The sequence below is a fragment of the Oncorhynchus keta genome, chromosome 1 (assembly GCF_023373465.1).
Source record: "Oncorhynchus keta strain PuntledgeMale-10-30-2019 chromosome 1, Oket_V2, whole genome shotgun sequence".
Classification (NCBI taxonomy): domain Eukaryota; kingdom Metazoa; phylum Chordata; class Actinopteri; order Salmoniformes; family Salmonidae; genus Oncorhynchus; species Oncorhynchus keta.
In genome coordinates this window covers 57,897,504-57,969,045 of record NC_068421.1, presented here as the reverse complement: position 1 = coordinate 57,969,045, position 71,542 = coordinate 57,897,504, and the positions used below count along the sequence as shown (strand labels likewise).

At 44.0% G+C, this 71,542-nt stretch overlaps 3 protein-coding genes and 1 long non-coding RNA gene across 6 annotated transcripts; 3 read left to right on the top strand and 1 right to left on the bottom strand.

Annotated features, from left to right (window-relative positions):
• The first annotated feature begins 1,193 nt into the window (after positions 1–1,193).
• LOC118389099 (tight junction protein ZO-3) lies at positions 1,194–16,640 on the top strand. The gene is given in 29 exon segments (XM_035778873.2): positions 1,194–1,250; positions 1,686–1,810; positions 1,997–2,099; positions 2,353–2,641; positions 2,795–2,898; positions 3,103–3,292; positions 3,543–3,624; positions 5,336–5,436; positions 5,548–5,629; positions 5,714–5,823; positions 5,938–6,135; positions 6,262–6,346; positions 7,440–7,525; positions 9,320–9,422; positions 9,847–9,935; positions 10,034–10,106; positions 10,318–10,385; positions 10,488–10,548; positions 10,756–10,851; positions 10,853–10,910; positions 11,169–11,277; positions 11,444–11,663; positions 11,973–12,178; positions 12,291–12,466; positions 12,868–13,078; positions 14,419–14,519; positions 14,622–15,161; positions 15,306–15,355; positions 15,559–16,640. Coding segments are annotated over 29 exon segments (3,879 nt in total). The 5' UTR covers positions 1,194–1,202; the 3' UTR covers positions 15,674–16,640.
• Positions 16,641–29,909: 13,269 nt separating this feature from the next.
• arhgap45b (Rho GTPase activating protein 45b) lies at positions 29,910–45,087 on the top strand. Of its 2 annotated transcripts, none has more exons than XM_035778832.2 (21): positions 29,910–30,652; positions 32,085–32,496; positions 35,141–35,284; positions 35,405–35,489; positions 36,926–36,998; positions 38,464–38,671; positions 38,796–38,857; positions 39,004–39,195; positions 39,426–39,596; positions 40,906–41,043; positions 41,209–41,405; positions 41,559–41,677; positions 41,806–41,895; positions 41,985–42,086; positions 42,175–42,338; positions 42,509–42,697; positions 42,844–42,981; positions 43,087–43,322; positions 43,475–43,706; positions 43,875–43,989; positions 44,126–45,087. In XM_035778832.2, exons 1-21 carry the CDS (start codon positions 30,536–30,538, stop codon positions 44,572–44,574), a joined length of 3,633 nt encoding a protein of 1,210 aa, XP_035634725.1. In that variant the 5' UTR covers positions 29,910–30,535; the 3' UTR covers positions 44,575–45,087. The 2 variants fall into 2 exon arrangements, with proteins under 2 accessions (XP_035634725.1, XP_035634715.1); XM_035778822.2 differs by lacking the exon at positions 29,910–30,652 and adding an exon at positions 30,709–31,331.
• LOC127933030 (uncharacterized) lies at positions 39,659–40,882 on the bottom strand. 2 transcript variants are annotated; one of them, XR_008146830.1, is made up of 3 exons: positions 40,712–40,882; positions 40,020–40,180; positions 39,659–39,686 (listed from the first exon to the last, which is right to left on the bottom strand). It is a non-coding gene; the product is annotated as an uncharacterized LOC127933030 (long non-coding RNA). The 2 variants fall into 2 exon arrangements; XR_008146829.1 differs by lacking the exon at positions 39,659–39,686 and adding an exon at positions 39,768–39,800.
• A 759-nt stretch (positions 45,088–45,846) lies between the features above and the next one.
• On the top strand, positions 45,847–71,166 carry LOC118389079 (phospholipid hydroperoxide glutathione peroxidase-like). Its single transcript, XM_035778812.2, has 7 exons — positions 45,847–46,075; positions 61,716–61,810; positions 62,142–62,286; positions 62,398–62,549; positions 62,807–62,831; positions 67,427–67,486; positions 70,533–71,166. Exons 1-7 carry the CDS (start codon positions 46,055–46,057, stop codon positions 70,563–70,565), a joined length of 531 nt encoding a protein of 176 aa, XP_035634705.1. The 5' UTR covers positions 45,847–46,054; the 3' UTR covers positions 70,566–71,166.
• Positions 71,167–71,542: the final 376 nt, after the last annotated feature.

Here is a 71,542-nt window from a genome sequence, read left to right as displayed (position 1 = left end):
ATGTAGAGTAGTAGGCACAATATATTTCCAGTATGTATGTTATTGAGTCAGACAGATGGTCAAGCATACACAGAATTTCTGATTTGTAAAAGTCGTCTTCTGGTTACATTTAATTCCCGATGCTGTAAATGTGTATTCTGCTGTAGTGTACATTACAACTTTCTTTGTCCCAATACATTCATTTGAATAAAGTGTGTGCGTGTGTGGGGCAAGGTTTCACACATCTCTGCAATACTTCTCTTGTCCTTCAGGGTAGTCCATCTTGCTGTACCAGTTTAGGCAATTAGTACTGTAGTAGTAGGATACTTAAGCAATAAGGCCCGAGGGTGTGCGGTATATGCCCAACATGTCACGGCTAGGGGTTGTTCTTATACGCAACGCGGAGTGCCTGGATAAAGCCCTTAGCCGTGGTATATTGGCCAAATACCACAAACCCCCTGATGTGCCTTATTGCTATTAATATTCGGTTACCAACCTAATTAAAGCAGTAAAAAATACATGTTTTGTCATACCCATGGTATACGGTCTGATATACCATGGCTGTCAGCCAATCAGCATTCAGGGCTCGAACCACCCAGTTTATAATATCAGAGATATGACCTGCAATGTTGTTTAGTTTTGAAATTAGATGTGGAATGTGTTCAGTATGTTAGTGTGGCACTGTCGTCGGTTCGTGAACGTCCTCTGTTTGTATCCGGAGGCGTGTTCAATTGGATGAGGCTCGAAAAACATTGCAGATAGAAATTCATTGTGTAGCACAGACATAATTCTCTATTCCATATGACTAGAGAGCCATGGAGAACAACTCTAGTCAGCTCTATACATTGAGTTTCTACCTGCAGCGTTCCATAACGTTGCACCCCATTGAACAATGCCCTGGTGTCGTATGTCACAGCAAGGGCGGCCAGATGCGTCTCTCCCTTTGTGGCCCCTCCCCCGTACCTGTCAGAGGAATGGAATGGGACAGGTGAGAGCACGCTGCAGTCGGCTCATTTTGACTCCTCTCCTCAGTCTCACAAACAACACAGTGGGGCTTGGCAACTGTCAATGTAAGGACATGGAACAACTGCTGCTTCTGTTGTGATTAAGTTGCTGGAGTTTATTCATGTTATGGTTTGTTGATGGTAAATGGAGAATGTCTGTGCTTTGCGATTGGTTTTACATGTTGTAATAGGTTTGATGTTGTTTTTCAGAAACCAGAGATGGAAGAATTAATGATATGGGAGCAGCATACTATAACACTAAGCAAAGTAAGTGTATCTTTTGTTGTTTTGTCAGTCAGCATTTGATGATATACTTTGATGTGGACCTAAAACACAATAGCATGTAGTTAGACATACTCAAGGTGTACCGATAGAAATACTGAACCACTTCAATTGGAATGGACTTCAATACGATCAACTTCTGTGGCTAGCTGCAGAAAGTTTGAGTAACAAAGGCACGCCCTACTGCTCCCTGTAACTCTTGGTACAGGTCAGGTGACACACTTCAGTGCTGATGGAATGTGCTCTCCCTGCCTCTTTCCTACGTCCCTTGTTCTTTATCACCCTCTCTTTTTCTCTTGCTTTTTCCATCACTCGGACTCCCTGCTTTCTCCATCTCTCTCACCTGCTCTTTCTTTAATTTTTTTTATCTCTCTCCCTCTCTCTCGCTTATCACCCACCCTCCTCCTCTTGCTATGGCAGGATTCCAAGATGGGGTTTGGCTTTGCGATATCAGGGGGCAGAGACAAGCCGAACCCAGACTCAGGGGGCACAGCTGTGATGGTTTCAGATGTGGTGCGGAACGGACCCGCTATGGGACGGCTGTTGTAAGTGGCCTTCACCCTACAGCTATACCCTTCAGGCATACAGGCACATGCCTCTAAGGGTTTTACTTGAGGGTATATACAGTAAACTTACACACACAACCAAACACATCCAAACTTAAAATTGCATGTCTTTGATCCATAGGAGTGCTCGATTACCTTGTTTTACCTCTCGTTCCTCTCCAACAGCGTCAGAGATCAGATCGTCATGGTCAATGGAGTGTCCATGGACAATGTCTACTCTACCTTCACCATCCAGAACCTTAAGTCATGTGGCAAAACAGCCAACATAGTGAGTAGCCTTGTGTACTGTACTGTTAAGCATGGTTGGCTCTTCCATCTTCGTGTGATTTGTGAGCAACACCAACCCCAGCTTATTGCTGTGAGAACATAATTTCAGTTCACTTACCAGACAAAATATAGGTAATACAGGTCTCTCTCTCTCTCTCTCTCTCTCTCTCTCTCTCTCTCTCTCTCTCTCTCTCTCTCTCTCTCTCTCTCTCTCTCTCTCTCTCTCTCTCTCTCTCTCTCTCTCTCTCTCTCAGACAGTGAAGCGTCCTCGTAAGGTCCAGCTCCCAGCCAGCACCAGACCGTCGCGTGCCGCCTCCCACTCCAACCTACTGGATCAGGACCCCCCACGGAGGATCCGACGCTACTCTGATGGCTCCGACCAGGCCCGCAACCCTGACCACTACAGCGCTCGTAGCACTACCTCCGATCGCAACGGGGCCGCTCACGCCCTGCCACTTATGTCAGGGTACAAACGGCTGCCACACCAGGACTTCCTAGACAAGCCAATCAAAACCACCCTGCTGAAGAAGAAACTCACAGATGGTAAGGATGAATAACATCTGGGTTGTGTTCATAAGGCCACGCCGCAGCAAAAGGTTTCAAATTGTAATCACAGATCGGATGTGATTGTATAGACAAGTGAATTCAAGGCCTCCGTTACAACGATTTCATGTTGCCTTTCTCTTCCTGTTCCAGAGTATGGACTGAAGTTGGGAAGTCAAATCTTCATCAAACACATGACTGAGACGGGTCTGGCTGCCAAGGAGGGCACTCTGCAGGAGGGAGACCTCATTCTCAAGGTCTATATGATATTTCATCACAAAACATTGCATCTTTGCTTTGTACATAGATATGATTCTATACTGGGACCATAAACCAGACTGCTTTTGATGACAGATTTTCCTGCTGTTTTAATTATGTCTGTTTTCGTCAATGTCATTGTATGAAGCCAAAGGACGATTTCCGCATTCTGTGAACTTTGAAGTTTTCTACTTCCTGTCCAGATCAATGGGATGACAACAGAGAACCTGTCCCTGCTTGAGACCAAGCACCTGGTGGAGAAGTCCCGGGGGAAGCTGACCATGATGGTCCTGAGAGACGACCGCAAGTTCCTGGTCAGCATCCCTGAGGTGGATGACAGCGCCCCCAACAGCGAGGAGGACCGCCGTAGCCACAGCAGCTCTGAACTGGAGGGTGAGGGAGCAAGGGCAAAGGGGAAAGACAATAGGGACAGTAGTGTATGAGTGAGAGAATGTAGCATCAGCACCTCAGGATTGGAAGGAGGATGGTGGCAAGAGGGGGAAGGAGAAAAGGAGGAAAGTAGTAGATGAGAGATATGAATGTAGAGTCAGAAGCAGCTCCTGAAAAGCAAAGTAAACGTTGGTTCAGCTGCTCCAGTATGTGATTCCTCAGTGTTTTAACGGCTTTCCTCTGATCTCCTCAGACATTTCAGACCTGGATACAGACATCCCCACTCCTAGAAACAGAGTGTCACGCTCCGCCACTAGAGAACGACGCACACGCAGGTAACCTCACCTGAAACATGTTTATTTCAACTATTCTGATCTATCTTCTAGTATCTTCGTATTGAGACGTCTGCACTTGATCCAACATTTCCTAAAGTGACAAGTCTCCTTTTTACAGTTGAAGTCGGAAGTTTACATACACTTAGGTTGTAGTCATTAAAACTCGTTTTTCAACCACTCCACAAATGTCTTGTTAACAAACTATGGTTTTGGCAAGTCGGTTATACATCTACTTTGTGCATGACACAAGTAATTTTTCCATCAATTGTTTACAGACAGATTATTTCACTTATAACTCACTGTATCACAATTCCAGAAGTTTACATACACTAAGTTGACTGTACTTTTAAACAGCTTGGAAAATTCCAGAAAATGATGTCATGGCTTTAGAAGCTTCTGATAGGCTAATTGACTTCATTTGAGTCAATTGGAGGTGCCTCTTTGCTTGACATCATGGGACATCATGGGAAAATCAAAATAAATCAGCCACAAGTTTGGTTAATCCTTGGGAGAAATTTCCAAACGCCTGAAGGTACCACGTTCATCTGTACAAACAATAGTATGCAAGTATAAACACCATGGGACCATGCAGCCGTCATACTGCTCAGGAAGGAGATGCGTTCTGTCTCTTAGAGATGAACGTACTTTGGTGCGAAAAGTGCAAATCAATCCCAGAAAAGGGCAAAGGACCTTGTGAAGATGCTGGAGGAAACGGGGCCAAAAGTATCTATATCCACAGTAAAACGAGTCCTATATTGACATAACATGAAAGGTCGCTCAGCAAGGAAGAAGCCACTGCTCCAAAACCGCCATTAAAAAGCCAGACTACGGTTTACAACTGCATGGGGACAAAGATCGTACTTTTTGGAGAAATGTTCTCTGGTCTGATGAAACAAAAATAGAACTGTTTGGCCATAATGACCATTGTTATGTTTGGAGGAAAAAGGGCAAGGCTTGCAAGCCGAAGAACACCATCCCAACTGTGAAGCACGGGGTGGCAGCATCATGTTGTGAGGGTGCTTTGCTGCAGGAGGGACTGGTGCACTTCACAAAATAGATGTCATCATGAGGCAGGAAAATGATGTGGATATATTGAAGAAACATCTCAAGACATCAGTCAGAAAGTTAAAGCTTGGTCGCAAATGGGTCTTCCAAATGGACAATGACCCCAAACATACTTCCAAATTTGTGGCAAAATGGCTTTAGGACAACAAAGTCAAGGTATTGGAGTGGCCATCACAAAGCCCTGACCTCAATCAAAATGTGTTGGTAGAACTGAAAAAGTGTGTGAGCAAGGAGGCCTACAAACCTGACTCAGTTACACCAGCTCTGTCAGGTGGAATGGGCCAAAATTCACCCAACTTATTGTGGGAAGCTTGTGGAAGGCTACCCAAAACGTTTGACCCAAGTTCAACAATTTAAAGGCAATGCGACCAAATACTAATTGAGTATATGTAAACTTCTGACCCACTGGGAATGTGATGAAAGAAATAAAAGCTGAAATAAATAATTCGCCCTACTATTATTCTGACATTTCACATTCTTAAAATAAAGTGGTGACCCTAACTGACCTTATACAGGGAATCTTTACTATGATTTAAATGTTAGGAATTGTGAAAAACTGAGTTTAAATGTATTTGGTTAAGGTTTATGTAAACTTCTGACTGCAACTGTACGTATGATGAGGCTTTCTCTCTCGGTTCTGTTGCAGAAGAGCTGAGCAACCTCCTCTAGTAGCTAAGTCTCGTGAACAGTCCCCGGTGCGTTCGACACTGTCCCGGCCTGCTGCTAAAGCCTACCCCTCTCGCCGAGGTCAGTCCAGAGACAAGCGTCTCAACTCCTTCATAAACATTGGCCCATCCCACTCGTGTGTAATCTGTACCCTGTTCCGCTTAACCTGAACTGTGTGTTGTTTTTCTCCAGCCCCCTCAGAGTCCGAGTCTGACCGCAGTGCCTCACCCCCTCTTGTCAGGAAGGACAGCCCAGACATAGACGACAAATACAGGTGGGTTCAACCTCAAACCAGACACTGTTGTTTCGATGTTTTTAGATCTGTGTTTCATTGAGGTGTTTTTCTTTCTTGCTGTAGAACTCTTTCAGGGGTGTCCATGCTCCCCAACCCCAAAGCCTTACCTGCCGTCCTCGACTGGGCCACCCCACGTTCTTCCCGTCCCTCCTCCGCCTTGCGAACTCGTAAAGGTAAACACACAACATAGGCAATAGGGAAATCTCATCAAATGGCACATTCTCGATGAGTGGATCATGATGATAATAACATGGTCTCTCTCTCCTCCCGTTTCTCTCTCTGTGCAGTGGTGTCAGAGTCGGACTCGGACCGCAGTGCCTCGCCACCCCCTAGAAGAGGAGAGAGTTCCAGAGTCACAGAGGACCACTCCAGATACAGAGTGCTCCCTGACCTGCCCCACCCTGGGACACTGAGCGCCTCCCCCATCTCCATTCGTCAGGATCCCCCCCGACGGGTCTCCTCTCCTGTCAAAGCCCCACCTCCAGGTCAGTAACACTACACCCCTTGCCTCAACTTCCACATCAGGAATACCTTGACATAACATTATAAGTACATTCAAAGGAAGTAGAATTGGCCACATAATTGGAGCATTACCCTTGCTCTCTCCCCAGACTCTGAGACTGAGTCGGACAGCAGCTCAGGGCCCCCCCAGAGACAGGGCACCACCCACAGGCAGGACACCCGGAGCAGATACAGGTACAGATGAGGCCTAACACCTAACTTGTGCTAACTCAAATCAAATTATATTTGTCACATGCGCCGAATACAACAGGTGTAGTAGACCTTACCGTGAAATGCTTACTTACAAGCCCTTGAACAACAACTCAGTTTTCAGAAAAATAAGTGTTGAGTAAAAAAGAGCAGTTAAAGAGCAGCAGTAAAATAACAGTAGCGAAGCTATATACAGGGGGTACCGGTACAGAGTCAATGTGCGGGGGCACCAGTTAGTCGAGGTAATTGAGGTAATGTGTACACTACCGTTCAAAATTTTGGGGTCACTTAGAAATGTCCTTGTTTTTGAAAGAGAAGCTCATTTTTGGTCCATTAAAATAACATCAAATTGATCAGAAAAACAGTGTAGACATTGTTAATGTTGGAAATGACTATTGTAGTTGGAAATGGCATATTTTTTTTTTGAATTTAATTTAAATCTTTTTTTTTAAATGGAATATCTACATAGGCGTACAGAGGCCCATTATCAGCAACCATCACTCCTGTGTTCCAATGGTATGTTGTGTTAGCTAATCCAAGTTTATAAGGCTAATTGATCATTAGAAAACCCTTTTGCAATTATGTTAGCACAGCTGAAAACTGTTGTGCTGATTTAAAGAAGCAATAAAACGGGACTTTTTTAGACTAGTTAAGTATCTGGAGCGTCAGCATTTGTGGGTTTGATTACAGGCTCAAAATGGCCAGAAACAAATAACTTTCTTCTGAAACTCGTCAGTCTTTTCTTGTTCTGAGAAATTAAGGCTATTCCATGCGAGAAATTGCAAAGAAACTGAAGATCTCGTACAACGCTGTGTACTACTCCCTTGACAGAACAGCGCAAACGGGCTCTAACCTGAATAGAGGAGTGGGAGGCCCCGGTGCACAACTGAGCAAGAGGACAAGTACATTCGAGTGTCTGGTTTGAGAAACAGATGCCTCACAAGTCCTCAACTGGCAGCTTCATTAAATAGTACACACAAAACACCAGTCTCAACGTCAACAGTGAAGAGGCGACTCCGGGATGCTGGCCTTTCTCTGAGTTCTATTGTCTTCCTCCTCCCTCACTCTTCTATTCCAGAGCCACTCCTTTAGTAGCTGTGGAGCCCCAAGTGGAGCCCCCCAAATGGAAGGCTCCCAGTGTCACAATGAGCAAACATGCTAAAGGTGCGTTGTTTGCATATTGACAATTACTTACGTGTAACTTATGCCTATATTATTGCTCATGTTTGGTATGTTTATGATTTGTTTTTGTTTACCTACAGTACAAAACAAAAGTTTGGACACACCTATTTATTCAAGGGTTTTACTTTATTTTTACTATTATCTACATTGTAGAATAATAGTGAAGACATCAAAACTATGAAATAACGCATGGAATCCTGTAGTAACCAAAGAAAATGTTAAACAAATCAAAATATATTTCACATTTAAGATTCTTCAAAGTAGATACCCTTTGCCTTGATGACAGCTTTTCCCACTCTTGGCATTCTCTCAACCAACAGTCTTAAAGGAGTTCCCACATATTCTGAGCCCTTGTTGGCTGATTTTCCTTCACTCTGCGGTCCAACTCATCCCAAACCATCTCAAGTGGCGCAGCAGTCTACAGCACTGCATTTTAGTGCTAGAGGCGTCACTACAGACCCTGGTTCGATTCCAGGCTTTATCACAACCGGCCGTGATTGGGAGTCCCATAGGGCGGCGCACAATCGGCCCAGCATCGGGTTAGGGTTTGGTCAGGGCAGGCCGTCATTGTAAATAAGAATTTGTTCTTAACTGACTTGCCTAGTTAAATAAAAGGTTGGGTGATTGTAGAGGCCAGGTCATCTGATGCAGTACTCAATCACTCTTCCCCTTAGTCAAATAGTCCTTACACAGCCTGGAGGTGTGTTTTGGGTCATTGTCTTGTTGAAAAACAAATGATAGTGCAAACCAGATTGGATTGTGTATCGCTGCAGAATGCTGTGATAACCATGCTGGTTAAGTGTGCCTTGAATTCTAAATACATCACAGACAGTGTCACCAGCAAAGCACCATCACACCACCTCCTCCATGCTTCACGGTGGGAACCATACATGCAGAGATCATCCGTTCACCTACTCTGCGTCTCACAAAGACACAGCGGTTGCAACCAAAAATCTCAAATTTGGATTCATCAGACCAAAGGACAGATTACCAGCGGTCCGATGTCCATGTCTTGTGTTTCTTGGCCCAAGCAAGTCTCTTCTTATTATTGGTGTCCTTTTAATAGTGGGTTCTTTGCAGCTATTTGACCATGAAGGCCTGATTTCATGCAGTGTTCTCGGAATAGTTGATATTGAGATGTTTGTTATTTGAACTCTGAAGCATTTATTTTGGCTGCGATCTGAGGTGCAGTTAACTCTAATGAACTTATCCTCTGCAGCAGAGGTAACTCTGAGTCTTCCTTTCCTGTGGCGGTCCTCATAGCGCTTGATGGTTTTTGTGACTACACTTGAAGAAACTTTCAAAGTTCTTAATTTTTCGTATTGACTGACCTCCATGTCTTAAAGTAATGATGGACTGTTTCTCTTTGTTTATTTGAGCTGTTCTTGTCATAATATGGACTTGATCTTTTACCATATAGGGCTATCTTCTGTATACCACCCCTGTCTCATCACAACACAACTGATTGGCTCAAACGCATTAAGAATGAAAGAAATTCCACAAATGTGCTTTTAACATGGCACACCTGTTAATTGAAATGCATTCCAGGCGACTACCTCATGAAGCTGGTTAAGAGAATACCAAGAGTGTGCAAAGCTGTCATCAAGGCAACGGGTGGCTACTTTGATTCTATTTGTGTTATTTCATAGTTTTGATGTCTTCACTATTATTCTACAATGTAGAAAATAGTATAAAGAAAGAAAAACCCTTGAATGAGTAGGTGTGTCCAAACATTTGATCGGTACTGTATGTGTGTGTGTCTTGCCATGTCCACAGGGCGCTCAGGATCAGAGTCGGAGGCAAGTTATGCAACCGTACCTCGACGGGAATTTGCAGACAGTGGAGGCTCCAGTTCCCAGGGATCCAAGGACAGTTACAGGTAATGCTGACAGACGAACACACCACCCCGTTAACAGGAGAATGTGATGAAGCTGGCCAAGATAATACTGCGATGCGTAAACTTAGTTGAGGCCAAAATGGCAAGTTAAAGACGTTGGTACACATACATGTTGATTAAAAACTGTTTCAATAGCTGACTGCTTCAGAACATCATATGTTCGGAGGATAAATCCAGGATGCTAGACTGGTTGGTCTATTTGGACAAGGAACTGAATCAACATTGACACATTTAACATGCGTAGTTCTGCATGCTAAGAGCACACACTGTTTGAAGTCGGTCAATGTCACACTCTTGATAACCCCTTTCAGTCCAATTAGCTAGTATTTAACTACAGGATTTCTATAGTAGTTGACAAGATAAGGACATTGTATTGAGTATAATTGCGCTCTCCTCTCTCTCCCAGAGCCCTGCCTGAGATGCAGTCTTCTCCAGCTCCAGTAGTGAGACAGAACCCCCCTCAACGAGGCATGACCCCCTCCAGACCAGTCTCAGGTCAGTGTCCCTCCTATGAAAGATGGGCACTTTCTAGTAAGATGAAACTTGTGGTTGGAAGTCTGTATCCTCATCCTCTGTGTTTTTGCTCTCTTCAGATTCCTCTGAGTCAGACCGTGCACCTTCACCCCCTCGGAGGTCTGGGAGTACCGATGTGGAGAGCAACCACAGGTAAAACACCAGAAACCACTGCAGACAACCAGGTAAAGAACAGACAGTTTAATAAACCACCAGAAACAAAAGGAATGCACACCTCCAAGAAACATCCTCTGTGACAAGTCATGCCAATCTGATCACAAGTGTGTGTCTACACTTCCACCTTCTCTGACCTCTAACTCACTTATTGTGGACATGTCAGTGAATGGTATCTCTTCTCTTGTAGTATTCCACGCAGAGCCAATGGAACTGTCCGCCATGGGATATCAGTGAAGAGCAACCCTCCAGCCTACTGTAAGTACCAACTCTCTTGTATCAGCTCTCCAATGTCCTCTTTATAACGTATTAGTAACTCTGTGGATGGAAGGAAGGTCTTAACTGTTATTTCCATTTCAGCCAAGACCGAGGAACCCATCTACTCCTTACCCCCAGACTCCATCCCCACACCTAACTTGGGGTAAGTTGATTTATTTATACCCATACAGTATAGCCTTAGAAGGAATGTGAAATATAAAACATGTACAGCCCATTCACAATGCAGACCACCATAAGTGATGTATTTGTTCGGTTTTCTATAGTCTATTGAATATGACTGGACAATGCTCCTTTTAATAAATACTCCTTTTGATCTGTACTCCTTTTTATCTGTACTATCTTCTCTCAGATACAGCTCCGATCTGAACACAGTGTCGTTTGTGAAGGAGGGCAGCGTAGGCCTGAGGCTGGTGGGGGGTAATGACGTGGGCATCTTTGTTGGGGGTTCAGCCCAACAGTCCTGCCCATGAGCAAGGCATGAAGGAGGGGGACCAGATCATGCAGGTGAGACTCCGTGTTGCGGTCACCACCGGTACATGGTGTGCAGGCTTTTGTTCCTGCCCAGCACTAACACATCTTATTCGATTAAGATCTATATTAGTTCATTCAGTTTTTTTCTATGCCGTGCTGAAGCAAAAGCCTGTGCACACTAGCTCTCTGGGACAAGTGTTAGTGTAAGTCAGCACTTCAGTGGTCACTATCTACAGTACAAGTATATGCAACACATCTCTCACCCACTTATGGGCTATGGTCTTGTTCTAGGTAAATGGGGTGGACTTTGGTCATTTCAACCGTGAGGAAGCTGCTATGTTCCTGATCAACATTAAGAGAGGGGAGCCGGTGGACATCCGTACTCAGAACAAGATGGACAGTGAGTATAACGTCCTTAAAGGCGTAGGTGCAGGGGGGGAAGATTTGTGGTTGATTTCAGAGGACTTGCCCGTGTGATAATTACTATGTAATAACTCCACCCAGTAACAAATAAGGTACATACAAATTATTAAATGATTCCTAAATGATTCTTCCTCTCTTGTCAGTATACAAGAAGATACTGAAGTCCAACTTGGGGGACTCGTTCTATATCCGGACCCACTTTGACAACGAGTCAGAGGGCCACAACAGCCTAGCCTTCACCAGGGGAGAGGTGTTCAGGGTGGTGGACACCATGCACAGGGGCAAGCTGGGGAAGTGGCTGGCTATACGCATGGGCAACGACCTGCACGAGCTGGACAAGGGCACCATCCCCAACCAGGCCGGGTGAGTTGAGACTAGAATGAGTGAGTTATTGATTATATGATTGGTTGGATTTGGATGTTAAAAGATAAACGTTAAAAGATACATTAGGTTACAAAGGATGACATCTGATGGCAACGTATTTCCAATTTGTATACTTATGCTGCATTTACACAGTCAGCCCAATTCTTATATTTTACCCAATTATTGGCAAACGAGTGATCTGATTGGTCAAAAGAAAGAAAAGATCAGAATTGAGCTGCCTATGTAAATGCAGCCTCATACTGTCATTAGGGTAGCAGTAATTCTACAATCATTCTGTCTCTCACCCAGGGCTGAGACACTGGCCAGTATGGAGCAGGCTCAGAGGGCCAGTGGAGGAGGAGGGGATCGCCAGGTCTCAGGGCCCAGGGCAGAGTTCTGGAAACTACGGGGGCTTAGAGGGGCCAAGAAGAACGTCCGCCGGACCCGCGACGACCTGCTCCAACTCACTATCCAGGGCAAATTCCCAGCGTACGAGAGAGTTCTGCTCAGAGAAGGTTATATTACATAATAGTTCACATAATAGTCAAACACTTTTAAACAAGTTTGTGTACTAAACATTTTGTATTGTGAATCAACACATGTACGTGGACCCATGTTTATCTCCAGCAAATTTCAAACGGCCAATCGTCATCTTGGGTCCTCTGAATGATGTGGCCATGGAGAAGCTGGCCAGAGAGATGCCTGATGAATATGAGGTGGCAGAGATGGTTCCACGTAGTAGTGGAGCAGACAGCGCTTCTACGGTCATCAAGCTGGACACAGTCCGAAGGATTGCAGAGAAGGTGATGAAACAAACTGGGATGATGTGACTTGTTGTGGTGTGAGACAGATGTACAACTATATGCTTGTTTGAATCCAGGACCAGAATGGCGTACATGCATAAAGATGGCGACTCCCATGTACTTACCACAAATGCTTTATTTTAAGTTCGCCGTATTATACTGTACTCTCCATTCCTCTTTTTTTGTATCCGCATTAGAAGTTAACTCTAGACAAATCGAGAGAAACGAAACAAGTAGATTGTGCTGGTTTATTGGCACATTGAACCATGTCGCGCACCGTAGATTAAAAACTCTGTGGGTATTGCTAAAACAATTACGTAATATCTGAATTCCTCCATTTATGCACCTCGCAATTGAAGAACAATGCCTAACTGTATGTTTCTTCACGCCTCTGTGTCCAGAACAAGCACCCTCTGCTGGACATTACTCCTACTGCAGTGGAGCGTCTGAACTACATCCAATACCACCCCATGGTGCTGTTCCTGGACCCACACAGCAGGAAGGACGTCAAGGTCATGAGGCAGAGGATGTGCCCCAACTCCAACAAGAGCTCCAGACGCCTCTACGCACAGGCCCTCAAGATGAGGAGGCACTGCGGCCATCTGTTCGCAGGTAAACACACACACCTGTGTTATCAAAACACATACAGTTGAAGTCGGAAGTTTACATACACCTTAGCCAAATACATTTCAACTCAGTTTTTCACAATTCCTGACATTTAATCCTTGTAAACAAATCCTGATCTTAGGATCAACACTTTATTTTAAGAATGTGAAATGTCAGAATAGTAGAGAGAGTGATTGATATATTTCAGCTTTTATTTCTTTCATCACATTCCCAGTGGGTCAGAAGTTTACATACACTCAATTAGTATTTGGTAGCATTGCCTTTAAATTGTTTAACTTGGGTCAAATGTTTCGGGTAGCCTTCCACAAACTTCCCACAATAAGTTGGATGAATTTTGAGATGGTGTTCTTCGGCTTGCAAGCTTCCCCCTTTTTCCTCCAAACATAACGATGGTCATTATGGCCAAACAGTTATATTTTTGTTTCATCAGACCAGAGGACATTTCTCCATGTGCAGTTGCAAACCGTAGTCTGGCTTTTTCCTTGCTTCTTCCTTGCTGAGTGGCCATTCAGGTTATGTCGATATAGGACTTGTTTTACTGTGGATATAGATACTTCTGTACCTGTTTCCTCCAGCATCTTCACAAGGTGCTTTGCTGTTGTTCTGGGATTGATTTGCTTTTTTCACACCAAAGTACGTTCATCTCTAGGAGACAGAACGCGTCTCTTTCCTGAGCGGTATGACGGCTGCGTGGTCCCATGGTGTTTATACTTGCGTACTATTGTTTGTAGAGATGAATGTGGTACCTTCAGGCATTTGGAAATTGCTCCCAAGGATGAACCAGACTTGTGAAGGTCTACAATTTTTTTTCTGAGGTCTTGGCTGATTTATTTGGATTTTTCCCATGATATCAAGCAAAGAGGCACTGAGTTTGAAGGTAGGCCTTAAAATACATCCACAGGTACACCTCCAATTGACTCAGAATACTCTATCAGAAGCTTCTAAAGCCATGACATCATTTTCTGGAATTTTCCAAGCTTTTTACAAGCACAGTCAACTTGGTGTATGTAAACTTCTGACCTTCTTGAATCGTGATACAGTGAATTTTAAGTGAAATCATCTGTCTGTAAACAATTGTTGGAAAAATTACTTGTCATGCACAAAGTAGATGTCCTAACCGACTTGCCAAAACTATAGTTTGTTAACATGAAATGTGTGGAGTGGTTGAAAAACAAGTTTTAATGACTCCAACCTAAGTGTATGTAAACTTCCCACTTCAACTGTACATGTTGTTTTTGCTCTTAAGCAGTTTATCTGTTAAAAAAGGTCAAGTTGGTTTTATAGTTTTATTCATAACTATGTCCCATCATTCCCATATTTCCCAGCTCGTATTGCCCTGCAGCCCAGCTCTAATGTGTGGTATGAGACTCTGAAAGACAAGATCAGACACCAGCAGGCCAAACCTGTCTGGGTCTCAGAAGTCACGGTAAGACAGACAGATCCCAGCTCACAGTCAAACTGGGAATTTGCTCTCAATGAATTACCTGGCAGAATAAAGACTAAAGTAAATACATGTCTGTGTGTTTAGTTGGAGGGAGGCGGAGAGGAGGAGCTGGATGCGTTGGACCGGACTCACTCGGACTACCTGAGTGCTGCCAGTGACCTAGAGGACACGGATGGAGAGGCGTTTACAGACGGAGAGGTCTACACTGACAATGAGGACCTGGAGGAACCATTTGACTCCAGAAACCAGCCCCGGATATCCAGGCCCACCGCTCTGGCCCGCTCCTCAGAGCCTGCAGCCGAGTACCACAGCCCCGACCCATCCCCCGAGCCTCTGGGAGAGGTCCCACCCATGATGCATGTGCCTGAGCCCAGGTCGACCCGTCGTCCATCTGACAGCTCTCCTCACGATGTCGTCACTGATGACACCCCGTCCTATCATAGCTTTTCAGATTCGGACTTCAGCGCCATTGACCCGGCTGTTCCGACCACCCACTCGGATGAACACCCTGACTTCATAGCCCCTAACCCCAGAATCTTTGTCCCTGAGCCCCCGTCAGCCGAGCTGCTGCCAGAGAGCCCCCCATCCGTCACAATGTCAGTCATAGAGAAGAAACTCCAACAGGTACTGATGGGAATGTCTCAGTCCATCATATCACTAAACTCTTACAGATCTCCCATAAGCTCATAGTTTACTTCCAAAGGCTCAAATACTCTGTTAACTTATGTCTCCTGTGATTTTGACCCATGACTACGTTCCCTCTTTCAGACCCATATGGCAGAACCTCAGGAGAGGAAAGCTTCCCCATCATTCATTGTGTAAGTGAAGTAGGCCTTTATCTGATCATATTAATATGTGTGACGGTATTTGTTTAATTGGATAATCATCAAAATCCATGTCTATAAACCAACCTTAGCAACTCGAAAGTGAGAAACTACTTCTAGTCCAAAATGTTCTGTCCAAGTTGAGTAAGACTGACGAGACAGTAAATGATGTGTCTTTCTCTTCTATCTCCTCATAGGTTGGCTCACCACCAGGCTGTCCAGACGAGACGCACTCAGATCCGAGGCAGTGACAGCTCCGATGACAATGACGAGACTGAGGATTTCGAGTGGGGTCCAGCTACAGAACTTTAGATTAGAAAACACAGTTCCAGGACTACAAAACAAGAATGCTGGAGCACACCATTCCAGAACTACAACTCTAATGCACAAAGTTCCAGAACTGCAGAACTACAGTTGTAGCCCATACAGTTCCAGAGCACAGCCTTTGCCTCTTAAATGGGAGATGTGAAATGCTCTCAACTTCAGCCTTTGAGGATAACTTTTGGAGAGGTAGGTTGGAGGGCAACTGTCAGACCTGCCTTCAGACATGGGAATTCAGGCAATGGCTTCTGCAAACCAGGGCTCACACCTTTCTAAATGCCGAATTCCAAGAGTGGAAGTTAATTTTGATGGAAATTCTAATAAAAACCTCAGGGTTTGGTACTTGCAGTAAAGCAAACATTTTATTTGTATTGCATGTAACTTTCTAATGAATGCTATTTTTGATCAAAACTTTGGAGATTTTACCAACACGGGCAACTTTGTTGTCAAGGATGTCAATTGAACTAAAAGCTAGAATCCTTAATTGAAACAATAACAAAGCAGTCACATTGCCTCTGTTTTGGTAAAAAGCTGAGGGATGATGGACCTGGAGAAATGTAACAACTCTCACATTCAAAGCAGGCACTATGGACTGACCATCCATGATATCAGAATTATAGTTTTAACCCTGTTTTGAGGCTACACAGTGTTTGTTTACAAAAATGTGATGACAAGCTTAAATGTTGGGTTCTGATGGAGTACGACAGTTGAACTAAAGCTCATTAGGCGTTTATAAGTTATTCTTCAATAATCAATGCATATAGATAGCTACATCATTCATTTATAAGTCCAATTATGTAGCAACTAAGGATTCAAGCTTTCATGACAACCGCTTCAAAAACAGTTATGGACATTCACAGAACACTAAATATATCAAAGCTCCATTTTCTAAATTACGATTCATTTGTAAAGAGAACACATTTTGTTCATTAAATATTACAGATCTGGTGAAAAAATATCTGCTCTTGTCATTGTTTTTCATCATGTCTAGAACATAGTAGAAAATCCTCACCTCGTTCACCACCCATCACTCTTGTAATTTTAACACCACTGTGTTACCAAACATCTTGGTTGAATGATCCAACATGTTTCTGGATAGTGGAATAATGAAACACAGCTTAGCTGTGATTTATATAATGGCAGCCTGAGCTCATTAAATTCTTAAACCCCAAAAAATGAAATCCTCTTGTTTACTTTTTTTATTAACGCAACCCAATTAAAACGAGGGGTAACCATCTATAATCTTAAGTGCGAGGTGCTGAGGGTCATTGGGTGCGTTCCTCTCCTCAGACTTTACTGATGCCTGACAGATCTTACAGTGCCTGGATAGGTATTTTATTTATCAGCTTACCACATCATATGTTATAGCAATCTGGTATCCAACGGCACAGTCGATGCCGTGGCACGCAACCATTGGCTGATGAATGCAACGTTTAAGCAGGGGAACACAACCAGGTTGCCTTAAAGCCTCACGCACACCAACTGCGGCCACCATATGCGTTGCGGAGGAAACCTATTCATTTCAATGGGAGGCAATATGCGCCGCCGCAACTCATCTGCCGGACTAGGTTGCGTTATGTGCAGTGTGTCGCATTCGTTGGATTTTTCCAAGTTGTGGGTTGCTTTGCCATGCGGTATCAGAAACAGAAGTAGATAAACCACTGAAGAAAGTGTGTATGTGTATTATGATCATTTTAGTTGTGATGCGCCGCATGGATTGCGACGATAAACTGGGAGACATTGAATGACATTTGTTTTTTTGGGTAGAAAATGCCAATATTGGCCTTCTGGGTGGCGGAGTGGTCTAGGGCACTGCATCGCAGCGCTAGCTGTGCCACCAGAGACTCTGGGTTCGCGCCCAGGCTCTGTCGAAGCTGGCCGCGACCGGGAGGACCGTGGAGCAACGCACAATTGGCCTAGCGTCGTCCGGGTTAGGGAGGGTTTGGCCGGAAGGGATATCCTTGTCTCATCGCGCACCAGCGACTCCTGTGGCGGGCCGGGCGCTGTGCGCGCTAGCCAAGGTGGCCGGGTGCACGGTGTTTCCTCTGACACATTGGTGCGGGTGGCTTCCGGGTTGGATGCGCGCTGTGTTAAGAGGCAGTGCGGCTTGGATGGGTTGTGTTTCGGAGGATGCATGGCTTTCGACCTTCGTCTCTCCCGAGCCCATATGGGAGTTGTAGCGATGAGACAAGATAGTAATTACTAACAATTGGATACCACGAAAAGGGGGTACAATTGAAAAGAGAAAATGACAATATTAACAATTGGTGATAGCGGCCAACCATATGATGAACTGCAGTTTCTTCTTGTCCATAAGAAACAAACATGTAAGTAATTCATTTGGGTGAACTAGACTATCCATTTTAAAATAGGACCATAGAGAATCCTGCCTGGAGATAGCTCTCCGAGTTCTTTGGCCACCCCTGATCTATGTTTACAAATACTGGGGGTTTCAATATGTTCATGTGACATTTGATTTCTGCAAATTACTCCACATTCAAGATACATCTAATGAATATCAATCTTCAGATGGTTGAGGCTGATTTGCAAAACCTTTCCATCATATTCATCTACATCAGTGTTTCCCAACGCCAGTCCTCCAGTACCCCCAACAGCACACGTTGTAGCCCCAGACAAACTCACCTGACTCAACTCATTGAGGGCTTGATGATTAGTTGACAAGTTGAATCCAATGTGTTTGTCTGGGGCTGCAACAGAAATGTGTGCTATTGGGGGTACTTGAGGACTGGAGTTGGGAAACTGCTCTACATAGGCAGCATCTTTTGCATTTATGCCTACCATTTCTGCCTAGCAGCTTGTGCACAACTAAAATGACAAAACAGGATATTTGAGGCAAGGGGCATTTCAATGTAGCGTATTCTCATTTTATGACAGCCACTGTCCATAAATGCTTACAAAAACGCAGACACGAGTTGACGTATCAGATTTCAAATAGCCTAATTACACCAGCAACATTGGTAAGAAGTGAAAAAATGTAAGTCTGGCGAATGACTAATGTTCTTGATGAGAAAAACACTAATTAGTCCATTGTAGGGGAATTGTTCTTTTTTAAAATGTATTTCACCTTTGTTTAACCAGGTAAGCTAGTTGAGAACAAGTTCTCATTTACAACTGCGACCTGGCCAAGATAAAGCAAAGCAGTGTGACACAAACAACAACAACAACCGAGTTATACCTGGAATAAACAAACATACAGTCAATAACACAATAGTCTATATACAGTATGTGCAAATTAGGTAAGATAAGGGAGGTAAGGTAATAACTAGGCCATAAGTGGTGAAATAATTACAATTTTGCAATTAAACACTGGAGTGATAGATGTGCAGAAGATTTTTTATTTTTTCATTTCACCTTTATTTAACCAAGTAAGCTAGTTGAGAACAAGTTCTCATTTACAACTGCGACCTGGCCAAGATAAAGCCAAGCAGTGTGACAGAAACAACAACACAGAGTTACACATGGAATAAACAAGCGTAAAGTCAATAACACAATATAAAAAAAGAGTCTATATACAGTTTGTGAAATGGCATGAGGAGGTAAGGCAATAAATAGGCCATAGTAGCAAAGTAATTACAATTTAGCAGATTAACACTGGAGTGAAAGATGAGCAGATGATGGTGTGTAAGTCGTGATACTGGTGTGCAAAAGAGCAGCAAAGTAAATAAAAACGATTTGGGGATGAGGTAGGTAGATTAGGTGGGCTATTTACAGATGGACTATGTACAGCTGCAGCGATCTGTTAGCTGTTCAAATAGCTGATGTTTAAAGTTAGTGAAGGAAATGTAAGTCCAGCTTCAGCGATTTTTGCAATTTGTTCCAGTCACTGGCAGCAGAGGACTGGAAGGAAAGGCGGCCAAAGGGGGTGTTGGCTTTGGGGATGGCCAGTGAGATATACCTGCTGGAGCGAGTGCTACGGGTGGGTGTTGTTATCGTGACCAGTGAGCTGAGAAAAGGCGGAGAATTACCTAGCATAGACTTATAGATGACTTGGAGCCAGTGGGTCTGGCGACGAATATGTAGTCAGGGCCAGCCGACTAGAGCATACAGGTCGCAGTGGTGGGTGGTATAAGGCACTTTGGTAACAAAACGGATGGCACTGTGATAGACTGCATACAATTTGCTGAGTAGAGTATTGGAAACTATTTTGTAGATGACATCGCCAAAGTCAAGGATCGGTAGGATAGTCAGATTTACTAGGGTAAGTTTGGCGACGTGAGTGAAGGAGGCTTTGTTGTGAAATAGAAAGCCGATTCTAGATTTGATTTTGGATTGGAGATGTTTGATATGTCTGGAAGGAGAGTTTAGAGTCTAGCCAGACACCTAGGTATTTGTAGTTGTCCACGTATTCTAGGTCAGAACCGTCCACAGTAGTGATGCTAGTCGGGCGGGCGGGCGGGCAGCGAACGGTTTAAAAGCATGCATTTGGTTTTGCTAGCGTTTAAAGAGCAGTTGGAAGCCACAGAAGGAGTACTGTATGGCATTGAAGCTCTTTTGGTGGTTAGTTAACACAGTGTCCAAAGAAGGGCCAGATGTATACAGAATGGTGTCATCTGCGTAGAGGTAGATCAGGGAATCACCCACAGCAAGAGCGACATCGTTGATGAATACAGAGAAAAGAGTTGGCCCGAGAATTAAATCCTGTGGTACCCCCATAGAGACTGCCGGAGGTCCGGACAACAGGCCCTCCGATTGTACACACTGAATTCTGTCTGCAATGTAGTTGGTGAACCAGGCAGGCAGTCATTTGAGAAACCAAGGCTATTGAGTCTGCCGATAAGAATACGGTGATTGACAGAGTCGAAAGCCTTGGCCAGGTCAATGAAGACAGCTGCACAGTACTGTCTTTTATCGATGGCGGTTATGATATCGTTTAGGACCTTGAGCGTGGCTGAGGTGCACCTGTGACCACCTCGGAAACCAGATTGCACAGCGGAGAAGGTACGGTGGGATTTGAAATGGTCAGTGATCTGTTTATTAACTTGGCTTTTAAAGACTTTAGAAAGGCAGGGCAGGATGAATATAGGTCTGGAACAGTTTGGGTCTAGAGTGTCACCCCTTTGAAGAGGGGGACGACCACGGCAGCTTTCCAATCTTTAGGGACATCGGACGAAACGTAAAAGAGGTTGAACAGACTGGTAATAGGGGTTGCAACAATGGCGGCGGATAATTTTAGAAAGAGCGGGTCCAGATTGTCGAGCCCAGCTGATTTGTATGGGTCCAGGTTTTGCAGCTCTTTCAGAACATCTGCTATCTGGATTTGGGTGAAGGAGAAGCTGGGGAGGCTCGGGTAAGTAGCTGCGAGGGGTGCGAAGCTGTTGGCCGGGGAAATGCTTATTGAATATTTCGATTATCATGGATTTATCTGTGGTTAGCCTCAGTGCAGTGGGCAGCTGGGAGGAGGTGCTCTTGTTGTCCAATGACTTTACAGTGTCCCAAAACTTTTTGGAGTTAGAGCTACAGGATGCAAATTTCTGTTTGAAAAAGCTAGCCTTTGCTTTCTTGACTGACTGTGTGTATTGGTTCCTGACTTCCCTGAACAGTTGCATATCGCGGGGACTATTCGATGCTATTGCAGTCCGCCACAGGATGTTTATGTGCTGGTCAAGGGCAGTCAGGTCTGGAGTGAACCAAGGGCTATATCTGTTCTTCGTTCTACATTTTTTTGAAAGGGGCATGCTTATTTAAGATGGTGAGGAAATTACTTTTAAAGAAGGATCAGGCATCCTCGACTGACGGGATGAGGTCAATATCCTTCCAGGATACCTGGGCCAGATTGATTAGAAAGGCCTGCTCGCTGAAGTGTTTTAGGGAGAGTTTGATAGTGATGAGGGGTGGTCGTTTGACCGCGGACCCTATAGCGGATGCAGGCAATGAGATAGTGATTCCTGAGATCCTGATTGAAAACAGCAGAGGTGTACTTGGAGGGCAAGTTGGTCAGGATAATATCTATGAGGGTGCCCATGTTTACGGATTTAGGGTAGAACCTGGTGGTTTCCTTGATCATTTGTGTGAGATTGAGGGCATCTAGCTTAGATTGTAGGACTGCTGGGGTGTTAAGCATATCCCAGTTTAGGTCACCTAACAGAACGAACTCGGAAGATGGATGGGGGGCAATCAATTCACATATGGTGTCCAGGGCACAGCTGGGAGCTGAGGGGGGTCTATAACAAGCGGCAACAGTGAGACTTATTTCTGGAGAGATTAATTGTTTTTATTAGAAGCTCGAACTGTTTGGGCATAGACCTGGAAAGTATGACAGAACTTTGCAAGCTATCTCTGGAGTAGATTGCAACTCCTCCCCCTTTGACAGTTCTATCTTGACGGATAATGTTGTAGTTGGGTATGGAAATCTCAGAATTTTTGGTGGCCTTCCTAAAGCAGGATTCAGACATGGCAAGGACATTGGGGTTGACGGAGTGTGCTAAAGCAGTGAGTAAAACAAACTTCACATGCATGAAATCAAGGCTTTTTCGATTACATAAGTCAACAAATGAGAGTGCCTGGGGGCACGCAGGGCCTGGGTTAGCCTCCACATCACCCGAGGAGTAGGATGAGGTTACGGCTAAAGGATAGCAAAACTGGTCGTGTAGTGCGTTTGGGGACAGAGAATAAAAGGAGCAGATTTATGGGCGTGGTAAAATAGATTCAGGGCATAATGTGCAGACTGGTATGGTGGGGTGTGGGTACAGTGGAGGTATGCCCAGGCACTGGGTGATGATAAGAGAGGTTGCATCTCTGGACACGCTGGTTATACTGGGTGAGGACACCACATGTGTGCGAGGTGGGACAAAGGAGGTATCTAAGGAATGTACAGTGGGACTAGGGGCTCTGCAGTAAACTAAAACAATGATAATTATCCTAAACAACAGTATACAAGGCATATTGACATTTGAGAGAGATGTAAAGCGAGGCATAAAGCAATCACAGGTGTTGATTGGAAGAGCTAGCTAAGTTAACAACAGGTAAGACCACATCTAATCAGCTATGACAACAACAACAGGTAAAATGGCGATGAATGGGCAGAGAGGGTCGGTTACCTACACACAGGGCCTGAGTTCGGGGCTAGGGCCGACATAAACAAAGGTAAACAAAGTGGAGTACCGTGATAAATGAACAGTCCAGCAGGCATCAGCTATGTAGCCAAGTGATCATAGGGTCCAGTGTACAGCAATAGATGAAACAGGGAAGCCGCTAGGTAGTCGTTACTACGCTAGCACGCGGGAGACACTTCGTTCACTAAGTTAGCAGTCCAGGGTAAGTAGAAGCGTCTGCTCCGTCGTCCGGCAGAGGCCGGTTGAAGGTACAGCTGATGGAATTATGTCTGCAGACCAGTTGTGGTGGTACAGCGGGGCACCGTGTCGATGAAGGGACCGGGCCAAATGGCGAAAGAGGTATTGTAGTTGTGGTAATTTTGTTTGCTTGCCAGGAGATGCGCCTGGCTCAGGGCTAGCTTTGGGCCTGGGTCACTCAGTGGCAGCTAGCTAGCTGTGATGATCAATGGTCCAGGTTTTACGACAGGAATCTTGCGTTGTAGTGGAGTAAAACAGTTCGAGGCTGGTAGGATTTATCCAGGCTAAAAGAAACTGCTGCCGCCTGAGCAGAGGGTAAAGGCCGCTAGCAATGGCTAACCATGACTAAATAGCTAGTAACTAGGCTAATTAGCTGGATACCTTCTGATGAAAGTTTTGGCTATAGGGTTTAAAACAAATAGTGGATCCGTGTCACATTGAGTGAGGTGGGTTACCAGAAGGTATATTTAATTTAAAAATGGGAAAAGAGATTGAAAAATAAAAGACAAAAAATACAAAAAGTAAACGAGAGGACAACAAACCACATCTGCACTGCTACGCCATCTTGGATTCCAATGAATGTGCAAGTAGAGATACTGGGGTGCAAAGGAGCAAATTAAATCAAATTAAATAACAGTATGGGGATGAGGTAGTTGGATGGGCTATTTACAGATGGGCTATGTACCGGTGCAGTGATCTGTGAGCTGCTCTGACAGCTGGTGCTTAAAGTTAGTGAGGGAGATGTGAGTCTCCAGCTTCAGAGATTTTTGCAATTCGTTCCAGTCATTGGCAGCAGAGAACTGGAAGGAAAGGCGGCCAAAGGAGGAATTGGCTTTGGGGGTGACCAGTGAAATATACCTGCTGGAGCATGTGCTACGGGTGGGTGTTGCTATGGTGACCAGTGAGCGGAGATAAGGCGGGGCTTTACCTAGCATAGACTTATAGATGACCTGGAACCAGTGGGTTTAGCGACGTATATGCAGCCAAGGCCAGCCAATGAGAGCATACAGGTCGCAGTGGTGGGTAGTATATGGGACTTTGGTGACAAAACGGATGGCACTGTGATAGACTGCATCCAATTTGCTGATTAGAGTGTTGGAGGCTATTTTGTAAATGACATCGCCGAAGTCTAGGATTGGCAGGATAGTCAGTTTAACGAGGATATGTTCGGCATCATGAGTGAAGGATGCTTTGTTGTGAAATAGGAAGCGGATTCTAGATTTGATTTTGGATTGGAAATGCTTAATTTGAGTCTGGAAGGAGAGTTTACAGTCTAACCAGGCACCTAGGTATTTGTAGTTGTCCACATATTCTATGTCAGAACCGTCCAGAGTAGCTATTGCTGGACGGGCGGGCAGGTGCGGGCAGCAATCAGTTGAAGAGCATGCATTTAGTTTTACTTGCTCTTACTTGTTCTAATGACTTTCATCAGCTATTGTGAAAGACCAAATAAATTAAACAGATATTAAAATCTCCCAAAGACAAAATGCCCTTACACCCAACACAAATTATATTTTAATGTATTGTCCTCCACTAAAATCAGTTACACATTTGGGTTCACAATCTGTTAGGGAAAAATACTGTTCATAATGCAGTGAGCCAAACCAAGTCGCTCTACCAGAATTCCGACTGAATGCTGCCTTTTCGATGTTACAGCCTAATGAACCTAACAAGGTAAACAATGACCAAACAAGGTAAATAATGTAGCCTATGGATCTGGGCTCATGAAAGTGGTGGATTCAATCACTAGTAATAGGCTATAATATTGTCATATGCTGTCAAAAAGAAGTGTTCTGCAACAGCAACAGGAGTGACAGCAAATTAATTTGTTGACAATTGTGCACAAAACAGCGCTACATGTTGCTGTGCTGCTCTTTTGACACTTGAGATCATAAACTTTCCTTATGAAAAAACATTGCAGTCAGAGTGCAGTATAACTGCAGTCCACTAGAATAACTAGGTAGACTGCAACATAATTGCAGTATGCTGCAAATACTGCTTCTAAAATATTTTTTTTTTTTACTGCAGTAATTTTGCATTCTAACTGCAGTTACAGTGCAGTATTACTGCAGTTCTACTGCAGTACACTGCAGTAATTCTGAAATTACCGCGTCCAAAATACCACAGTCGACTGCTTAATAATGTAGCCTATGTAATTACTGCACTTTTACAGCAGCTATCTTTTTTTGTTATTTGTTTTGTAAGGGTTTGTTATTTTTTTTGTAAGGGTTTGTTATTTTTTTTGTAAGGGTTTGTTATTTTTTTGTAAGGGTTTGTTCCGTGGAGAACGAACATCCCTATCCAGTGTGCCGTGGCGGTCTGCTCCACTCTTATCAAGAGGGGTGTTTCTTTACAAACGCGTATCCAATCAGACCCTTACTAAACCAATCACAAGTTTCAAACTGCCGCTGTTAACAGTGCGGTGGCCGGGAAATTGAGGATTTCCCGGATGATGCTGCCGCAGTTACAATGCTGGTGATGGAGAATTGCAGGCGCATATATATATATATATATATATATAGTCTGATATAAAAAATTATTTGGTGGCACAATTGAAAAGTTAAAGCACTGAATATACACTGGATTAATTAGAAAATAGAATGCGTGAGAAATAAAAGGTGTGAGCTTGTGAAGAGGGTCAAATGCGTACACGTGACATCCCGGCAACTTTGAGAAAAAACACTTTATATCGGAGTTGTCTGGAGACTGCTATGCACATTCATGTCATAAGGCTTAGTAGCATAGCATCTCTCTCCATTAATACAGGCGGAAGTTGTCAACATCCCTCATTGAATATAAAACATTTAATAAACAAATTGAATATTCAAAAAATATTACAATAATGAGATGTATTAACCAATCCAAAGAAAGGATAGGCGAGAGCTAGACAGCCCGCTGTGCCGCTTTGTGGACAACGACTCCCATTAGGGCGTTTGTAGGGCGGAGGGACATGTACCTTGTCAGTATATCCATCAATTTTGGAGTTGGCAGCACTGGGTGTGGCGTGTGAGAATGTGAAGAGGGTCAAATGCGGAGCAGTGGGGATGATTGCAAGAGAGAAAGAGGCTAAACGTGTTGGATTAGTTTAACCATTTTTTATTGCTCATTTGTTATGTGAGGCTTATTTTATTGAATATATGTTTTTTTAATGTTTAGGTTGTTATGAATTTCGTGATATGTACATGTACAAATTACCTAAACTAACCTGTACCTCCGCACACTGACTCGGTACCGGCACCCCCTGTATATAGTCTCGTTATTTTTATGCTATTGTGTTACTTTTAATTATTTTTTACTTTAGTTTGTTTGGTAAATATTTTCTTAACTCTTCTTGAAATGCACTGTTGGTTATGGGCTTGTAAGTAAGCATTTCACGGTAAGGTCTACACTTGTTGTATTCGGCACATGTGGCAAATAAAGTTTGATTTGATATACACAATATATACAAAAGTATGTCGACACCCCTTCAAATGAATTGATTTGGCTATTTCAGCCACACCCGTTGCTAACAGATGTATTAAATCGTGCACACAACCATGCAATCTCCATAGACAAACATTGGCATTAGAATGGATTTACTGAAGAGCTCAGTGACTTTCAACGTGGCACTGTCATCGGATGCCACCTTTCCAACAAGTCAGTTCAAATTTCTGCCCTGCCAGAGCTGCCACGGGCATCTGTAAGTGCTGTTATTGTAAAGTGGAAATGTCTAGAACACACAACGGCTCAGCCGCGATGTGGTAGTTTATCGAGAGCTTCATGAAATGGGTTTCCATGGCTGAGCAGCCGCTCACAAGCCTAAAATCACCATGCGCAATGCCAAGTATCCACTGGAGTGGTGTATAAAGCATGCTTCACCGTCTGACAGGAAGAATCTGGGTTTGGCAGACACCAGGAGTACGCAACCTGCCCAACTGCATAGTGCCAGCTGTAAAGTTTGGTGGATGAGGAATAATGGTCTGAGGCTGTTTTCATGGTTCGGGCTAGCCCCCTTAGTTTCAGCGAAGAGAAATCTTAACACTACAACATACAACAGATAATTCTGTGCTTACAACAGTTTGGGGAAGGCCCTATCCTATTTCAGCATGACAATGCCCCGTGCACAAAGTGAGGTTCATACAGAAATCCTTTTTTTGAGATCGTTGTGGAAGAACTTGACTGGCCTACACAGAGCCCTGACCTCAACCCCATCGAACACCTTTGGGATGAATTGGAACACCGACTGCGAGCCAGAACACCGACTGCGAGCCGACTGCGAGCCAGGCCTAATCGCTAATGCTCTTGTGGTTGAATGGAAGCCAGTCCCCGCGGCAATGTTCTAACATCTAGTGGAAAGTCTTTCCAGAAGAGTGGATGCTGTTATAGGAGCAAAGGGAGGACCAAGTCCATATTAATGACCATAATTTTGGAATGAGATGGCAAGCAGGTGTCCACATACTTTCGGGCATGTAGTGTAAGTGGACGCACATGACATCTCATTGGCTAGAATGTTCCCACCTGATCTCGCCTCCTCCCACCTGCCTTTCCGCCTTTGCGACAAAGGGAGAATCTCAATTGTATACTCCTCGCGTCCTCTTTCTGTCCTTGCCTCCTTCCCAAAACCCATTGGATGAGAAAGTCCGAGGTCCCCCTCGTTGCAGACGGTGCACTACTTTTGTGAGAGAGAAAATGTTTCCAGTGCAACAGAGGGCTATATTGATCCGCTAATACAGGCAAGGCTGGCTCACTTATTAGGCAGGGTTAAAGGCGGCGGTCTATGGAGGAAGATTAAAGAGGGCAACATTTCCTGAGTGGTGCAGCGGTCTAAGGCACTACATCGCAGTGCTGAGGCGCCGCTTCAGCCTTGGGTTCGATCCCAGGCAGTGTCCCAGCCGGCAGTGACCAGGAGCTCCATGGCGTAGCATACAATTGGGCCAGCATCGTTTGGGTTAGGGGAGGGTTTGGCCGGGGGAATTTCCTTGGCTCATAGTGCTCTAGCAACTCGTTGTGGCGGACCAGCCCTGAATGGCCAGGACCAGCCCTGAATACTGCCGTAGTAAAGGCCCAGTGCACTACTTTTGTGAGAAAGATACATGTTTCCTGCACTGCACACATCGGTCCACTAATACAGGAGTATAAAGGCCCAGTGCACTGCTTTTTTGAGAATAAAAAAATATATACACAAAACAAAAATATAAATGCAACATGCAACAATTTCAAAGATTTTACTGAGTTACAGTTCATAAGGAAATCAATCAATTGAAATAAATGCATTAGGTGCTAATATATGGATTTCCCCCTGACTGGGAATACAGATATGCTTCTGTTGGTCACAGATACCTAAAAAAAAAAGGTAGAGGCGTAGATCAGAAAACCAGTCAGTATCTGGTATGACCACCATTTGCCTCATGCTGCGACACGTCTCCTTGGCATACAGTTCATCAGGCTCTTGATTGTGATCTGTGGAATGTTGTCCCACTCCTCTTCAATGGCTGTGCGAAGTTTCTGGATATTGGTGGAAACTGGAACATGCTGTCATACATGTCGATCAGAGCATCTCACACATGCTCAATGGTTGATATGCCTGGTGGGTATGCAGACCATGTAACAACTGGGACATTTTCAGTTTACAGGAATTGTATACAGATCCTGCATGCTGAAACATGTGATGGCGGTGGATGAATGGCACAACAATGGGCCTCAGGATCTCGTCACGATATCTCCGATTTCTCTGTGCATTCAAATTGCCATCGATAATATGCAATCGTGTTCATTGTCCGTAGTTTATGCCTGCCCATACCATAACCCCACCAACACCATGGGACACTCTGTTCACGTTGACATCAGCAAACCGCTCGCCCACACGATGTCATACCAACTGCCCGATACAGTTGAAACTGGGAATCATCCATGAAGAGCACACTTCTACAGCATGACAGTGGCCACCGAAGGTGAGCATTTGCCGACTGAAGTCGAACTGTTTTCAGGTCAAGACCCTTGTGAGGAAGACGAGAACACATATAAGCTTTCATGAAACGGTTTCTGACAGTTTGTGTAGAAATTCTTGGGTTGTGCAAACCACAGTTTCATCAGCTGTCTGGGTGGCTGGTCTCAGATGACCCCACAGGTGAAGAAGCCAGATGTGGATGTCCTGGGCTGGGGTGGTTACAAATGGTCTGAGGTTTTGAGGCCGGTTGGACTCTAAAACAATGTTGGAGGCGGTTTATGGTAGAGAAATAACATTCAATTCTCTGTCAACAGCTCTGGTGGACATTCCTGCAGTCAGCATGCCAATTGCATACTCTCTCAAATCTTGAGACATCTGTGGCATTGTGTTGTGTGGCAAAGCTGCACATTTTAGAGGTTTTTTATTTTATTATCCCAGCACAAGGTGCACCTGTGTAGTGATCGTGCCGTTTATTCAGCTTCTTGATATGCCACACCTGTCAGGTGGATGGATTATTTTGGCAAGGAGAAATGCACACAAACAGGAACGTAAACACATTTGTGCACAACATTTGAGAGAAATAAGCTTTTTGTGCTTATGAAACATGGGGGTTCAGTATATATATTTTATTTTATTCCGATTGTTCAAGGGGTGCTGCAGCCCCCTCAGCACCCCTACTTCCCGCGGCTATGACCAGAGGTAGAAAATGCCAACTCATTTCCGTTTTTTATGACTACACTGTGCTTGTTGAACATTGCAGGCGACTGCCGACTGACTGATATACAAATAACCTTGCATCATAAATAACTACTCATTGTTATTTGTAAATCAGTAAGCCAGTCACAATTTACCTAAGATACATTACGGTTTTGATTCTCTGGAACACGGCGATATAAGTGAGTTCCAGTCCGACTATAGGTGCATTCAGTTCGCTTGATTTGTACTGAATGGCACGTTTCCACACAACCTTCTTGAACTGACTTTGAGGTACGTTTGCTCCCGTTTGGTGGGTGCTGCAAGGCGTGTCTTGAGGCAATGAGTGGCGTATTTAAAGGGCAGTGGCCATGCTGACAGCGTTTTTCCAACCCACAACCTCCTCGTTTTTCAATTGGTCGTTCAGTACAGTACCCTTTCCGTTCAATTGAACGTTACAGAACATAAATCGTACTGTATGCAGCCCAGGACTGCTGCCAGACCCTTCTGACAGTATCGGATAGTGAGGCATTCTCAATCGGTGTTGGAGCTATTTAACTTTTATTGGAGGCATCGAATACGTTGTACTCTACTGGTTTACTAAATAAATGTTCTGTATACATGTTTTATAGACATTGTATTGCAAACCTCGAGCGCCCCAATCAAATGGAGCGCAATACATCACATGCGCTTTTCTTCCCTTGAGAAAAAAAAACACTGGAGCGGATGTCGCGGCGGCACTGACTGTTTGTGGTGAGCTGTCAGTGAGCTTCTACGCTCAATGTGTGGTAGCGAGGCAGCAGAAAGCGTGGCTGAAGCTTGGGACCGATGGAACAGCAGCGCCTGTAAACTGGCAGAGCACCAAAGAAGTGGAGAATCGGGGGGTGGGTGGGGGGGTTGTATGTGAATTTCAAAGAAGTCGGGATGGACGGCAAAGGTACGTTGAAGATGTTCTCCCGAAAGAAAAGGGAATTGATAAAAACCCCTTCCATCTCGAAGAAGACTCGAGCAGGAAGCCCCGGGCCACAGAGCTCATCATCAGTAAGTAGCACATCATCTCTGATTTCCTCCTGTCACTCAGACAGATTTCCTATGCTGTCTGTCCGCTGCTGAGAAGCTAGGGGAGTTGGGGGACAGCATGACAGATGTCAAACTTCAGTAGATTGTTTAGACCTGACCTCAATTAAATTGACTTCACTTATCGTAGGTTATGGACCAGCAATGACATATTTAGTGGGGTGTTTTGAAGGCTAAAGGTGAGCATTTTAGGTGATTTATATGGACAGTAGCCTATCATTTAATTCATTTAAAGTAGCCTAGTGGGGGAGAGATGTTACACTATTGGGATATTTGGTTGAATTTTTGAGGACGTTGTTGATGAATACTTAAAACTAGTTGGATTAGTCAATTCAAAATAAACCTGTTAGTCACTGATAACTTTGTCTGCAGAATGACTCATTTTTTTTCGTTTCATTGGAAAATACTTTTGTGGGTTAGTAAGCCAGTATTGGTTCGTCACCTGCAAGATGAGTCTAGTTTAAAAAGTGACTCCTGCTAAAGATGATGTGAAAACAATAGCGACAGAGAGACCATGCTGAAACGTGGTAGCAAGAATAGTTACAACCCATACTCCACGGGCCAGAGAGTTAAGAGAGAGGAGGCTAAAGCCAAGAACAAATTGGACAAACAACCCAATAGACCCAACGTCTGGCTCAAACAGGTATGTCAAACACTACCAATTGAATCAGTTAGCCACCTAGGTGTTTATACATTTTCCTCATGAGAAGGAATGAGTGTTATTATTCTCACTGCTTTGAGACCATCTGTCCTTAAAATATTTATTTCCGTTTATAAAAACATGTATCTGCTTCATACAGTATGCTACACTTTCAAGTTTAGAACACAGTACCATAAAAGGTGTTCTTGGAATAACATGATGCAAGGTCTGCTCTAGTTGTCTTAGTTGCGCCTCCTACTGGCAGGGTGTGATGCTGCCGCTATTTTCTGTTTCATAACCACACCGTGCACCTGCCATTGATACTGTTTAGACTTTAAGATGTGTATGTTTCAGGCCTCTACACTACATCACTGCATCTACGACTTGTAACAGCTAGACTCTGATTTAGCTATTATTTAATCAACTCGTTTATGTTAGGTGTGTTGTAGTCCATGGACAAGTTGGGACACTTGATGAGTTGATTTCATCACTTTTCCGTCATGTCTCATCAAACCGTACAACTTGATGTTGCTTAAAGTGGCCCGAGTTTCTGTTTTCGGAGAGCTGTTTCAGGGTGTGGCAAGAAGCTGAGTCAGGAAGTGTTACACAACACAGTATCTTGTTGAAGTCTCTGTTTGTCTGTTTACCAACAGTCTGCCAAAAATATCAGTCACATTATTGTCCTGATGTTTTTGTGTTACCACAGATGTCACAAGTTCTTCTCCCTCTCCTCTCCCCCTCCTCTCTCTTACCCAGCTGTCTATTCTCCAGGAGCAGCCTCGTCGTGATGCTATCGACACCACCCCTTCCTCAACCTCATCCTCCTCCACCCTCTTCCCCATTCCCGGTGCCCCATCGGACTCCTCCGTGTCCTGCCCTGGCACCCCAAATGCCCAGCACAGCAAGCTGGTGGGGGTGGGCTGCCCGACCCCAGGGGCCACCATGAAGAGGCCCACCGGCCTCAGCCGTCATGCCAGCGCCGCGGGGTTCCCTATCCACTCATGGGTGTTCACCAAGGGCCAGGGAAAAGGGGCTATCACCCCCACCACCCCCCAAGACAGCTCAGAGAGCATGGCCATCGAGGTGGAGGACATCCCCTCTCTGTTAAGTAATGTGGCCCGCTTTGCTGAGGCCGTAGAGAAGTTGAAGGACGTTGTATTGGGGGAAGGTGAGTGGATATAGGTTCACATAGGTTTATGCTCTTCTCCTTTGTCTGGCTAAGGTTTAGCTCTGAGAGAGGTAGAGGACACAAAGGCCATGTTTGAACATGGTGCTTCTCCAATGCTCAAAGCACTTTAGATTGTAAAAGGGGGCAAGGGGGGGACCTTTTCAAAATACAGTTAACCAACTGCTATGGTCAGTCTCTGGAGTCTTGTTATTCATTTGGCTCCTCTAAGACTGTTAGAGAGGCATAAGAGCTTATAGATGGGACAACTTATCTTCAAAACTCTAGTCAGATATTTCATTGTGCACATGATTGAGTGGTCCTCTGTAGGTCCATTGGTAGAATGTGGAGCTTGCAGTGCCAGGATATAGTGGGTTTTGATTTCCTGGACCACCCGTATATAAAATGTATGCACGCATGACTGTAAGTCGCTTTGGATAAAAGTCTGCTAGATGTATTACTATTATGATATGCCTTTGTTATTGGGATTGCTTTTGGCTGCATCGTGACCATCTGCTATTGTTTCCCAATCTTATTGTTCTCTGTGTGGATGTCTAAATTCTCCACTACTCCTACCTGATGCGCCACATGTTAGCATGCGCTCAGAACAATGCTGTTTTGGTTCCCCTCCTCACCCCTCCTGTTCACCACGTGTTGCGTGTGGGAGGGGAAGGGCGGGCTGGCTGGCTGGCTTTGCACAAGCAACCCAGTTCTCTTGCTCGAGATGTAACGGCGACCACACTCCAGCAGGAAACCAGTCTCCTGTTTACTGCAATTTCTGTCTGTACTCAAGCAAAATGGCTGGTCCAACGGTTTTTCTGCAAAAATGAATTCGGCCCAAAAACAGTCATAGTTACCTCAGATCAAGGAGTTTTTTCATTTTCATGAGGCAGGCTGATAATGTGTCATTTATTTTATTGATGCAATAAAATACAAGATGTGCAACAAGTGATGTAACAATTTCAGCTTGAGAGAGTCAGGCCAACAAATGGTCTCACTTTGGAACATGGGTTGATTGCTCTAAAAGTGATGGAATGGTTAGGGTGTCTATACTTTAACTTATTAACCCCCCGTGACTGTCGTATTAATCTAAACAGGAAGCAATGATGCATGGCAGAGCGACCTCGTTCAGACTTCCCCCTCACATAGTCCACAGCGTTAGTCTGACCTGTGACACCGTCAATACCACAAGACTGCTTCCAGTCCATCCTTGTGATGTTCTGAGATTAACCTCCCTGTTTGAACCTATCACATGGTCAATATCTGAAATGATGTGCTCCCTTAAATCAAATCAAATCAAATGTATTTATATAGCCCTTCGTACATCAGCTGATATCTCAAAGTGCTGTACAGAAACACAGCCTAAAACCCCAAACAGCAAGCAATGCAGGTGTAGAAGCACGGTGGCTAGGAAAAACTCCCTAGAAAGGCCAAAACCTAGGAAGAAACCTAGAGAGGAACCCGGCTATGTGGGGTGGCCAGTCCTCTTCTGGCTGTGCCGGGTGGAGATTATAACAGAACATGGCCAAGATGTTCAAATGTTCATAAATGACCAGCATGGTCCAATAATAATAAGGCAGAACTGTTGAAACTGGAGCAGCAGCACGGCCAGGTGGACTGGGGACAGCAAGGAGTCATCATGTCAGGTAGTCCTGAGGCATGGTCCTAGGGCTCAGGTCCTCTGAGAGAGAGAGAGAGAAAGAAAGAGAGAATTAGAGAGAGCACACTTAAATTCACACAGGACACCGAATAGGACAGGAGAAGTACTCCAGATATAAAAAACTGACCCAAGCCCCCCGACACATAAACAACTGCAGCCTAAATACTGGAGGCTGAGACAGGATAACTTAAGTTATGAACCTATCTCTGAATTAAATTCTGACAAACCACAACCATCTAAAACTGAAATATATTTGATATGAGATTATCCAGGAACTAAATTTACATAAGTCTATGCACACAGTCACATAATGCCACATGTTCATTTAGCTAGTTTCAGTTTCTATAGTAAGCATCTTGGAGCCTTTTTACCATCCTCCTTCTGACATGCCCTCTAACTAGTCCACCCTCTATGGCCTCCTGGTCCCATTCCATGGGCCAGCCACTTTGACAGACATGGACATTGAGATGGAGGGCCAAAGGGGAAAAGAGGAGGAAGGAGGGCTCTACCGGCCAAAGGATCTGCTGTCTGTGAGAGAGACAAGAGGAAGTGGCCTGCAGACGTCACTGCTGACAAGCTGTCCCTACAACCCGTCTGTCTGCCGTCCGTATTACTATTCATGATGTCCAGAGATTGGTCATGAATCACTCCCTCTCAACCTCTAATAACCTGTAATGACCTCTAATACTCTGACCAACCCTAATCGTCTGTCTATAAAGATGATCTCCATGTTATATGGATTCCGTGTTGTGACGGTGAGGCCCGTCACAGACCTCAGACACAGCCTTCTATCTCCCCAACACCAACCCTATCACTTCCGGTTGTAACTAGTACTCGATAGATGTACAAAATGGTAGGTTAGGCTCGGTCCTCTTTGTGTGTGGCTGTAGACAAGTGGAGTGCTGTGTATTAGGAATGGCACAGGATCCATGTCTCTCCTGTCTGTGTCTCTGACTGTCCCGTCTCTTTTGCTCTCTCTGTCTGTAGACAAGCAGGAGAACCGTCGCCCTCTGGCCCATGAGTGCCTGGGAGAGGTCCTGAGGGTCCTACGACAGGTCATCAGCACCTACCCTCTCCTCAACACTGTGGAGACCCTTACTGCTGCAGGCAAACTCATATCTAAGGTTAAAGGTAAGACTACTGGCTGGACCAATCAGTGGTCTACTACCTAGGGTCAAAAAGTCAATTTTTAGCACAAAGTCAATGAGTTAAAATGGCCTAGAATGAACACATTCATTATTTTGATTGCAGGATTTCACTATGAGACTTGTAATGACACAGAAAAGAAGGACTTTGAGAAGGCCATTGAAACCATTGCAGTTGCTTTTAGTAGCAGGTAAGTATTTGGGACATCCGTTTCTCAGTATGTATTGTCATGAGCTAATAACAGTATTTCATGGATCCTGGAATAAACCAAAGGTGACACTGTGTGTCACAATGCTCTTTCTTTTGACTTTTTATTCTCTGGTACAGAGTAATGGGACATGACCATGTGTCCTCAGTGGTCAGGTCGGGGTGGTGGTGTATGACGACAGTAGAACTGTAGAAGTACAATGTACGTGTGTGTGCATATGTGCGATAGAGAAGTGGATCTTAGAGCAAAAAACACAGTGACACATTTGCATGTGGCTCAGTAGAAAACAGGAAGTGTAGTGGTGGTTTTCTTCTCTTCCGTAACCTAGGACACAAAACCAAAACGCAGCCATTTGGCGTCTGTTGTCTCAACAGATTATCTACAGACAGAGAATAGGTGCTTCTATCCTTGGATACAATGTGTAGGTGTGATAATGGTCGTTTGGATGCAAACATATCACTCTCAAAAAAATATGAATACATTTGCGAGTAACTGGCTCAAATAAGTCTTATGTTGCAACATTTTGAAATTGTGTTGTTGTTTTTTTACATTGGATAAAAATAGAGACTCACTCGGTGCTACAAAATGGTATATCATACACTGCATTTGAGGAACAATGGGAAAGTAATTCTGCTTTGAAAGTTGATGAACTTGTAAACTCACTTTTTGAGAAAATGGCCTTTGAATTATTGGTACCTACTGGAGAGCTCTCCTTTGTCTACAACCACTCAGCATTGTTCACACCCTCTTAAGCCAGCCCCATCTATCTTTTTAAAGATTCACATGTGAGGTCATGTGCTAAACAGTGAGTAGTGAAGTAAAGATTAAGACTAGAAGTGGTGAAAGTAGTAGCCTACAATAAGGAAAAATTCCAGTTCAACAGGAAGTGTCCAGATAAAAATATTTAGTAAATATTACTAATATGACGCTTACCCAGACACATTTGTCAAAATTAATGGATCATGTGAAATAAATGCTTTAACTCCCAGCCACATACAGCCAAGGTAAAACATATGCTCTGATATGTCTATTTTATATGTCTATTTTAAAATTGTAAATAGGAATATACATACATAATTCAAAAGAACGCTTGTTCACTTCCTGGCCATGCACAGTACATACAACCCCAACAGGGCAAAGAAGACAGAGAGGAAGTTATATGGCCGGTGCGATTGCACAGAGCCTGGCATCAACCACTTCCTGACGTTTTTTCTCTCTCCTTGTCTCCTTTCCTAGTTTCCTTTTTCTTTCCATGACCACCGGTAGGGGAAAGAACCCGACATGTACCCTTCACATTGCTTTAACCGATCAAATCATATTTGATCGACACATTTTCCCTTTTTTATTTTAGTCCTTCCTCTCTCTCCATCTCTGATGGAAGTACTGTCGGTGTAATGGCCTCTCTCTGTCCTCCTCAGTGTGTCAGAGCTGCTGATGGGGGAGGTGGACAGCAGTACCCTACTGTCCCTGCTGCCAACAGAGAAGAGCAGGGTGAGTGGGGGTTAATTTGGCTTTCTTGGTGTGCATGTGGCAGGAGGTGTCGGCTCTCAGAGCGGATGTTTGTGGGCAGCAAGGCCAGCTTCCTGGCAGTGACACAGTGTGTCTTTATCTCTGCCTGTTCCTCTCCCTCGCTCTCCTGTTATAACAACACACACAGGCCGCCTCTGAGACTCCACATAACACAGTTCCTTCTATCTCATTCATTAATGCAGCTCCAATACTGACACACTGAATTCAACAGGCCTGCACACACTGAATTCAACAGGCCTACAGTCTATGTGCCAAATCCTATTTTCATTGGAAGTTTAAAGTTTGTATTAGTCATATGTACAGGATACTTACTTGGAGGTTCCTTCTCGACATTGCTACAACAAATAATGAAAGATAAGAATATGAACATAAAGTAAATGGCTCAGTAGAATATAATAAATATTTTAGCAGAAGTATAAAACAGGAAGGTGAGATTTATAGTCCAATATTTACATGTGTTTTGGGGAAGGGGGGGATGAGGGAGCAAGTGTTTTAAATTGTGCAATATTTAATATCCATCATTCAATTGTACATGCCCATCCCTGAGATGCCACTTGGCATTGCTCTGTTCCATCATTATTTGTATTGGCTCTGGTAAACACGGTGTACCGAATAATTAAGCAATAAGGTCCGAGGAGGTGTGGTATTTGGTCAATATACCACGGCTAAAGGCTGCTCTTATGTGCAACGCGGTGTTGCTGGACACAGCCCATAGCCGTGGTATATTGGCCATATACCCCAAACCCCGATGTGCCTTATTGCTATTATAAACAGGTTATAACGTAATTGGAGCAGTAAAAATGCATGTCTTGTCGTACCCGTGGTATACGGTCTGATATACCACGGCTGTCAGCCAATCAGCATTCAATACTCGAAGCACCCAGTTTTTTAATATACTATATAGCAGAGTTGGGGTTAATTCCACAAATTCTCCCTGTAAATTCCATTTAATTCAAGGTCAGTCTTTGAATTCAGAAAATTAAATTCCTCTCAACTCCAATGTTAGGTCATTTCCAATAATTTAATTCCTTATTAAGGCTTTCAGGCTGATCATGGAACTGTTCCGACATCCTAGCTTTATTGGAAATATAGAAATACATGTTGAAATGATTCAAAACAAATCCTGCAGTTAATTGTTTTTATACTAAGTGCATTCATTCCAATAACTGGGAAATGCAAAAATATTGAATTCCAATTCAATTACAAAGATCAAATGTTTTCACAATTTCAATTAAAATAAACAGTCTCATTCCAATTCTATTCCCATTTCATAACTTGAAGATTGTTGAAATTAGAAGTCAACGTAAGCTCTTCAATTCATGATTGAATTCAATAATTGAATTGGGAATTTCTGCTACATAGTACAGAATAAGGTACTGTTCGCAGTATTCTTGAGTGGTCTGAAACGATTTCTCTGTGTGTCCAGTCTATGGAGAACCTGTACGGGGTGTCGGGTCATGGGCTAGAGGGAGCTCTGATGAGGAGTGACCTGCAGGACTTTGGCCGGGCCGAGGAGGTGGACATCATGCTGCAGCGTAGTGAAGGGGGAGTGGACTCTGCTCTGGCCTACGCTAAGACCATCTCTAAATACATGAAGGACCTGATGAGCTACGTGGAGAAGAGGACCTCACTGGGTGGGTAGACACACACCGCAGACAGTTCCCTACACATAATAGTGGAGATTTAGGTTGACTCTTATAACCTGAATGTAACGTATTATTGATTTGTTGATTCACCCATGTATCTTTCCCCATCCAGAAGTGGAGTTTGCCAAGGGCTTACAAAGACTGTACCAGTCCAGCAAGCACAGCATCACACATGTAAGCCCTAGTGATATTGTATTTTGTAGTAGAAGGAGTTAAGGAAAGGAATACCCAATTCACTCTCGTCAAAATGATTACATCCAATTCAAGAGGCTCCTGTGATGACAATGCTATTTCCCTTCTCACCACTCCCTATCTCTCAGCCCCACATGCCCTTCTACTCCATCTACTCTCTGGCTCTGGAGCAGGACTTGGAGCAGAGCAGTGGGATGCAGCAGGCCGCCACCACACTGCACAACCAGACCTTCCTACAGCCTCTGATGCAGCGTAAACACGAGCATGAGAAGAAACGCAAGGAGGTCAAGGAACAGTGGTACCGTGCCAAGAGGAAACTGGTCAGTTCCTTGCTAGTGCTATTTATGCAGTATGTTATCTCTCTATTTATATTATCTCTCTCACATTGCCATGAAGTTTACAGGTATACATGTTTTACCGTTTTGAGAATGATTTGACAATATATCAACATAAAGTATCTATTAAAGAAACAACTTTGTTTTCTCTCTCAAGATGTTGCCCAATTTGTACCCAAAGACTGATTCTGTGTACCTATGTGTTTGGGATCCAGATGGAATGTGAGTCTAACCTGCGAAAGGCCAAGCATGCCTACATGGCTCGCTGTGAGGAGCACGACAAGGCCAAAGCAGCTGCTAGCAGAGCCGCAGAGGAGGATGGAGGAGGCTCTACCACCAAGTCTCTGGGCAAAAAGTTACGAGTGGAGGAAGATGCTCGCAACAAGGTCCCCATCACTGCATATGTTGTTTTTCCTCCATTCTCACCTCCCCCATCTCTCTCCACTCTTCTCTCTCCTCTCCACTCTTCTACTCATCTCATCTCATCTCACCTCCCCATCTCCCCTTCTATCATCTCACCTCCCCCATCTCTCCTCTCCACTCTCTACTCATCTCACCTCCCCATCTCTCCTCTCCACTCTTCTACTCATCTCACCTCCCCCTCCTCTCCATCTCTCCATCTCCACTCTTCTCCACTCATCTCACCTCCCCCTCTCCTCTCCATCTCTCATCTCTCCCCCACTCTTCTCCACTCATCTCACCTCCCCCACCATCTCTCTCCACTCTCCACTCCCCCATCTCTCCTCTCCACTCTTCTATCTCACCTCCCCCATCTCTCCTCTCCACTCTTCTCCCCCATCTCATCTCACCTCCCCTCCCCCATCTCTCCTCTCCACTCTTCTACTCATCTCACCTCCCCCATCTCTCCTCTCCACTCTTCTACTCATCTCACCTCCCCCATCTCTCCTCTCCACTCTTCTACTCATCTCACCTCCCCCATCTCTCCTCTCCACTCTTCTACTCATCTCACCTCCCCTCTCTTCTACTCATCTCCATCTCTTCTCCACTCATCTCACTCTCCCCTCCATCTCTCCTCTCCCCCACTCTTCTACTCATCTCTCACCTCCCCCATCTCTCCTCTCCACTCTTCTACTCTCATCTCACCTCCCCCATCTCTCTCTCTCCACTCTTCTACTCATCTCACCTCCCCCATCTTCTCTCTCCCCCATCTCTCCTCTCCACTCTTCTACCTCCCCCATCTCTCACCTCCCCTCATCCCCCATCTCTCCTCTCCACTCTTCTACTCCCCCATCTCATCTTCTACCATCTCACCTCCCCATCTCTCCTCTCCACTCTTCATCTCACCTCCCCATCTCACTCTCCCCTCATCCCCATCTCCTCTCCACTCTTCTACTCATCTCACCTCCCCCATCTCTCCTCTCCACTCTTCTACTCATCTCATCTCCCCCATCTCTCCCCCATCTTCTCCTCTCCATCTCTTCTCCACTCATCTCACCATCTCCCTCCCCATCTCTCCTCTCCACTCTTCTACTCATCTCACCTCCCCCATCTCTCCTCTCCACTCTTCTACTCATCTCACCTCCCCCATCTCTCCTCTCCACTCTTCTACTCATCTAGTCTCTTCTCTCCCTCGCCTCTCCAGGGAAATCTGCTATGTCAAAGCCTATGGCCATATTTCATTGAGTATGTATGCCATTAGCCTAGCTGAGAATTGACCACCGTGTGTGTGTTCAGGCTGAAGAGGCAGAGGCCACCTACAGGACATGCATAGCAGACGCCACCACCCAGCAGCAGGAGCTGGAACACGTCAAGGTCAATGTGCTCCGACTGCTGCAGGAGGTCATCAAACAGAGTGACCAGACACTGCGCTCGGTCAGTACGCACACACACAGACATGCAGACAATTTGTTCAGCGCGCCTTCGCCTGGCGGCCAGTCTGTTTAGTTGACGTTCCACTCCTTGCACTCCCTGTGATGGAATGTAAGCTAAACCTTCTCCTCCACCACATGACTAAACCATTCCTCTCCTTCCCTCCAGGCCACCATCTCGTACTACCAGATAATGCACATGCAGACGGTGGTGTTGCCGGTCCACTACCAGACTCTGTGTGAGAGCAGTAAGCTGTATGACCCGGGACAGCAGTACGCTGCCCACGTCAGAGACCTGCAGCTCACTGAGGAGCCTGAGGTCACCTACCAGTTTGAGCCCTACACTGCCACTGCAGCCTCCACACAGTGAGTCACTCCTAGCCTCAAAGCATAATAACAAGCTTTTGGTTTGTTAGGTGTCTATGGGCACTTGGTCACTTTATACCAAGTAATAAATAAGAGGTGATAGATTTACATTAATATAATGTTTTTTGACTGGTTTTATATCTGTTAATTCAGGCATCCAGCTCGACCCCTTAATGACAGCTTCAACACAGACCAGCAGAGCAGCTCTGAGGGTCAACCCAGCACCGGAGAGACCACGACAGAGGACCTTAGCGCTGAAAACGCCAGAAAGAGTATGTCATTTTGTATGATATTGATGTGGTTCTTACTGTCTTGTGCCGTCTCACCATGCAAGACAAAACAATGTAGACCTACATGAGGTAGTTTTGCTGTCCATGATAACCTTGTGTCCCCTTCCCAGGACAAGGCCACAAATCGTGGGGTTCTACAGTGAGTGATGCAGACAGTGTAGAAGGGGAAGGTGGCCTGGAATCTCCTACCACCAGTTCAGGTAAGGCTTCCTCTGTCTGTCTCTCTCTGTCTCCCTCCATCCCCTGCAGTGCTGTGTGTGTGTGTGTGTTATTGATTTGTACATTTTAGGTGACATCAGTAAAATGGCACGCACCTCCTCCACCGGGACCATGTCGTCCAACGAGGATCCAGATGAGAAGGACGGGAACGTGGCCTCCTTCGAAGCACCAAGTAAGACCGGAGGTCTACCTCCTCTCTGTTTGCCAATTATTACATAATTCATGCATTTATCAATTTATCCATCAATCTTCATCCGCAGACATAAATGGCATGGAGCCTGAGATTGCGGTTCCAACCGGACCTTTCCGTAACATTGGGCTCTCCAAAGCCGCCCAAACTCATCGGCTGCGTAAACTCCGCACCCCGTCCAAGTGTCGGGAGTGCGACAGCTACGTGTACTTCCAGGGAGCAGAGTGTGAGGAGGTGAGAGATAAGACCATCTCATTCGTCACCTTTGAAAGCAATAGACTTTGGCTGCTTGATTAGCTGATTACGTCTGTTTATCTGTGTGAATGACATCTCTGACTTTCATTGGTTATCATCCTGACCTCTAACCTCTTGACCGACTGTATGCCCCTTGTCCTCTATACCAGTGTTTCCTGGCATGTCATAAGCGGTGTCTGGAGACGTTAGCCATCCAGTGTGGCCATAAGAAACTGCAGGGTAGACTCCAGCTGTTCGGCCGAGACTTCTCCCAGGTGTCCAGCGGCAGCTCTGACAGCATCCCATTCATCATCACTAAGTGCATTTCGGAGATCGAGAGACGAGCCCTGAAGACGAAGGTGAGGGAACGGGGGATGAAGGGTCTGTTTCTTGAAAGGTGTGTAATGTTTGGCTGTATGAATGCATTATTTTCTTTCTCCTTCTCTATCCTTATCTCAATAACATTTTCCCTCTCTTCCCCATTGGTCTCCATCTCTCTCTGCAGGGTATCTACAGAGTAAATGGGGTGAAGACTCGTGTAGAGAAGCTGTGTCAGGCCTTTGAGAATGGCAAGGAACTAGTGGAGCTCTCGCAGTGTTCCCCCCATGACATCAGCAACGTCCTCAAGCTCTACCTCCGACAGGTACCTTGTAGCTGTTTCAGCCTCCATATTTATTTGAGCTTATCATGGGTTGTCTTTGGATAAGATGGCTACAAATGGAAAAATCTCCCGCTCTGTCCTCTACAGCTTCCAGAGCCCATCATGCCGTTCCGCCTGTACAACAGCCTCATGGGGTTAGCCAAGGAGAGCCTGCAAACTGAGGGAGGGGAAGCCGGGACAGGGAAGGGGCCAGAGCTGGTGGACCTAGGACCAGATACGGACCCAGCGGTCCTGGCTGTGGTGGATAGACTTAGGGAGCTGGTGAAAGAGCTGCCCAAGGCTAACGTAGCCACGCTGCGCTACATCGTACGTCACCTGCGCAGGTGAGCAGCTCAGAAGAGAATACTATATTGCTTACTCACTTTTTTTTTTTTACCTGACACAGATCATTACAAAAGAGGATTCACAACTGTGATCATGTATTACTTGTTTAAACCTCCGTCATAGCATCGTTCTTCCCCATCTCTGACGTCAGGATTGCGGAGTTGGAGCAGGACAATAAGATGAGTCCCAGTAACCTGGGCATCGTGTTTGGCCCCTCTCTGATAAGGCCCCGGCCCACAGGGGCCACAGTGTCCCTGTCCTCTCTAGTGGACTACCCCCATCAGGCCCGCATCATAGAGACTCTCATCGTCTTCTACACAGCCATCTTCCAGTCCAAATCCTCTAGCACCAGCAGTCGCCCATCCTCCATCTCCATCCAACAGGTGTGTTTTTGTGTGTCTGCGTGACGGTTAATAATATTTGTAACATACAGGAAGAATGTGAATGCTTTCATTTCAGCCACACCCAATAGCTCAACCAATACCAGAGTTGGAAGCTTTGAACTCAAGTTCCCTGTTTTAACTCCTGTTTGTCTCCCACTGCTGGTGCAGAATGTCAGTGTGGATGTTGAGGAGGGCAGCAGTGCTGTGGTAGCTGAAGGAGAGGAACAGGAAGCCAAAGAGGAACAGAGCAGAACAGACTCTGACAAGATGGAGGAGGGCTGTGGTAAGAGGTGTTTAGATGGATTTGAAGAAGAATTACTACACGTTTGCCTTTTGATTTGAGTTACATCTTTATAACTTGTATTTATCCAGGTGACCAGTGCCACTTCATTACAGCCCTTCACTTTTTCTCCATGCAGGAAGTTTTCCAGGTTCCCTGAGCTCCAGTGAGCAGATTGTGGACTCTGACTCAGAGCTGGATGAGACTGGGAGGGGGTCCACACACCAGCCACGTTGCCTGGTCAAACAGGAGAGTGAGGTCAGCACAGAGGATGACCAACTGAACTGCAGGGATAGTCTGGAACTCTCCAGCCAGTCTGTACCCCAGACCGACCCGGAACCAGACCAAGACCAGGAGAGTCCTGGTCCCGATGCCTCGGACCACGACCCCCCTGAGCCCCCAGACAGCGAGCCCCCGGACCTGGAGGTGTCTGAACAAGAGCTGAGCATCTCCCTGGCTGAGCTCAACATGAATCAGTCCAACAACTATGTTCTGGGCCATGTGTGGAGCGAATCTCAGTTTGGTGCCGAGGGACAGGGAGCCAGAGTTTGTGTAAACACGACCTGTGCAATGTGTCAACCTCACTGAAAGTCTTTACTGGAATTGCATGATATATGAAGTTGAATTTTATATGTACTTCAAGAGGATGGATCCTGGTTTTAGCTTTGGTATAGAATGTCAGCATTGAATATACTACATGGCACATCCCTCATAGACACTTAGTTATAGCTGTTTTCTGCCATCATTCATTATAGTTCTAACCAGCTGTGACTTAATAATTTGGAAAGTAAATACCTTCTAGATTATCGCTGTGCCAGTTTGTATTTCAAATATTTCTTTAGGGACGTTGCTCTTTAAAGCTTGAATCAGGTCCAGTCGTGAGGGATCTTTGTCGACGCATTTCTACGATAACGATTCCAGATATTTAAAGTGCTGCTGGTTTTATTTCAGCACTAAAATTGAAAAAAAATGCATTTTTACATTTTGTGTTTTTATAAATTGTATCATTTTGCCTTGCATTGGATGGATTTGTCATTATCGGTTTAATCACTTTTTTTTTGTCAATGTTTTGTAATAAAGAGTATGCTATTCTAAATGTTATGCCTTGTCCTTGTAACTCTCATTGTAACTATAGACCCATTTAATACCTGGCGCTACCCCTTTGTCCTGATCTTATCCACATTCTGATTGGACACATTTTAAGAACAAGTGTAGATGATTAAGACAATGTGATCACATCTTCCTGACCACCACCTGAGGTAGTCAGGCATGTATTGTCTGGATCAGTCAAGCCTGGTGGTAGGGGCTATAGGACGGGCTCATTGTAATGACTGGACTGAAATGAATGGAACCAAGTCAAACGTGGTTTCCATATGTTTGATACCGTTCCATTGATTCCATTCCAACCATTACAATGAGGCTGTCCTATAGCCCCTACCACCAGCCTCCACTGGTCTGGATATCAATCAAGTGTAAACAGGTCAAAACATTTAAATCATTATACCGGTTTAACTCCACTGAGTGGTAGCAGCATTAACTTAAGGCAGTATTGTCATAAAATAATTTCATATTATTTTGAAATAATATCTGTCAAGTAATTTGCATACAGCGAGGCACCAGCTAATCTGATCACAATGCAGACACAGTGGACGGATAAGAGACATTCTCATACAATGTGTAGACGTGACACCTTGATCAGATAGTTATTGGATCATATTGCTCAGATCATGAAACTCACATGTTAGCATAAGGTGTAAACGAGGCTTATGGGCACTAACCAACTACAGTATTAAGTGTGATCGCGGTATCACCGTTCAATGAGAGAATGGTATTATAAAGGGAAGAAGGAACCAGAACGTTAACCAAGCCAGTTGACTAATGTCCATCTCATACCGTGACCCCCCACACTAAACAAAGAATGAAGGCTGGTTTAGTAATCAGGAAACAGTCACTGGTTAGGCAAATTTTTTAATAATAGTCCTGTAGTGCCATTGACGTAAACATTATCCACAACATTTGAATTTTGTTCAAGCCCTTTGCCTAGCTCAGTCTGCCCACACTACAGTAGATGGCTCACTTCAGGAAAAAGGTATGTGGACATGAACTTTTTACAGTTAATTTATCATGATTCAGTATATTGTACTTTTTTGCTAAGGTCATTAGATTAACACCTTCAACCTAATGGCCCCCATGGCCTATATTTCTACTTGCTAGTTTTAAAACTTGCCATGCACTCCACCAGTTGAGATTATCTATTAACTGTGTTCCCCTTTATATTAGCCTAACAACAATTGTGATGTGAAATTTGACACAATCAATGTGAGCAACTTCCATTCGTGTGTTGTTCCAACGATGTCTGTTTAAAGATTTATTGTACAAAATTACAAACCTGTACTAACAAAGAAAATCCCTCGCTTCATCCAAAGAAATGTGAGGCCAGCTGTAGAATAATCCACGAGTAAACAACCGTATTGGCTCAGTTTTGGCTCACCCACTGCTCTTTACAAACAGCGCAGTGTAGCTAAAGGGACAAGAGTAGAATCAGAAGGAACTTTTTCAAATGAACTACAATCCCCAATACATCTGAATAAACAATGTATTGTAGTCATAAGAAATGATTAACAACACATTGAAATCCTCACTGGACCAGCCTGTTGGTGATATGTCACTGGGTCTGATGATCTTTACTAAAAGCAGACATTGAATATCCCTTTGAGCATGTGAAGATATTAATTAATCTTTGGATGGTGTATCAATTCATCGTCACTACAAAGATACAGGCATCCTGCCTAAATCAGTTGCTGGAGAGGAAGGAAACCGCTCAGGGATTTCACAATAGTTACGGTGTTTAATGGCTGCGATAGGAGAATACTGAGGATGGATCAACAACATTGTAGATACTCCACAATACTAACCTAATTGACAGAGTGAAAAGGAAGCCTGCACAGAATAAAAATGTTCCAAAGCATGCATCCTGTTTGCAACAAGGCACTAAAGTAATACTGCAAAAAAGGTGGCAAAGCTATAAACTTGTTGTCCTGAATGCAAAGTGTTATGTTTGGGGCAAATACAAAACATTACTGAGTACCACTCTCCATTCAAACATAGTGGTGCCTGCATCATGTTATGGGTATGCTTGTAATCGTTAAGAACTGGAGATTGTTTCAGGATAAAAAAGAAACGGAATGGAGCTAAGTACAGGCAAAATCCTAGAGGAAAACCTGGTTCAATCTGCTTTCCACCAGACACTGGGAGACAAATTCACCTTCCAGCAGAACAATAGCTTAAAACACAAGGCCAAATCTACACTGGAGTTGCTCACCAAGAAGACAGTGAATGTTCCTGAGTGGCCGAGTTACAGTTTTGACTTAAATCTACTTGGCGAGACCTGAAAATGGTTGTAGCAATGATCAACAACAAATTTGACAGAGCTTGAAGAATTTTGAAAAGAATGGGCAAATGTTGCACAGTCCAGGTGTGGAAAGCTCTGAGAAACTTACCCAGGAAGACTCACAACAGTAATCGCGGCCAAAGGTGCTTCTACAACATATTGACTCGAGGTGTGAATCCTTACAGTACCAGGCAAAAGTTTGGACACACCTATTTATTCAAGGGTTTTACTTTATTTTTACTATTTTCTACATTGTAGAATAATAGTGAAGACATCAACACTATAAAATAGCACTCATGTAGTAACCAAAAAAGTTAAACAAATCAAAACTTCTTCAAAGTATCCCCCCTTTGCCTTGAAGACAGCTTTGTACACTCTTGGCATTCTCTCAACCAGCTTCACCTGGAATGCTTTTCCAACAGTCTTGAAGGAGGTCCCACATATGCTGAGCACTTTTAGGCTACTTTTCCTTCACTCTGCGGTCCAACTCATCCCAAACCATCTCAGTTGGGTTTAGGTTGGGTGATTGTGGAGGCCAGGTCATCTGATGCAGCACCATCACTCTCCTTCTTGGTCAAATAGCCCATTCACCGCCTGGAGGTGTGTCTTGTGTCATTGTCCTGTTGAAACACAAATGATAGTCCCACTAAGAGCAAACCAGATATGACGGCGTATCGCTGCAGAATGCTGTGGTAACCATGCTGGTTAAGGGTGCCTTGAATTCTAAATAAATCACAGACAGTGTCACCAGCAAACCTTCACGGCTTCACGGTGGGAACCACACATGTGGAGATCATCCGTTCACCTACTCTGCGTCTCACAAAGACATCATGAATATGAGATATTTCTAAAAACATGTTTTCACTTTGTCATTGTCGGCTGTTGTGTGTAGATGGGTGAGATCCATTTTGAATTCAAGCTGTAACAACAAAATGAGGAATAAGTCAAGGCATATAAATACTTTCTGAAGGCACTGTACAATAGTATACCATTTTCAGGGACTACTTTTGGCTGGTGAGTGCTACTTTCAGAACTACTGGCTAAAAAGTATACAAAACTAACAGAGAATCTCTTTAAACACATTTTAGGCAATAGGTCAATGAGATGAATTTGTACCTGGCCTCTTTTCAATCCAAAGTACCAGGCCACAGGGTCTCCTTGTTGGAGCCTACTGTAGGCAGTTGGCTTTCCTTCAGTTGACTGAGAGACCGGTGAAGGAGTCCCTACACACAACTATCTATATAATGTGATCCAGTATTAGATAAATATTTAAAAAATATCACCAATTTGTAATTTATCGAAGTGAATCATTTAAAAATTTTATTTTTTAAGTTTGATAATTTGTGGTGGCTATGCTTGTTAATACAGCCCATACAATAGAGGATTTATACTCCATCCAGATAAGAGTTTGTATTCCATGCTGTGAAAGGATACTGTAGTAACAGCAATTCAGACAGTTCCTCTTTTGTCATGACTATGTGTTCAGGAACCAGCTGCAACAAAAGGAAGAAAAGCAAGACAATCATATTAGATTACTGTGATATTGTTTAATGACTATATCATATCAACAAAAATCTGAATTTTTCCATCTGCTTACCTGATGCTCAGTGATGTTTATTATAAGATCCTGCTGTAGAAACAGTTCCAGGATGTACTTGGGGGGCCATGTCAACTAGTGACTAAAATATGATATGAAAAAATAGCCTTTAATGAATCCTCTTAGGGCTAGGGGGCAGTGTTCGGAAGTTCCAACAAATGACATGCCCAAAGTAAAATGCCTGTTACCTCGGCACAGAAGCTAGGATATGCATATATAATTGGTAGCTTTGGATAGACAACACTCTGACGTTTCTAAAACTGTTAAAATAATGTCTGTGAGTATAACAGAACTGATATGGCAGGTGAAAATCTGAGGAAAATCCATCCTGAAAATGTTTTTCTGAGGTCACAGTCCATTTCAATTCTTGTCTATGGGATATACAAATAAATAGCTCCCAGATTACAGTTCCTATGGTTTCCACTAGATGTCAACAGTCTTTAGAAAGGGTCTCAGGCTTGTTTTTTGGAAAATGAGGACCCTTGGGATTGCAAACAGAGGAAAATCTTCAAAGGTAACTGATTTATCTTATCGCTATTTGTTACTTTTGTGAAGCCTGTGCTGGTTTGGAAAAGTATTTTGGTGTGGGGCGCTGTCCTCAGATAATCGCATGTTGTGCTTTCACCGTAAAGCCTTTTTGAAATCTGACAACGTGGTTGGATTAAAAAGAAGTGAAGCTTTTAAATGATGTAGGACACTTGTATGTTCATGAATGTTTAATATTACAATTTTGTCATTTGAATTTGCCGCGCTCCAGCTTCAACGGATGTGGTCGATTTTGATCCCGTTAGCGAGATCCGTGCATCAGGAGGTTTTAAATGTACACAGATGTACATCAAAGTTGTTCATTTGAAAACCTCACCTGCTTAGCGGAAGGTGTCATTCCCATCTGAACTAGAGTGCAGTACAGCTAGTGTGATGTTCTCCACCTGCATCCGCTGGCAGTACATCTTGACGGTCTTGATACCAACTTTAGGCTTCTCTGCATGGGTGAAAATGAAGGAATTCAATATTGTTTTAACAATTACAGGACTAAAGCAAACTGACAGGTGCCGACTCATATTTCATCTGCCTGGTTAATATTAAGGCCTACATTGGGCGACTCCCAATGTTGTGGCTACACGGTCAATAACATTACCAGAAAAGAAAACAAACATCTGGTCCGTGGGGTCATCGTTATGTACTACCAGTACGGTGGGGTCTGCCGTTGTGTATGACCCTCGCTGGGTTTGTCCTCGAACTGACTTTTAAACTCATACAAAGGTCTGGTCCAACTCACCTTGGCTCACCAGGTAGCCTCCGTCATCACACAGCTGACCAACAAGGAGATAGTTGTACAATGAGCCTTTTCATATAATGTGGCAGCAAGACTGGTCATTCATACTGGATCCATTGAACCATGAAGCATAGCTAAAACTATAGCAAACAAGATAGGTCATTCATACTCCATTACACCATGAAGCATAAAACAATAACTAGTGAATAGCAATTGCTTCCTTTTATGTGATTTGGGTGTCATATATTCTTTACAACTAATGTTAGTTAGCTATTTGTGAAAGTTGATGCAGCTACTATACTGAACAAAAATATAAACAAATCAAATCAAAGTTTACTTGTCACGTGCGCCGAATACAACAGGTGTAGTAGACCTTACAGTGAAATGCTTACTTACAGGCTCTAGCCAATAGTGTGAGAAAAAGGTATGTGATTGTGTGTGTGCGTGTGTGTGCGTGTGTGTGCGTGTGTGTGTGTGTGTGTGTGTGTGTGTGTGTGTGTGTGTGTGTGTGTGTGTGTGTGTGTGTGTGTGTGTGTGTGTGTGTGTGTGTGTGTGTGTGTGTGTGTGTGTGTGTGTGTGTGTGTGTGTGTGTGTGTGTGTGTGTGTGTGTGTGTGTGTGTGTGTGTGTGTGTGTGTAGGTAAGTAAAGAAATAAAACAACACTAAAAAGAAATGTGAAAATAACAGTAGCAAGGCTATATACAGACACCAGTTAGTCAGGCTGATTGAGGTAGTATGTACATGTAGGTATGGTTAAATTGACTATGCATATATGATGAACAGAGAGTAGCAGTGGCGTAAAAAGAGGGGTTTGGCGGGTGGTGGGACACAATGCAGTGGTAGAGAGAACAGACTATGACTGGGGTGGCTGGGGTCTTTGACAATTTTTACGGCCTTTCCTCTGACACCGCCCGGTGTAGAGGTCCTGGATGGCAGGCAGCTTTGACCCAGTGATGTACTAGGCCGTACGCACCACCCTCTACGTGCCTTGCGGTCGGAGGCCGAGCTATTGCCGTACCAGGCAGTGATGCAACCGGTCAGGATGCTCTCAATGTTTCAGCTTTAGAACCTTTTGAGGATCTCAGGACCCATGCCAAATCTTTTTAGTTTCCTGAGGGGGAATAGGCTTTGTCGTGCCCTCTTCACGACTGTCTTGGTGTGTTTGGACCATTCTAGTTTGTTGTTGATGTGGACACCAAGGAACTTGAAGCTCTTAACTTGCTCCACTACAGCCCCGTCGATGAGAATGGGGGAGTGCTTGGTGCTCCTTTTCCTGTAGTCCACAATCATCTTCTTAGTCTTGGTTACGTTGAGGGATAGTTTTTTTTCTGGCACCACCCGGCCAGGTCTCTGACCTCCTCCCTATAGGCTGTCTCGTCGTTGTTGGTGATCAGGCCTACCACTGTTGTGTTGTCTGCAAACTTAATGATGGTGTTGGAGTCGTGCCTGGCCATGCAGTCGTGGGTGAACAGGGAGTACAGGAGGGAACTGAGCACGCATCCTTGGGGAGCTCCAGTGTTGAGGATCAGCGTGGCAGATGTGTTGCTACCTACCCTCACCACCTGATGGCGGCCCGTCAGGAAGTCCAGGATCCAGTTGCAGAGGGAGGTGTTTAGTTCCAGGTTCCTTAGCTTAGTGATGAGCTTTGAGGGTACTATGGTGTTGAATGCTGAGCTGTAGTCAATGAATAGCATTCTCACATAGGTGTTCCTTTTGTCCAGGTGAGAAAGGGCAGTGTGGAGTGCAATAGAGATTGCATCATCTGTGGATCTGTTTGGGCGGAATGCAAATTGGAGCCTAGGCCTACTGATGAAATGCACTGAATCAAATGAGAAACATGATAACGCTCTAAATTTATGAACGGCCTGTTTCGCAAATCACAATGTCATTGGTGATCAAAGTTACTCTATCATTACTAAATATCAGTTTCACTTGCTGTGAAACCTTTACATAGTTGTGCAGAGAATGTTTGTTTTTATTTTGGGAGAACCCTGGATGCGATTTTCTTAAAGGTATTTCTTGGGATAAATGTGATTTATTCCCGGTATTGAAACTTGGTAGATGTTCTGGAAAATATGAACAAAGATTTGTATAACTAATCTGTGATATGAATCCCTAGTCTACATAGAAATGGTGGATGCCCTCAATGGCTCAGCCAATGGTAATACCCACTATAGGCCTCTGTCATTCTCTATGTTCACAACCAACAAACCCTTATGTATGTAGCCATGTATTGCTACATCAATCTAGTTACAAAATATGGCAAATGAATTGTGCCTTGATATTTGGTGCATTGGCAAGCTGTGGAGTCCTTGTTAGTCGTATTCAGAATGAATTTGATATCATAACATTTACCATTAGCTATCTAATAAAAAACACATGTAGATTATTAGTTTACTGAATTCCAAGTGTGTCTAACATTGTTGATTGTAGCTATTGTATTGTTTTTGCCTTTCTTGTTTACAGGGGACTTTATTCCACCCCTGCCACATCGGATGTGTCATGAAACCATTACTTCCACTGCCCTTCTGGTTTGTACTGATAACCTGCTACCAGCAAAGTGGTCTAACCTACAGTGCATATTAGGACAATTTAGCAGTTTGTGTTTTAGTATGTCATTATACTCTGGATGATGCATTCATCATTTGATGTCTGTGAAAAAGCTATGGAAATACAGGGTGTTAAAGGATATTGTGTCTGTAAATTGGAAAAGATATTGACAAGTATCATCTGTCTGGTTTTCAGTTAAGATATTTATTTGGTATGGGGGTATACAGAGGGTAGGCTATATGGCAGGGTTCCCCAACTGGCGGCCAGTTGGTGATTTTTATTTGGCCCCCAAGCCTTCTAGAAATCTGTTCCAAAGTATTCCCACGCATATTAGAAATAGAAATGTATATATACACTGAGTGTACAAAACATTAGTAACACTTTCCTAATATTGAGTTGCACCCCCTTTTGCCCTCAGAACAGCCTCAATTCGTCGCAGCATGGACTCTACAAGGTGTTGAAAGCGTTCCACAGGGATGCTGGCCCATATTGACTCCAATGCTTCCCATAGTTGTGTCAAGTTGGCTGGATGTCCTTTGGATGGTGGACCATTCTTGAAACACACGGGAAACTGTTGAGAACCCAGCAGCGTTGCAGTTCTTGACACACTCAAACCGGTGCGCCTGGCACCTGTTACCATACCCCGTTCAATGTCACTTAAATATTTTGTCTTGCCCACTCACCCTCTGAATGGCACACATACACAATCCATGTCTCAAGGCTTAAAAATCAATAATTATCATTATTTAGTCTCCTCCACTTCATCTACACTGATTTGAAATCAAGTGAAATCAATAAGGGATCATAACTTTGACCTGCAATCTATGTCATGTAGAAATGTGTTCCAATGTTTTGTACACTCAGTGTATATGACCGTATACAAATGTAAGCAGGTTTTGAAATAATTGTTTTAGTCAAATATTGTATCTGTTTGGGCTTCTTGCTGTCAATTTGCGGTCTACAGATTATTTGTAATTATGTTCCAGCTGAATCTAGTTGACGATCCCTGCTGTATGGTGTCAGAACCTTCCTTTATATCCTTAATATGTGTGAGTAGGCTATATGATTTACCTTGTTTGTTAGATGACATCAGTGAGTGGTAAAGTTGAAACATTGTGAAGGGTTCATATTTTCCTCTGGCTTCACCTTTTCAGAATGGTGAAATGACCTCTACTGAATCAATTCTGTTGCATGTCATATAAGGCATTGCCTGGCACCACCACCCTCATATGAAAATACTGATTCTCAGATCCTCTCTTGCTTCGAAAATGCAAACATAAGCACATATGTTGTTTCTATTCTATACCATATTGTTCTAAAGATGTTCTGAAATGATATTGAACAAAAATATATTTGCAACAATTTAAAAGATTTTACTAAGTTACAATTAAGATAAGGAAATCAGTTAATTGAAATAAATTCATTAGGCCCTAATCTACGAATTTCACATGACTGGGCAGGGTGGGCCTCGGAGGGAATAGGCCCACCCACTTGGCTGCCAGCCCACTCACTGGTGACCCCCCCAGTCAATTCCACAGGTGAAGAAGCTGAATGTGAAAATCCTGCGGTTGTGAGGCCGGATGGACGTACTGCCAATTTTTCTAAAACGACGTTGGAGGCAGCTTATAGTAGAGACATTAACATTAAATTATCTGTTAACAGCTCTGGTGGACATTCCTGCAGTCAGCATGCCAATTGCACGCTCCCTTAACATGATACATTTGTGGCATTGTGTTGTGTGACAACTGCACATTTTAAAGTGGCCTTTTATTGTCCCCAGCACAAGGTGCACCAGTTTAATGATCATGCTGTTTAATCAGTTTCTTGCTATGCCACACCTATCAGGTGGCTAGATTATATTGGCAGAAATTGTCACCGACATGGATGTAAACAAATTTGTGCACAAAATTGGAGAAAAAAATCTTTCTGTGCAGATGGAATATTTCGAAGATTTTTTATTTCAGCTCATGAAACATGGAACCAACACTTTACACTTTACACTTTCTTTTTGTTCAGTGTAGTTTGGTGAAATAGTGGGGTTTTGTAGCATAGGGATACTATACTTATCATGACTCAGGGTGAGACCCAGATGCAGACAAGTGAGGCAGATGGTTCAAGTCTCAGAGATTTGAGTACACAGGGGCAGGCAAAAGGCAGGTTGATGACAGGGATGGGTTTGTAATCCTGGTAAATAGTTGGCAGATGTAGATGGTGGGCAGGGTCAGGACAGGCAAAAGGTTGTAACCGGGGAGACGAGAACAAAAACCAGACAGAGGAAAAAACACAGAGAAAAACGCTGGCAAGACTTGACGGGACAAGACGAACTGGCAACAGACAAACAGAAAATGCAGGTATAAATACACAGGGGATAATGGGGAAAATGGGAGACACCTGCTGGGTGGTGGAGACAAGCACAAGACAGGTGAAACAGATCAGGGTGTGACAATACTCAGCATTAGACTTTTTCTCCGCCCATTTTTTTTATGTTAATGTTGATGTGAAATCTTACTGATCATTGAGTCAGAGAGGAGTAGGACCACTACTTTGAGTGTTCTGTTCTTTTTTGACCGATATAACCTTCTGTGTTAAGCAAGGTCAGTTCCCAAAGATTGAGTAAGATGTGTTTACCTTTCGTCTGTGCAAGTTACGCTTTACATCAGCTGATATCTCAAAGTGCTGTACAGAAACCCAGCCTAAAACCCCAAACAGCAAGCAATGCAGGTGTAGAAGCACGGTGGCTAGGAAAAACTCCCCTGAAAGGCCAAAACCTAGGACGAAAACTAGAGAGGAACCAGGCTATGTGGGGTGGCCAGTCCTCTTCTGGCTGTGCCTGGGTGGAGATTATAACAGAACATAGCCAAGATGTTCAAATGTTCATAAATTACCAGCATGGTCAAATAATAATAATCACAGTAGTTGTCGAGGGTGCAGCAAGTCAGCACCCCAGGAGTAAATGTCAGTTGGCTTTTCATAGCCGATCGTTAAAAGTATCTCTACCGCTCCTGCTGTCTCTAGAGAGTTGAAAACAGCAGGGCTATATCTCACATCTAGGAAGAGAACACTTTGTTTTTATGAGCACCACTGACTGTAGGTGTTCTCATCCTTTGCCTGTCAGTGGTCAGCATGAAAGCATCCTATCAGAGAAGAATGTTGTATCTTCCGAGTTAATTATTTACAGTGTTTCATAAATTGGAGGATTTAAAGTGGACGCTGCACCGAAAGGCTCACGGTCAACGGTGTGTGAGACATAAGCTTTCTGCATTTTCATTTACTGAAAGGTAGTCAAGCATCTACTAGGGTCCGCTGTCCTTTTCTCTGTCATGCTCTCGACATTGTTAAGATTACTGAGGAATGGTGAATCAAAACAGCACTTTGATTAAAATGTTTTGGAGATATTGACTAGGGAAGGTTTTCTGCTGTTGAATCTGTCTCTGGACGTATGCCAAGTGCATAGTTTACTGCTGAAGGGGAAAACACACCCTTGTAATCAGTAACGTTAACACATATGAATTGCTGCTTTTCTGTCATTCAAACACCTTTTCCAAATGTGTTATTACATGGATTTCTATAAGGACACAAGGCGAGACCAAAATGCAGACACATTAAGCAGATGGTTGAGCTCCGATATTTATTCATCCAAGGGGTAGGCAAAAGGTAGGTCGGGGACAGGCGAGAGTTCATAAACCGGGTCAGTGTCATGTATTGTCATATTATGTCTTGTTCCTGTTCTTTCTCTTCACTCCGTCTCCCTCTGCTGGTCGTATTAGGTTACCTTCTCTTCCTCTCCTTCCCCCAGCTGTTCCTCAGCTTCTCTAACTACCTCGTTCACCCTTTTCCCACCTGTTCCCTTTATCCCTCTGATTAGGTCTCTATTTCTCTCTCTGTTCCTGCTTCTGTCTTTGTCAGATTCTCGTTTGAGTTTCTCATGCCAGAACCAAACTATCGTCTTGTTTGCTTCACCCTTGTCCCGTCCTGTCGGAATCTACCTGTTCATCTGATGCTACGTGTGATCAGGTACCTCTGTCCTCTATGACCCGCGCCTACCCAGAGAGACCAGCAGTCTGTCGCCGCTCACCCAGCTATTCTCCTCTGCTGCTAAGAAGGGGACTCTTCTGTAATTATCAGAAGGACTTTATGATTCATTTGTCGCCCTCTCTGCGGGTTGTCTATTTTGCCATTATATACATCTGAAGAGGATCTATGTCTTCCCTGTGTTTTGACATTAAAGGACTCTGTATTTGTTAAACCGCTTTTGGGTCCTCACTCACGTGCATAACAGAAGAATCTGACCAAGAATGGACCCAGCGACTTCGGATCCTCTCCACTCAGCCGTCAAGATCCAGGGAGCGATGCTAGGCAGACACGAGCAGGAATTGTCTGCTGCTCGACATGCCGTTGAGACCCTGGCCGCCCAAGTCTCGGACCTCACAAAACAGATTCACCATCTCCGCCTCGATCCACCGGCCACTTCCAGGGCTTCCGAATCTCCGGAGCCCAGAATCAATAACCCGCCGTGTTACTCTGGGGAGCCCACTGAATGCCGCTCGTTCCTCACCCAGTGTGATATTGTGTTTTCTCTCCAGCCCAACACATACTCCAGGAGCACAGCTCGTATCGCCTACGTCATATCTCTCCTTACTGGACGGGCTCGTGAGTGGGGCACGGAAATCTGGGAGGCGAGGGCTGAGTGTACTAACCAGTATCAGGACTTTAAGGAGGAGATGATACGGGTTTTTGATCGTTCTGTTTTTGGGGAGGAAGCTTCCAGGGCCCTGTCTTCCCTATGTCAAGGTAATCGATCCATAACAGATTACTCTATTGAGTTTCGCACTCTTGCCGCCTCCAGTGACTGAAACGAGCCGGCTTTGCTCGCTCGTTTTCTGGAGGGTCTCCGCGCAGAGGTAAAGGATGAGATTCTCTCCCGGGAGGTTCCTTCCAGCATGGATTCCTTGATTGAACTCGCGATTCGCATAGAGCGACGGGTTGATCTTCGTCGCCGAGCTCGTGGAGAGGAGCTTGCGTTCTCCGTTGCCCCCCTCTCCGCATCACTACTATCTTCCTCCACCGGCTCGGGTGCTGAGCCTATGCAGCTGGGGGGTATCCGCATCTCGACTAAGGAGAGGGAACGGAGAATCACCAACCGCCTCTGTCTCTATTGCGGTTCCGCTGGTCATTTTGTCACTTCATGTCCAGTAAAAGCCAGAGCTCATCAGTAAGCGGAGGGCTACTGGTGAGCGCTACTACTCTGGTCTCTCCTTCAAGATCCTGCAGGGAGCCAGGTTTTTCACTAAGTTGGACCTTCGTAACGCTTACCATCTCGTGCGCATCAGGGAGGGGGACGAGTGGAAAACGGCGTTTAACACTCTGTTAGGGCACTTTGAATACCGGGTTCTTCCTTTCGGCCTCGCTAACGCTCCAGCTGTCTTTCAGGCATTAGTCAATAACGTCCTGAGAGACATGCTGAACATCTTTGTTTTCGTTTACCTTGACGATATCCTTATTTTTTCACCGTCACTCCAGATTCATGTTCAGCACGTTCGACGTGTCCTCCAGCGCCTTTTAGATAATTGTCTTTATGTGAAGGCTGAGAAGTGCACTTTTCATGCCTCCTCCGTCACATTTCTTGTTTCTGTTATTTCCGCTGAAGGCATTAAGATGGATCCCGCTAAGGCCCAAGCTGTCATTGATTGGCCCGTTCCTAAGTCATGTGTCGAGCTGCAGCGCTTTCTCGGCTTTGCAAATTTCTATCGTCGTTTCATCCGTAATTTCGGTCAGGTGGCAGCTCCTCTCACAGCCCTTACTTCTGTCAAGACGTGCTTTAAGTGGTCCGTTTCCGCCCAGGGAGCTTTTGATCATCTCAAGAATCGTTTTACATCCGCACCTATCCTTGTTACACCTGACGTCTCTAGACAGTTCGTTGTCGAGGTTGACGCGTTAGAGGTGGGCGTGGGAGCCATTCTTTCTCAGCGCTCCCTCTCTGACGACAAGGTCCACCCTTGCGCGTATTTTTCTCATCGCCTGTCGCCGTCGGAACGTAACTATGATGTGGGAAACCGCAAACTGCTCGCCATCCGCTTAGCCCTAGGCGAATGGCGACAGTGGTTGGAGGGGGCGACCGTTCCTTTTGTCGTTTGGACTGACCATAGGAACCTTGAGTACATCCATTCTGCCAAACGACTTAATGCGCGTCAGGCTCGTTGGGCGCTGTTTTTCACTCGTTTCGAGTTCGTTATTTCTTATCGTCCGGGCTCTAAGAACACCAAGCCTGATGCTTTATCTCGTCTCTTCAGTTCGTCAGTAGTCTCCACCGACCCCGAGGGGATTCTCCCTGAGGGGCGTGTTGTCGGGTTGACCGTCTGGGGAATTGAGAGGCAGGTAAAGCAAGCACTCACTCACACTCCGTTGCCGCGCGCTTGTCCTAGGAACCTTCTTTTCGTTCCCGTTCCTACTCGTCTGGCCGTTCTTCAGTGGGCTCACTCTGCCAAGTTAGCCGGCCACCCCGGCGTTCGGGGTACGCTTGCTTCCATTCGCCAGCGTTTTTGGTGGCCCACTCGGGATCGTGACACTCGTCGTTTCGTGGCTGCTTGTTCGGTCTGCGTGCAGACTAAGTCCGGTAACTCCCCTCCTGCCGGCCGTCTCAGACCACTTCCCATTCCATCTCGACCGTGGTCTCACATCGCCTTAGATTTTATCACCGGACTGCCTTCGTCAGCGGGGAAGACTGTTATTCTTACGGTTGTCGATAGGTTCTCTAAGGCGGCTCATTTTATTCCCCTCGCTAAGCTCCCTTCTGCTAAGGAAACGGCACAAATCATCATCGAGAATGTTTTCAGAATTCATGGCCTTCCGTCAGACGTCGTTTCGGACAGGGGTCCGCAATTCACGTCTCAATTTTGGAGGGAGTTTTGCCGTTTGATTGGGGCTTCCGTCAGTCTCTCTTCCGGCTTTCACCCCCCAGTCTAACGGTCAAGCAGAACGGGCCAATCAGACTATTGGTCGCATCTTACGCAGTCTTTCTTTTCGTAACCCTGCGTCTTGGTCAGAACAGCTCCCCTGGGCAGAATAAGCCCACAACTCGCTTCCTTCGTCTGCGACCGGGCTATCTCCTTTTCAGAGTAGCCTCGGGTACCAGCCTCCGCTGTTCTCGTCTCAGCTCGCCGAGTCCAGCGTCCCCTCCGCTCAGGCTTTTGTCCAACGTTGTGAGCACACCTGGAAGAGGGTCAGGTCTGCACTTTGCCGTTATAGGGCGCAGACTGTGAGAGCCGCTAATAAGCGTAGAACTAAGAGTCCTAGATATTGTCGCGGTCAGAGAGTATGGCTCTCCACTCAGAACCTTCCCCTTAAGACAGCTTCTCGCAAGTTGACCCCGCGGTTCATTGGTCCGTTCCGTATTTCTCAGATCCTTAATCCTGTCGCAGTGCTACTTCTTCTCCAGCGATATCTTCGTCGCGTCCACCCGGTCTTCCATGTCTCCTGTGTTAAGCCCGTTCTTCGCGCCCCCGCTCGTCTCCCCCATCCTTGTCGAGGGCGCACCTATCTACAGGGTCCGTAAGATTTTGGACATGCGTCCTCGGGGCCGTGGTCATCAGTACCTAGTGGATTGGGAGGGGTACGGTCCTGAGGAAAGGAGTTGGGTTCCCTCTCGGGACGTGCTGGACCGTTCGCTGATCGATGATTTCCTCCGTTGCCGCCAAGTTTCCTCCTCGAGTGCGCCAGGAGGCGCTCGGTGAGTGGGGGGGTACTGTCATGTATGTTGTTCCTTGTTCCTGTTCTTTCTCTTCACTCCGTCTCCCTCTGCTGGTCGTATTAGGTTACCTTCTCTTCCTCTCCTTCCCCCAGCTGTTCCTCATCTTCTCTAACTACCTCGTTCACCCTTTTCCCACCTGTTCCCTTTTTCCCTCTGATTAGGTCTCTATTTCTCTTTCTGTTCCTGCTTCTGTCTTTGTCAGATTCTCGTTTGAGTTTCTCATGCCAGAACCAAACTATCGTCTTGTTTGCTTCACCCTTGTCCCGTCCTGTCGGAATCTACCTGTTCATCTGATGCTACGTGTGATCAGGTACCTCTGTCCTCTACGACCCGCGCCTACCCAGAGAGACCAGCAGTCTGTCGCCGCTCACCCAGCTATTCTCCTCTGCTGCTAAGAAGGGGACTCTAACCCAGCTATTCTCCTCTGCTGCTAAGAAGGGGACTCTTCTGTAATTATCAGAAGGACTTTATGATTCATTTGTCGCCCTCTCTGCGGGTTGTCTATTTTGCCATGATATACATCTGAAGAGGATCTATGTCTTCCCTGTGTTTTGACATTAAAGGACTCTGTATTTGTTAAACCGCTTTTGGGTCCTCACTCATGTGCATAACAGTCAGAGTCCAAAACAGTACCAGACGAAGGGCAGTCTCGAGGTCAGGCCAGACAGGGGTTCAGAAAACTAGATCCGAGTCCAAACAGTACAAGGGGATAGGCAGACTTGAACAGGCAGGTGGGTTCGGCAAGGGTCGAAACCAGGAGGACTAGAAACAAAAGAGACTGGGAAAAAAATAGGAGCAAGGAAAAACGCTGTTGACTTGGCAAACAAGACGAACTGGCATAGAGAGACAGGAAACACAAGGATATATACACCGGGGAAAATAAGGACAGTTGAAACAGATCAGGGTGTGACAGATTTCGGTGTAGAATGGATGAGCACCAAGGCATTTTATTAGAATATTGACTTTTTAATATCACTTTTTAATATCACTTTGAGAGAGATAGTGAGGTTCGCTGACATTCTGGCTCAGGCTTAGTTAGTCTTTACAGTGAGCGTGAGAAAGCGCACGTATGTACCTGCACGCACATCAGACAGGTATTCATGAGCAAGCACCAAACAGGACACACATTCATATTTTACTCACTCTTCTTTTATTCTCTTCCTTCCCAGTCTGCTTCGACAGAGGACTGGCAGACGGCCTCGTCTATTTATGACTTCTCTGCAAAGGATATTGATGGCAATGAGGTATCCCTCGAGAAATACAGGTGAGAAGGTGGAAGAAGTTACTCAGCATTCTAAAATACTATATAATAGGGCTGTGACGATACCAGTATTGCAATATTATTTTTCATGGCAAAAATGAAAACAACTCTTTGGTCCTTAAAAACCTGCTGTATGTTAAATATTGTGTTTGTTTCCAACATTAGGACTGTTTTCCTCTAGAAGTGTTTCCTTGCCACTATACTATAGAGTATCGCGATACTCGTTTAGTTTCTGGCCCTGCTAAATAACCACAATCATGTTATACATCATTCACCCTTCCAAAAGCTCTGAACCTGTTATCTCCTGTGTTTTAATGTGTGTGTGTGTGTGTAGGGGCGACGTTGTTATCATCGTCAATGTTGCCTCTAAATGAAGTAAAACCCCAGTAAACTACTCTCAGTTTGCGGAGATGCACGCGAAGTACGCTGAGAAAGGTTTACGCATCCTGGCCTTCCCCTCCAACCAGTTCGGGAGACAGGTAGCTACATCTCATTTTTATTTATTTCAAGTCTCAAGTATACACCTAAAGCATTTTTACAACATGATTATTATTATGTTATTACAATGTTATATTTTGTGTTAATTTTAGGAACCTGGCACTGAATCTCAGATCAAGAATTTTGCCAAGTCCTACAATGCTGATTTCCCAATGTTCAGTAAGATCAATGTGAACGGGCCCAACGCCCACCCCATGTGGAAGTGGCTGAAGGAGCAGCCCAAGGGGAGAAGCTTCCTGGGAAAGTAAGTGGAGACGTATTGGAGAGACGTGTTACTAATGGAGTGGTTAGACTCATCACATATGATTATTTTTGACCATATGTTAAGACTTAAAACACATGATATCTAATTTTTTACAACTGTTTACTATTGCTCAGATAAGCATAATGGCTTATATGCAGTATATAAGTAGATGTTCTAATGTAACGTGTATGAGTTTGGTTATTGTCACTGTGTTAATGTTTGCTTCATCTAATGATCTTGTTTTTTTGTCTCATCAGTGGCATCAAGTGGAATTTCACTAAGGTATATATTTATCTCTTATTAGTCATCGGATATTCCCATCAGAACAAGTTGACACAGCTGAGTTGGAGTAACCCAGAGTTTTGTGCCAAGATTATATCCCTCGTGAAAGAAAAGGTTGCTCAGTGCCATGTCCATTGAGTTCATATTGCCTATGTCAGGGTTCTTCCTCCTTTTCTTGCCCAGGGACACGAATCATACGTTGACAACACACACATTTTTTCGCATGTCTTACCATCAAGTGAATGATAACGGCAAGGAAAAGTAATCAACATTTTAAAATCGGAATAGATTTGTTAGATAGTTTTTCATTATATTCACCTCCCCACATTATAATTGGAAGTGTAAACTCTAACATACCTTTCTAGCTAATAGGCTAACTCCTAACATACAGTTAATCTGGAAAATATTCAGACCCCTTCAGTTTTTCCACATTTTGGTACTTTACAGCCTTATTGCAAAAATTTCCGCAAACATGTTTTAGCTTTTGTCATTATGGGGTATTGTGTGTAGATTGAGGGGGGAAAAATAATTTTATCAATTTTAGAATAAGGCTGTAATGTAACAAAATGTGGAAAAAGTGAAGGGTTCTGAATACTTTCTGAATGCACTGTATTTTCAATAAGAGCAGCTGTTTAACTGGTTGAAAAAAAGCTTAGCCATGTGTTGGCAAAAATGAATGTCCAAGTCAAGAAAGCTTACCAGCAGCCAGCAGCCTATTCACGGGGACTTTTTCAAAGCCTATGTCAGGTACTCCAGTGGGAGTAATTTGCTCAATATTAGGAGTAAAGAAATAAAGTTGACATCATTGGAAAGAAATGATCATATTCTCTACTCTAGGTGTGTAAATAAATGTGTTTATTCTGTTGATAGCGATATTCATAAAACATTTATTTTAAAAAGCACATTTTCCAGACCCCCCCACTGTACCTCCTTGGATCCCTGATTGAATACCCCTGGCCTATGTCTATTTTTGTTTACAAAAAAATGAATTAGGTAGTCGTATTATCATGGTCTTTCTGGGCCTAGAGTAATACAAATACAAACTTAAAGCTAGATTGCTACATCCTTAATTGCTACATCCATTTTTTACTTTAAATGAACACTATATGTACAGTAAAAATAAAGAGCGTCACACACTCCATATATAAGCTCACAGTAATTTATTGGTTAAATCAGAAATGTTTCGGCATCACCTGAAGAAGGCACAGTGATGCCGAAACGTTGGTGATTTATTCAATAAATTACTGGGAGTTTATACTGTATATGGAGTGTATTCAGCACGTCCACACAAAATAATGTTTCTAGGTGTGCGCCAGCTCATGATTTTTATATGTACACTACCAGTGAAATGTTTGGACACACCTAATCAATCAAGGGTTTTTCTTTATTTTTACAATTTTCTAAATTGTATAATAATAATAGTGTAGGCATCAAAACTATGAAAGACATCAAAACATCAAGACATCAAAACTATGAAATAACACATATGGAATCATGTAGTAACCAACACAAAGTGTTAAACAAATCAAAATATATTTTATATTTGAGATTCTTCAAAGTAGCCACCCTTTGCCTTGATGAGAGCTTTGCACACACAGATCAAGCTGAGCCTAACTGTTATAGGCCTATTTCTATTTTGCCCTGTTTATCAAAAGTGTTGGAAAAACTTGTCAATAATTAACTGACTGGCTTTCTTAATGGATATAGTATTCTCTCTGGTATTTAATCTGGTTTCCTCCCAGGTTATGGATGTGTCACTGCAACCTTAAAGGTCCTCAATGATGTCACCATTGCCCTTGATTCTCAAACAATGTCGTGCTGCTATTTTTATTGACTTGGCCAAAGCTTTTGATACGGTAGACCATTCCATTCTTGTGGGCCGCCTAAGGAGTATTGGTGTCTCTGAGGGTTCTTTGGCCTGGTTTGCTAACTACCTCTCTCAAAGAGTGCAGTGTATAAAGTCAGAAAAATCTGCTGTCTCAGCCACTGCCTGTCACACCAAGGGAGTACCCCAAGGCTCAATCCTAGGCCCCACGCACTTCTCAATTTACATCAACAACATAGCTCAGGCTGTAGGAAGTTCTCTCATCCATTTATATGCAGATGATACAGTCTTATACTCAGCTGGCCCCTCCCCGGATTTTGTGTTAAATGCCCTACAAAAAACTTTTAGTGTCCAACAAACTTTCTCTGCCCTTAACCTTGTTCTGAACACCTCCAAAACAAAGGTCATGTGGTTTGGTAAGAATAATGCCCCACTCCCCACAGGTGTGATTACTACCTCTGAAGGTTTAGAGCTTGAGGTAGTCACCTCGCACAAGTGCTTGGGAGTACGGCTAGACGGTACACTGTCAGCACATCTCAGCACATATCAAAGCTGCAGGCTAAAGTTAAATCTAGACTTGGTTTCCTCTATTGTAATCGCTTCTATTTCACCCAAGCTGCCAAACTAACCCTAATTCAGATGACCATCCTAACCATGTCAGATTACGGAGACATAATTTATAGATCGGCGGGTAAGGGTGCTCTCGAGCGGCTAGATGTTCTTTACCATTCGGCCATCAGATTTGCCACCAATGCTCCTTATAGGACACATCACTGGACCCTATACTCCTCTGTAAACTGGTCATCTCTGTATACCCATCGCAAGACCCACTGGTTGATGCTTATTTTTAAAACCCTCTTAGGCCTCACTCCCCCCTATCGGAGATATCTACTGCAGCCCTCATTCTCCACATACAACACCCATTCTGCCAGTCACATTCTGTTAAAGGTCCCCCAAAGCACACACATGCCTGGGTCACTCCTCTTTTCTGTTCGCTGCAGCTAGTGACTGGAACGAGCTGCAACAAACATTCAAACTGGACAGTTTTATCTCAATCTTTTCATTCAAAGACTCAGTCGTGGACATATTTATTTTTAATTATTTTTAATCTCAGCCCCTTTTGGTATTTTTATTCCCAGCCCCAGGATGCCTTTGCCTTATGGTAGGCCGTCATTGTAAATAAGAATTTGTTCTGAACTGACTTACCTAGTTAAATAAAGGATGAATAAAAATACAAATTCTCTCAACCAGCTTCATGAAGTAGTCACCTGGAATGCATTTCAATTAACTGCTGTGCCTTGTTAAGTTAATTTGTGGAATTTCTTTCATTCTTAGCTGATTGGCTCAAATGCATTGTGTTGTGACAAGGTACTGTAGGGCTGGTATACAGAAGATAGCCCTATTTGGTCAAAGACCAAGAACAGCTCAAATAAGCAAAGAGACACAACAGTCTATCATTACTTTAAGATTTGAAGGTCAGTCAACCTGGGACTTTTCAAGTTCCTTCAAGTGCAGTCGCAAAAACCATCAAGCGCTATGATGAAACTGGCTCTCATGAGGACCGCCACAGGAAAGGACGACCCAGAGTTACCTCTGCTGCAGAGGATAAGTTCATTAGAGTTAACTGCACCTCAGATTGCAGCCCAAATAAATGCTTCACAGAATTCAAGTAACAGACACATCTCAACATCAGCTGTTCAGAGGAGACTGTGTGAATCAGGCCTTCATGGCCGAATTGCTGCAAAGAAACCATTTCTAAATGACACCAATAAGAAGAAACTTGCTTGGGTCAAGAAACACTAGCAATGAACATTAGACCGGTGGAAATCTGTCCTTTTGTCTGATGAGTCCAAATTTGAGATTTTTGGTTGTAACCGCCGTATCTCTGCGAGACACAGAGTAGATGAACAGATGACACACCTCCAGACTGTGTAAGGGCTATTTGACCAAGAAGGAGCGTGATGGTACTGTATCAGATGACCTGGCCGCTACAATCACCCAACCTCAACCCAATTGAGATGGTGTGGGATGAGTTGGACCGCAGAGTGACGGAAAAGCAGCCAACAAGGGCTCATATCCCACAAGACTGTTGGAAAAGCATTCCAGGTAAAGCTGGTTGAGAGAATGCCAAGAGTGTGCAAAGCTGTCATCAAGGCAAAGGGTTGAAGAATCTCAAATATAAAATATATTTTGATTTGTTTAACACTTGGTTACTACATGATTACATATTTGTTATTTCATAGTTTTGATGTCTTCACTATTATTCTACAATGTAGAAAATAGTAAAAATAAAGAAAAACCCTTGAATGAGTAGGTGAGTCCAGACTTTTAACTGGTACTGTATATACCCATTGATTCTTGAAAAATATAACTTATAAATGCATCATTAGCATAGTTCAACTGTCAAACCCCAAAATAGAAGTTTGTGTATGCCTTGTTTGTAAACAATGTAAATGTAAACAAACACTGTATAGCCTCAAAACATGATTAAAACTATACATGTTGATGTCATGGATGGTCCATCTTTGCATCCATAGCACATCCCCTTACTTTTAAACCAAACCAGTGGCAGGGTGCCCACTGTGTCATTGTTTAAATGAAGGATTCTAGCTTTAGTTATAGGTTTATTTTAAGATTCATGAATTGTTGGGTTAACAAATCGAAAACAAGACCTTTTGATTATTACCAGTTTTTGCAGCTAGAAACAGGATGTTAAATGCAGAATTAGTTTAAATGTCCAACCCTCAGTTCCTTTTCTCTGGCTTTATAGTTCCTTATCAACAGAGAGGGCCAGGTTATGAAGAGATATGGACCGATGGGTGATCCCAGCGTAAGTCAATGACTTTTACTCTCACACATTGAATCTAATTACAGCATAGGCCTATGATGGACTAACTGACACATCCATGTAAGACAGCAGTACTCAACCATAACCTCAGGCCCGGCCTGGAATCACCCTCCCTAACATTATACCTTGTTTCTTTGCCTCTGAAAAGCATGCATTATTGACCATTTCATGTGCTCACAACACCATAAAATTGTTGTTAGTGATGAATTTTCTCAGTTGAACAGAGTGGGGTGTTGCTGTAGCGGGGGGTTGGAAGGTCATGTGAGGGTGATGAGCGGGGTGTTGGCATCGGGATCAGGCAGCAATCCTCTATCAATCACGCAGACAATGTGAATATAGGGCAGACATCGTATCTCATAATGTCCCTAGAGCAAGCTGCGACTGTCATGGCTCTTACCTGAATCAGTATATGTGCGTTAGAGACCTCTCTAACACCTAGGAAGCTGCGATTAAAACTCCCATTCTCCCAATACTTATTTTCCACCATAATTTGCAAATAAATTCATTAAAAATCCTACAATGTGATTTTCTGGATTTTTTCCCCTCATTTTGTCTGTCATAGTTGAAGTGTACCTATGATGAAAATTACAGGCCTCTCATCTTTTTAAGTGGGAGAACTTGCACAATTGGTGGCTGACTAAATACTTTTTTCCCCACTGTATGTATAAAAGTATTTTGCAACGCGGGCGGTGTGGTCAGCAAGTTATAATGTGAAAATACGTTTGTTGATCACCAATTATGGAGTTTCGCTGAGCAACAATCTTCATCTATCCCCTGTTACAGCCCGTATGTACTTCCAAAAAAGGTGTAAATAAATATGTACAATCAACCGAAAAAGTGCCTATTCGGCACCTCCAATCTCTCATTACTTCCACTCACAGGTCAGAAGTCTAGCCTACAACAGCTCGATACATTGGAGGTGTTGAAGAGGCATTTTTTAAGTTGCTTGTAAAAACAATTGTAGAACTTTTTTGGAAGTAAATACCAGCAGTTACGGGAGTAAATGAAAATCGTTGTTCAGCGAAACGCCATATTTGGTGCTCAACGAACCTATTTTGACATGACGCTTGCAGACACTGCAAACTATTACAGACTACAAAGCGAAACCCAGCCGCGAGCTGCCCAGTGATGCGAGCCTACCAGATGGGCTAAATGCCTTTTATGCTCGCTTTGAGGCAAGCAACACTGAAGCATGCATGAGAGCACCAGCTGTTACGGGCGACTGTGATCACACTCTCTGTAGACCTCGAAACAGGTTAACATTCACAAGGCCAGACGGAGAGCCAGGACATGTACTCAGAGCATGAGCTGACCAACTGGCAAGTGTCTTCACTGACATTTTCAACCTCTCCCTGACCGATTCTGTAATATCTACATGTTTCAAGCAGACCACCATAGTCCCTGTGCCCAAGAACACTAAGGTAACCTGCTTAAATGACTACCACCCCGTAGCACTCACGTCGGTAGCCATGACGTGCTTTGAAAGGCTGGTCATGGCTCACATCAACACCATCATCCCGGAAATTCTAGACCCACTCCAGTTCGCATACCGCCTCAACAGATCCACAGATGACGCAATCTCAATCGCACTCCACACTGCCCTTTTCCACCTGGACAAAAGGAACACCTATGTGAGAATTCTGTTCATTGACTACAGCTCAGCGTTCAACACCATTGTACCCCCAAAGCTCATCACTAATCATGTCTTTGGCTATGCCGGATTAAGTGATATGACATGCTATTCTACAAAATAATTTATCCGTAATTAATATTACCTGATTGAGCTAATAATGTAAATGTAATTAACTAGAGAGTCGGGCACCACAAAATAATTTTTATAGAGCTGTTATCTTCTGAATAAACTCTTAATTACCTAGTAATATTTTACATCAATAGCAGGTAATATTAATCGTCATCTTAATTCAGTCTCATCAGAAAGTTGTAAATTCTTGGTTATCTGCACGAACCCTGGCACACAATTTTGAATCAGCAATACAAAATTGGGTTTAATTATGTATTTACTAAATACCTAACTAATCACACAGAATTACACATACACAGAATTAAATCATAACTTGATTACAAATTACGTCATAAAGGAAAACGTCCCTATCGGGCGGAACAGATATGACAGCTGGTTACACAAAAGAAAAGGGTCTGGGTTTGAGTGAAAGAGTGGGAAGACTGAGGAACAAAGGGCGAAGCTGTGCTATTGTAAATACAGTATCTTATGCATTCTAAATTACCGCCCATTTGGAAAAAGGAACATGCAATAAATATTTACTCTGAGCTGGGCTTCGGTAGGTTGGTGGTAGATGGAAGGCCGTGTTTCCCAACCGAGTCTTTTGAAGAATGTCTCTGCTGGTAAATTGGATACGTTGTAGTAACGTCGTTGTGTGGTAGACGGGATACTCTGTCTGTTCCTTCCCAACCCTCATTTGCAGCCTCCTTAATAGCTTCTATCCCCAAAACATAAGACTGCTGAGCAATTAATCAAATGGCCACCTGGACTATTTGCATTGACACCCCTTTGTTTTTACACTGCTGCTACTCGCTGTTTATTATCTATCCATAGTAACTTTACGCCAACCTACATGTACAAATTACCTCAACTAACCTGTACTTCCACACATTGACTTGGTACCGGTACCCCCTGAATATAGCCTCATTATTGTTATTTTATTTTGTTGCTTTTTTAAACTATTTTACATTTTTTCATTGTTTATTTAGTAAATATTTTCTTTACTCTATTTTCTTAACTGCATTGTTGGTTAAGGGCTTGTAAGTAAGCTTTTCATGGTAAGGTCTACCAACACCTGTTGTATTTGGCGCATGTGACAAATACAATTTCATTTGAATAGGAATTTGAATCTGAGCTTTCTTTGTGTTAGAGATGTCTAATGCACAGATAGGCCTACTGGTTCAGCTCTTACCTAACAAATGAAATGGAATTATATTAAATCCATATAATGAGAGAAACTAAAAGGCATGGATGCAATTCATCACAACTATTTATTCTCCATTTCAGGCTGTGGAGAAGGATCTTCCCACGTACCTGTAATTCTTCCATCACTGACTGTCTAATGCACTGATACTGCATCTATACCTCCCTCTCCGGTGAGCCAATGCCTGGGAGTGGGTCCATTCCCCAGACCAGTGACAGTCTGTCCGCAAACCAGCCTGGCTGGTAGGACAGACCTGATGAAAACGGCGTGCAACCAATCCCCTGGGAGGACCCGCTGTAGGCATAGCCAGCCAGCACCGGAGAAGAATCCTGACCCCCTGAAAATATGATCTTAGTGTCATATTCCATAATAAACGTAACGCTTTTGTGCTAATTCTGTTGTCCAGTGTGTTTATGGGGAATTATATCTTTCAACGTAAAAAACAAGTGTAAACGTGCTTCAGCCCAGCTATAACAACAAAATAATCAGGTGCTTGACTGACTGAGGGACTTAAATTCCCCAAAACATTATACTCAATTTACTCACACTTGTTTTTAATAGCCCATGTCTAGTTGCTATCATTTTGACATGTTTGATTGACATGGCGCGTGGAGGTTATGGTGCCTCTTACCTTTTCCTACACAAGGCTTGGATGAAGGTGTTAATGTCGAAACGTAAACCTGTTTGTATTTCCCGTTAATAAATTATTCAGATTTATGCATAAGAGTGCTATTTTATTTCTGGGATAGTCATCGGTTGAAGTGTCCTGGGGTATGGAATGTTTTTAGTTATTTACGTCATTCTGTTTTTGTATTGAATTCCCACTACACAAGTAGAACAGTACTAAAATCATGGTCCCTGTTAGTAACGAGTTTTGATTTGCCGATGTTTTGCCATGAGTTGATGTGGACAAGGTTGTTCCATGTGATGCAACAAGAACTAATTCAAGTTACTAATTACCTAAAAAGCGATACATGTATTTTCACCTGAGAGCATCCCTTCATATGATAGTGGATCAGATCGTAGTGTCTGAAATTTAATTTGTGAATCTATTCTGCTGAAATACATGTCACACTGCCCTCTACTGGATTGA

What these genes read in the sequence shown, in the direction of transcription:
- arhgap45b (XM_035778822.2), top strand. Translation starts at nt 31,203, where the DNA reads ATGCTGAAACGTGGTAGCAAGAATAGTTACAACCCATACTCCACGGGC. An exon ending in GCAAGCACAGCATCACACAT is followed by an intron (nt 38,858 to 39,003) that starts GTAAGCCCTAGT and finishes CCTATCTCTCAG; the next exon opens with CCCCACATGCCCTTCTACTC. An exon ending in GCCACTGCAGCCTCCACACA is followed by an intron (nt 41,406 to 41,558) that starts GTGAGTCACTCC and finishes CTGTTAATTCAG; the next exon opens with GCATCCAGCTCGACCCCTTA.